The 71,526-nt window shown below is 40.5% G+C and overlaps 5 protein-coding genes across 5 annotated transcripts; 2 read left to right on the plus strand and 3 right to left on the minus strand.

Moving 5' to 3' along the window:
• The first annotated feature begins 11,644 nt into the window (after window positions 1-11,644).
• marcksl1b (MARCKS-like 1b) lies at window positions 11,645-14,322 on the plus strand. Its single transcript, XM_038725498.1, has 2 exons — window positions 11,645-11,940; window positions 12,924-14,322. Exons 1-2 carry the CDS (start codon window positions 11,854-11,856, stop codon window positions 13,464-13,466), a joined length of 630 nt encoding a protein of 209 aa, XP_038581426.1. The 5' UTR covers window positions 11,645-11,853; the 3' UTR covers window positions 13,467-14,322.
• Window positions 14,323-17,163: 2,841 nt separating this feature from the next.
• Window positions 17,164-24,068, plus strand: LOC119907183 (probable histone deacetylase 1-B). The gene is made up of 12 exons (XM_038724849.1): window positions 17,164-17,300; window positions 18,310-18,422; window positions 19,061-19,178; window positions 19,273-19,347; window positions 19,734-19,872; window positions 21,247-21,388; window positions 21,476-21,568; window positions 21,658-21,766; window positions 21,849-22,229; window positions 22,384-22,539; window positions 22,630-22,675; window positions 23,133-24,068. The coding sequence occupies exons 1-12, from the start codon at window positions 17,252-17,254 to the stop codon at window positions 23,158-23,160; spliced, it is 1,449 nt and encodes a 482-aa protein (XP_038580777.1). The 5' UTR covers window positions 17,164-17,251; the 3' UTR covers window positions 23,161-24,068.
• A 303-nt stretch (window positions 24,069-24,371) lies between these two features.
• eif3i (eukaryotic translation initiation factor 3, subunit I) lies at window positions 24,372-29,724 on the minus strand. The gene is made up of 11 exons (XM_038724850.1): window positions 29,578-29,724; window positions 29,031-29,123; window positions 28,826-28,913; window positions 28,622-28,687; window positions 28,350-28,499; window positions 27,619-27,746; window positions 27,201-27,311; window positions 26,920-27,009; window positions 26,702-26,775; window positions 25,031-25,123; window positions 24,372-24,916 (listed from the first exon to the last, which is right to left on the minus strand). Exons 1-11 carry the CDS (start codon window positions 29,578-29,580, stop codon window positions 24,835-24,837), a joined length of 978 nt encoding a protein of 325 aa, XP_038580778.1. The 5' UTR covers window positions 29,581-29,724; the 3' UTR covers window positions 24,372-24,834.
• A 1,048-nt stretch (window positions 29,725-30,772) lies between these two features.
• Window positions 30,773-39,666, minus strand: txlna (taxilin alpha). Its single transcript, XM_038724987.1, has 11 exons — window positions 39,552-39,666; window positions 38,819-39,011; window positions 37,403-37,666; window positions 37,033-37,124; window positions 35,169-35,339; window positions 34,600-34,794; window positions 34,381-34,500; window positions 34,205-34,279; window positions 33,986-34,078; window positions 33,791-33,886; window positions 30,773-33,214 (listed from the first exon to the last, which is right to left on the minus strand). Exons 2-11 carry the CDS (start codon window positions 39,000-39,002, stop codon window positions 32,897-32,899), a joined length of 1,608 nt encoding a protein of 535 aa, XP_038580915.1. The 5' UTR covers window positions 39,003-39,011; window positions 39,552-39,666; the 3' UTR covers window positions 30,773-32,896.
• Window positions 39,667-40,503: 837 nt separating this feature from the next.
• On the minus strand, window positions 40,504-59,499 carry kpna6 (karyopherin alpha 6 (importin alpha 7)). The gene is made up of 14 exons (XM_038724683.1): window positions 59,370-59,499; window positions 56,808-56,941; window positions 56,588-56,680; window positions 56,328-56,427; window positions 56,124-56,218; window positions 55,522-55,653; window positions 55,301-55,389; window positions 55,114-55,213; window positions 53,985-54,148; window positions 53,196-53,274; window positions 51,844-51,969; window positions 49,452-49,579; window positions 47,432-47,616; window positions 40,504-45,253 (listed from the first exon to the last, which is right to left on the minus strand). The coding sequence occupies exons 1-14, from the start codon at window positions 59,371-59,373 to the stop codon at window positions 45,066-45,068; spliced, it is 1,617 nt and encodes a 538-aa protein (XP_038580611.1). The 5' UTR covers window positions 59,374-59,499; the 3' UTR covers window positions 40,504-45,065.
• Window positions 59,500-71,526: the final 12,027 nt, after the last annotated feature.

The raw sequence follows: 71,526 nt of genomic DNA on the forward strand, positions 1-71,526 counted from the left end.
ATCCCTGCAACCATTTGGGCTAGATTCCTCAAAAATTCCATCGCAGTCCTAAAAAAAAAAACGCTAAACCCTCAATTTGTTTAACTAAATATATGAATTTTTCTCCAGTTTCTCCTTCTTGCAGCACTGTCTCTCCTCCCCCAACACCCAGATACACACATTCTTAAAACACATGAGGTGAGGTATGGCAAATAAAATATATACCATATCATATTTGAACACATGCAAAAGATAACACGTGTGCACAGCCTAAACACGCACACGCAGACATGCCTGGCTCAACCCCAGTATTAGGCATTACAATATATAGAACAACAATTCTGTCTATCACACAAGCAGCCATTTGCACAGAATTAGGTCAACACTTCTCCACACAACACCCCTCCTTCTCTCTTTCTCTGTCTTTGCTGATTACCCGCTCATTTGCCTCCTCTAGCTTCCTGGTTATCAATTCTCTTTACTATAATTTCTATAATCATTAGCCTGTAGCGCAACACCCCCGCAACCCCCAAAAATACTATACTCAGCACTTATTGTGCAAAAAATAAAGATCAGATTCTAGATGTCTTTTAGGCGCCATTTCAAAGCTGCACAATCTACATTAAGACTTGAAAGCATTTCCAGTAAAAAAATTATCAACCACGACTCATTTTGGGATTTGCCCAATGTGTGATGTGTGTTTCTTTGATACGGAATTTTCTGAAAGCATGGCCTGTGATTGCTGATGTCGAAGCTGCAGATGTTCTGATCTCAGCAGATGAATTATTCCACGTGGTGCGTCTAGTTAAACAGTCTGGCTTGTATACAGTCTTTAATTTAACAGAAGTGCGAGAGGCAGGCTGAGCCGCGCAGTCATCTTGCCATACCCGGATCGCTCTTTTCAGTCTCATCCTTGGACATGCAGTCTCCCTCCCCCAACCTCTCCATGTGCCAGCCTAGAGGGTGTTCTGGGAGGGCAAATTCGATGTGTGTGTGTGTGTGTGTTGATGCCAAAAGCAGCCTTGCTACTGTAGCTTTCCAGGCTGCCAGAATGCGAGTGCCACTGTCCTTTTCTTACAGGTTGATATTTTCCCTCCCATGCTGCCTTCCATCATCACCCATACTTAACCTCATTACCTCACCGTCATGCAGACCACATGCTAAACAAATTCGCCTCATACTGAGAATGATACAGATTCTCCACATTCTTTGGAAACGATGTGACCTGCCAGCGGTCTCTAGAGCCCCGGGTTGGGTTAGACTGGGGATGGTGTGGTTTGATGTCTTGGGTTTACATAGTGGACCTTTATTCCCCAAACCAGCTGACTGCCTTATCTTATGTAAGCAGCCCTGTCGGATGAAGCCCCATATGGCCGGCAGAGAACCTGTCTCACCTTCCCCTTCTGTTTATTCACACCAAATGAGATGATGAAATGTTTTATGGCGCAAACAACTACAAATACAAACAAAGACCCTGCTTTCACTGAGTCCTCAACTAGCTGTCTGGCTTATCATTATGGGTTTATGGGTTATCATTATTTTTTTTTCAGAAAGAGATGGCATCCCACTGGGGTGTGTTTTCATTGTGGAAGGTCTCTAATGGTGATATTAAAGGGGCAGTGTCAAGCCACCCTGAAAGAGCGCACATACAGCCAGCCTTCTCGCACCGATCTGTCAGTAGCTCTCAGTCACATCACATCCTAATACTGCACGCTGTGTGGGTGTGTGTGTGTGCGTGTGTGCGTGCGTGCGTGTGTGTGTGTGTGTGATTCCTCTCCCTGGGGATATGTGTCATCATGTTTTTTTGGTATGGGTTTGTGCATTTAAGAGATGCATGCATCACTTGCAGCACTGATGTCCTTGGAAGGTGTTGAGCTTTTAATTAGATCTGTATCTCCTTAACATATATTCTGTCAGATTGACTTAATTAGTTAACTACTGTATACAGAGCCTTGCTTAAGAGTAAGGACAATCCCACTGGTGTAAGTGATGGGTTGTTTGGTTCTTTTATTGTAAGTTTAACAGTAAATGCAGATATTATAGAGATGGGAATAAAATATTATTGGTATTGACATTAAAAGCATGTACAGATAAATGTTTTTATTTGCTTTCTTTTACAAGAAGAGCAGTGGTCAGGGTATTATGCAAATGTATGACATCCACAATAGTTAGATTCTATGGGAGATTATATAATTTTTCCTCCTTATCCTTTTTTATATTGCGAGACAAACTGTACAACATGGACAGGACGATACAAAGGGAACAAGACATGAGTGAGTACATGACAATAACAGAATCAACAAAATGACTTAATCTTGTGTGTGTGTGTGTGTGTGTGTGTGTGTGTGTGTGTGTGTGTGTGTGTGTGTGTGTGTGTGTACATGCTTATGTCCCATATTGTCAGGGAGTGGGATGGCTATTGGATGGATGATAGAGAGAGGCAAAGAGGCTGGTGGGGGAAAACTAAAAGGAAAATAACAATAGCAAAAACAATATAAAATAAGTTATTCATAAGAATACTAATAAAAAGTAAAAATAGAATTGGAATACTGCTGTCACCACCACCCCCACCACTGCAAGTGACAGTGTAAGGAGTATATGAGCAAGCAGCATCCTGGCCCCAGGCCCCGACAGTGAAGCAAAGTCGAGGTGCTGCCTGGGACGCCGGAGCAGGACAGCAAGGGTTGGGCACACCGGTTCAACAGACATTTATGTTTAGAAAGTTTTCATTTTTTACTCTATTTATCTTTTAAAGGTCTGTTTATTTGTTTGTTTTATTTTATCTCATGTTGGTCCCATTTTAGGTTGCCCCCAGACCCTTTAGGAGGGGGCCAGCCCAAAGTGGCCATGTACACTTTCTAAACTGCTCCCAGACCGTGAGGATGGGCCCTGTTTATTAAAGACTGGCAGTGAGGTGCAATTATACATTTATTTGATATGGAGAATAAAGAATTTAGGGACCCAGCTAAAACAGAAATGTGGCATAAGTGAATAACTAAGTCGGTGAAAACAATATTAACAATAATAATAATATAATATATATATTTAAAAAAAAAAAACAGTAATGACTATGGCTATATCTATATACACTCATACATATGAGATTATATCCTTTCTTAAAATAATGAACTTTACTGTCAACTTTAATTTCAAGTATAGCTTCCACATTTTCTTCTGCAGTAGGCTACGACAAAATAGAGATATTTTTACCGTACATAGAGATAGCTTTATTTTTAATTTAATGAAAATACTACTAGCTCATTCCAATAAAACTTTATGCTTTCTAAACTTTAGCTCCAGGTCCGGTCTATGCTACATGTCATATTTTGGCTCAGGGAGCTATAAAAGGTTTCCTTTCAAATGACTTGAAAACATCACATGATGATCATCCTCTGATGACCTGACGAGTTTTAAAATTCTCGCTCTCACCCGTGGTTTCAAGAGAAAAAAAGGCCATACTCTGAAACTCATTAGGCATTCTAACCCAAAAATACATCTGACAGATTTAGAAACACAGTGGGGGCAAAGATGTGAAACCTGATGTATGTTTCCTGTGCGAGCACTCCGCTGCTTCCTCCGTTCCATGACCTTTAATAGACAGTCAGACAAATTAGCAGAAGTGTGCCAGTGTGCTGCCAGTTCCTGTGCTTAACTCAGCAGCACATATCTGACATGGTGCAGAAGTAACCCTGGCTTCAAATCTTTGTCCAAACAAGGCCCTTGGTGAGAAAGCGCTTATTAATTTGCACACATACTCACTATGTATGAGTATGTGTGTTTCACCAGGCCAGGCAGAGCCACTGGCAATACAACTGCAACATTAGTGGGTCAGTGTGCCATCAACCCATTCATCAGCACTTCTCCCTCTCTTCTCTCTGCCTCCATCTCCCCTCTGACTCACCACCCGTCCGTCCATCCCCCGCTAACTACCTCTCTCTCCCTCTATGTTTGAGTTCTGGATGAATTCCTTCTGATTGACGATGCCAAAGGCGGTGTGTAAATGAACTCAGCTAACAAGGTGCATGCATGCATTTAATTTCAGATGTTTGAGCCTCAGCTTGGAGGACTTTTTATTTTCCCTATAGTGTAATATCATGATATATAGGGAATGATGCAAGTAGCAGCTCAAGAAGACAATGGACTTCATTTCAACCTTCATTTTGATATATATCTACTCTGTTTCCTCATGCAGCACTCAACCATTTCCAATATTTGCAGGGATCTGAAATGATTCTGGCTGAACTCAGCATGATCAATTGTTCAGAGTGGGTGAACATGCATGAACAGAAAACCTGTTATGTAATTCAACCAAATAAAGTGAAAGTAGGTAGTAGAGAAATTTTGTTATGGTGTTGGCAACCATGTGTGGAATAAAAAATACAATATCTCTAGTTGTGCTGCATCAATGTTGATATTATATGTTAGATATCATCAGTGTATTGGTGCAAAACGACAAACAAACAAAGTCAAATACACATTGTTTCAGTCTAGTGTGTGTGTGTGTGTGTGTGTGTGTGTGTGTGTGTGTGTGTGTGTGTGTGAAAGATGTGTCTTGTTAAAGGGGTACTCCAGCAAATGAGTATTTTTAACTTTTATAAAGTTAGGGGTCTCACAATAGGCAGACTAAAACAATAAGCAAAGCAGCAGACACCACTATAACCTCAGTTTTAGTCTTCTGTATGAGTCAAGCACCAAAATCACAAGAAACTACATTTCCCAAGATGATGATCACAGGGTTATTTGTCAAAATTTGGAAAGCTTCATCAAGGACCACAAAAGACAAACTGTTTTAGCTGACTGAGTAGTACTCTTTGTGAGGCAAACTGAACTTAATGAGTAAAATGCATGGAGTGCCCCTTTAATATAAAATTAATTAAGCTGAGCTCCCATGTTGAATACTCAGCTCATCCTACAGTAAAAACATGCACTGTCTCCATTTTGTTCTCTCTTTCCTAGAAGCTGCCTGCCCTCCACGCATTCATGAGATAAACACAAAAAGACAAACCTAAGACTCTCATATTTCTGGTCAAAATAGCATGCAAAACCCTGATTTTCTCTCTTTCCGTGTCTTCCCATTCCCCTACTTTCTTCTGACATTCTCTCTCTGGATGGATGGAGGAAAGCAATGGAGAGAGGATGGAGGCAGAAGAGGAAAAAGGAGGGGGTGGATGTGTTGTTCAGTTCTGCTGAATGCGCTCACATGTATGAAAGAAGTAGCATTTATTTTAGGACTCTTGCGTGGGTGTACACAGATTTGAAACACACACACAACACACACAAACACACACACACACACACACACACACACACACACACACACACACACACACACACACACCACACACACACAGACTGGGGAAGTGAGAGCTCACAAGCCCAGAGATAGGCCTGACCTACCTTTATATCAATCTTGTTTTGAAAGCTGCTGGAAGACTGCTTTCCTCTCTGGCTCAAAGACTTTTCCGTATACCTGAATTCTCCAAATGCATTAAACATTACCCAACACACACACACACACACACACACACACGGGAAAATGGGACAAATAAAGAATAAAGACATAAACCACAAGAGGCAAGGGGAAAAAGGAAAAAAGAAAAGGTAAATAAAAAGTGAGGGGTTGCACCTCTCTGCAACACATCGCACAATAAGTGTCCGCGTTGTTGTGTCATATTGTGTCAGCATTGCCACAATGTTATTATCCTGTAGAAACTGTTGTCATGGTAATAAGGTCACTGGCATGCTCATATGTCAAAAGGGATTTATACTGGGCTGACACCATTTCCAGTGCTGTATATGCCAGGCTTGTGTGTGTGTTCGTGTGTGTGTGTGTGTGTGTGTGTGTGTGTGTGTGTACAGTATGTTAGACAAAGATTGACTGGGAAGCTGAGACTGGTAATTTCTTCGTTGGTGAGTAACAGCAAAGCTGAAATTTCACATTTAGGACAAACTGTGCTTTATTTCCTGGAAATGTAGGCCTATTCAACATCATCCATAAAAATGCTGAAAATGTTCTCGTTGCTTAGAAAATACCTCTCACAGCCTTAAAAAAAAGCCAGCAGATCTTCTCTCAATTGCAGTATTTACACTGTGATACATACACATAAGCACTTTCCCAAGGGAAATCCCCACAGGGATTCCCCCTCTCTGACCATAAATCAATGAGAGGTGGAGAAAAAAGAAGTGGACAGAAAGTGAAAGTAAAATGTCATGAGTGTGACTGGGGTGTTGGTCTAAATGGGCCAGCAGTAGTATTTGGGTTGTAAACGGAAAGTCCCAACCAGTTCTCTGAAACTGCTTATTGGCTTGTTACAATTTCTCTTTCAATACCAAAATGAGGAAATGCGGAAGGAAAAAATATGGAAAATAAGGTCTTACTGTGAAGTCAAACTTCTTCTTTGTCACTCCCGGCAACATGTTATTGTGACCTATTTAGCTGGTATTTAACAGGACTGGTCTACTACAACACTCCACCTTCGCATTTCCTCAAACCATTGTTGTTTGCCCCCCAACTCTGACCCCCATGACCCCAGGCCACTCCGGCAGCTCAAAGCAAAAGTCATGATTTTTTTTTTTCTGCTCTCTATTTGTCCAGCTTGGACAGCTGTCAGCTCAAACGCTACGCCATATGCTATCTATTGTCCCTCCAAGAGGTCTGGGAATCAGTGCTTATATGACTGAGCGAGCATTTAAGAGATACTGAATGCGGCTTTAATTAAAATGGCTGATTATAATCCCAGGCAGGGACTGTTTGCTCTTCCAAAAAATTGACTCAATCTAAACATCAGATTGCTTGTTTGTTTATGATGGTATCGTCCAGAAATAGTCAAAGGAAGCCATTCATGAACTTTCAGCACACTCTCTTCAGTGACCAGCTCAGTTTCCGCTGATTTAATACGCACGATCCTTTGTCCCCTCAGTCTTGTTCCTTCACTGTCTTTACCCACCAAGTGCTACCTCTTCTCTACCCCTCCAGCCAGACTTACTCACCCTGTGGATGTGGACTTCATGCTCATCCATAGGGTGATGAACCATAGAACAATGGAGCCTTTGGGAGACAGAGCTCACCCACATCCCGACATCCAGGAATACATACACAAAGCTTCATTGACTGCAGCCAGACAAAAAGAGAGTGAGGGGGTGTGATTACATAGCTTTAAAGAAGTGGCTATGTGGTGGGCTGACATGAAAATAAATTACCACTGCCATGGGATAAAACATAGGGCAGGTAACAGTGACCCAGAGACCAAGTATTCCTACACCGTTCAGGACAGAGCTGTAGGATGAGCCTCAGGCGACGACTTCCAGTCATGCGATCAAACGGTGCTTGTAGGGCAAGGGTCAAAGGGCAGGGACAACTTGGAGTATCCCCTGAGGCTGAGCAGTTTAGCGTGATGTGACTAGGTGGCAGCAAGCAATGGAGAAAGTTAAAGGCTATGATTGGCTCAGTTACACTTTCAATGAGTTGCTGACAATTCTTGTTGGTTCAGTGGTCTTTTAAAGTGCTGTCATGAAAACAAAATGATCTGTTTCATGTTGTTTGCCTTTATGAATATGACATCATACTTTCAGTTTCCTCACCTTCGTGTTGATCCATGACACTACTGCCTGATTGGAAAGCACCTGCACACCCTCAATGAAACACGCAGCTACCAGAGAGTTAGGTGACTTCCTTGGAGGAAGGTTAAATATCAGTGATTGTTTACCCACCTTAGCAGCAGGTCACAGAAAACTATGTCGATGATTCATGCATTGGATTCTCAAAAAACAAACAAACACATTCATTGTGTAGTCAATTCAGTTTCATGTAAGTCCTGCTACTGAATTTTAATTACAATCGCATCCTCAGCCGTGACTCTTGCTCTTTTCTCTTCTTCAATTAACCTTATAGAAAGGGACAGAACAATATGTTGACTCGCTGATATTACCACCTTGATTGGTCAATTAGACCATCTAATGCAAATATGTATATAGGATATAGGATAATTTAATTAAATTCAAGTCTTAACTTGCTATGTGCTTAAGTTTTAAGGGTGCAACGCGATATAGTAAATTACTAGTTTGAAACTAGCTAGTTGTTGCTAAGAACTTAGGAAGAAACCCACCGGTTACATCCTTAGAGGTGCAACAATTTGGGCAGAACTTTTGTGTAAAACATTCAAACAAATGTAACAGTAAGAAGAACATAAGAATTAACAGTTCTGGTGTTATGTCAAAGTCATTTATGCATTGTGTTGCAAATAGATAGATAGCACGCTCAGTTAGCCATGCAGCTAACTTGGCAGTTAGCAGCAGTTAGCAGCAGTTATGACCTGATATGTGTTTTTATTGTACCATTTTTTCCTCACTCTTGACCTCCTCCCATTCCCTGAATCCATCCCTCACGGCGATTTGTATATATGGTGGTGGTGGGGTTTTTAATACTTGTTTGAAGACCTTTGATCACATCCCTTGGTCACACCTAATGTTATCACTCACCTATCAGCAAGTCGTTCTGTTACCAGTCACATCCAAATAATGATGTGACTGCCTCTACCTCTGGCTATCTTCTTCTCCCCCACTGTACTTTTCTTTCCATCTAAGGCCTCCGCTCTATCATACAGATCAGAAACCCCCCTCCTCCTCTTTCTCCTCCTCTCTGCATTCCAACCCTTGGCACATCTATATGAACGCTGTCACAGCTGATGCCTCCTTGCTTTTGTGTGTGTGCATAATGTGTGTCTATGTGTGAAGGATTGCTTCTATGTGCCTTTCACCCCCTGACGCTCACTGGTCCCACAATGCTTCCCTTATATGCGCATAACACACAGATGCACATGTGCAAGCACACACGGACACACACTACACAGAGCAAAGTGTCAAGTGCAGTGATGAGTAGATGATGAGCCCACGCCTCGTCACTGCCCTCAACACTGTCGTCATTACCATCACAGGGACTGGATTTTCATGTAAGAAGAAAAGAGCACTTGATGTAGTTCCATGTGTAAAAGTCAACCATGATGGTGGCTCTCTCGCTGCCGACCCCCCCAGGGCTGAGTTACCTCAGGCAGGCTGAAGAAGCCCATTCACAGGAGAAGATGGCTTGAGGAGACGGGAGGGCCTGCGTGCCAGGCATTCCACAGAACACAGTGGACACATTATTGTGACATTTACAAGGCCAGCTAGATAGAGACAGCGTGATACGTGTGTGAGAAAAGGTTGTCCTCTCAGTGTGACTGCTATGAAGGGAGCACAGCGAGGGTAAACCACAGAGTGGAGGAAACTGGAAAAGGCACATACTTGTGGCAATATAATGTATACACATGTCTATACTGGCTGATCGATCAAAAAAGAGAACTCTTTATGTTACAATAAAATATTTACAATTCCCATTAATACAGTCAATATAGTAGCCTATTTACAACTTTACCATTTTAAAAGTAACTTGTTACAAGATTACTGCCCTTAAAATTTACTTGTTACGTTACAGAATTACTTACTGAAAAAAATAATCTGAGTACTTTAATATTACCAAAAATGAAAACCCCTTTGCAGTTCCTTGCACATGTTGGGGATATTGTGTGATTTTTGAACAGGGAAATATGCAAAATGAACACGTTAAAGTTACCCTTTACAACAAAAAAGTTATCTGAGTACTCTAACGTGGTACTTTGTAGCGTGTTAAGCATTGGTCTATACCACATTAATAGAAGGTTTCCATGGATTCTGAAATAAATACACATAACATGTCCTAACTGCATTATGCACGCTTTTCTTTCTAATTATATAATGTGGCTAGCATGCAAGAGGTACTTCTCTTCTGTCGCACTGATACAGATTGTCTTGATTAACTTATATGTGAAGTGGAGAGCTGGTGGATTCAGCATGAAGATGGGCTGCTGACACGCATTCCAATGGTCCCAAGTCTTGCGAAATCAATTAGGCTGTTTGGTCGCAGTAAAGATCATTGGTGAGGTTGAACAGTTAAGTAATTTTCCTCCCAAAACTGATTTTTTTTGCAGCGTTAACAGCTGTTGCGAGGAATGTGTGTTGCAGGAAATGATCAGGTGGAATTGCATGATCATGACATTGGCATATTTTGCTCCTGGTATGTTGTTGACAAGCGGAAGTGAACAACAAATCTAGTCATGAAGCCATGAGGAGACAGCGTGACACACTATTAGTCCCAACGCTGATCCTGTTCTCCAGTCAGATCAACAAAAATTTGTCCCGATGTCCACAACGAGAGCACAACCTTCAATTAAACCCTCATTCACCACTGACTGGCAAAAGTCTGTTTTACTATTCAGTTTCTCCTACTAGTGGGGACAGAGAGGGGAAGAATGTGCCTGGAGAGAAGGGGGAACTAGACACAAAAAACTATGAAGTAACATACATTTTAAAATCCACATATGTCATAACAGGAGCCTGGATCATGGCTACATGGAAATCTGACAAAGCTTCTGGAAACAGCTGTCAGAATACATTTTACTGAAAGTCTGACTAAGTGCTGAATAAGATATAAAGATGTTATTTAAGATGTGCATCTGTGAGCATCTTTAGTGATACTGAAACCTAAATGAGACACGTTCAGAAAGGTCCCTCTTTGCATAAGAAATACTCAAAAGTGAAACTGCTGCAGTGGAGTGCATTACTTCATTCCATGGAATTTAGGGGAAACTAGAACTGAATCCATCTGTTGATTAATCCATTAGTCAATCAAGAGAAAATGTATCTGCAAAGTTTTTCATTTGATTGATTTGATTGATCATTTATGTCATTTTTAAGCCAGGAAAAAAAAAAGAAAAGAAAAGAAAAAAAGCTTGTTGTTTTCTGATTGTCTTAGTCTTTAATAAGAGTAAATTGAATATTTTTGGTTTTGGGACTGTTGGTTGGCCAAAACAAGCCGTCTCAATACATCAACTTGAGCGCTGACAAGTTTTAACAGGCATTTTTCACTGTATTCTGAAAGTTTATGGACAGAATTCATTGATTAATTGAGACAATAATCTACAGATCAGTTGATAATGAAAATAAACATTCTGTGCAGCCCAAGGTATCAGTCAATTTGGATGCTGTGGCAGTAAATTGCTACTGTGAATAGAGTTACCACAGTTAACTATTACAGATTTCTGATGTTTGCTCCAACTTCTATGAGCACTTATCCTCAGACTGCAGCATGGCAACGTAGGTCCCTGTCTAGGCTCTCACACTCTCACTTACATAGTACCCACACATGCTAATGCTGTAATAATTAATTACTGATTAGCCCTCATTAGTCCTTCTTACTAGCAAGATCTCCTAAGTTTGGTAGATACTGCTGATGTTTGACTGAATACTCAACCATCATATGAACAGAAGTAAATGAAATCACACAGTAACAGACACGCTGATACTATGAGAGAAAGATATTTCATGGGGAAAATCTTTATCTTGATGCCTCATCAGTGCTGTTGTTTTTTTACTTACAGTGCCTATAAAACATTAAATTCAGTTGAACTAAATTGATTTCATTGCTGGGGGTCCTCTGAAGGGGCGGGGACAATTAGGGAGTCAGGGGTGATTGGCCAGAGATGGCTAGACTTGCCCTTACACTGTACGGTGATTGGTCAGCGCTTCGCAGGTCCCGCCCACGGGTGGCGCCTTCAACCTGCTGTATGTTGAAGCGTTGCGTTCAACCAGTGTTGAGTTTAGAGGGTCTCTCTCAAGCGGGGTGACAAGTCCGAGTAAAGGAACAACCGAGGAGAAGTGGCTGCCGTTTGACCAAAAACCCACAATTTTCATCGTTTCACCGCTGGATACTAACTCGCCCTGGGGTTGGATTAACTTAAAACCACTCTTTTTTAGTTTTTCTTTTTAATTTGCTTTAGAAAACACAACAACTCACCGAAGACAATGGGATCCCAGGCATCCAAGGGAGATGTGGCCGCGGAGGCAAACGCCGCTGCCGCTGATGCCGCTGCTGTCAAAACCAACGGACAGGTAACACACGCCATTACGGTTTTTTTCTTCAATGAAGGAGATAAGTGGATATTGATAAAAGTACAAATTCTCACACGAAAACATTCGTTAAACAAATTTACTCGACGTTGAATTGTAGACAGCTTACATGTGAAGACATTTTGTAGGCAAGTCAGGTGGGGGTTTTAGCATCCCTGTCTTCTGCCGATTGATCACAGAGCACCACAAAAACTAACAAACAAAAAAAATGTACAAGCGTGTTGTTATTTATCTCGGAGTTGAGTTCAGGTTTTTGGCAAGTATGTGTTTATTTGTGAAGTCTAAACCCAAAATCCGCACAACGTGTTTGACTGTGCCAGGCTCAAAGGGGGGAGGAGGGCAGCTCGGGCGCACGTAGGCAGTCTACTACTCCTCCCTTTTAAAATACAAGTCTGCTTGTCGTCTGGACACCCTATTTCACAAGTTGGGACTTTCCAAAAATGTGATATATAGGCTATGATACGAGTCACAGTGAGTCATAACTTTAATGTCATAGACCATTATTGGATCATTATGCATGTAAATTCATATTAGACATTAATTACACTTATGAAGCGATAAAAAAATACATTTTAGTTTAGTATTAGTTGTATTAATTAAGCAATTAAAGTTATTATAGGTAGTTATTGTGTAAATAATTGGAATTGTTTTCATTCTTCCATCGATAAGCTCCAGTCTTTGTTGAGCCGATGTCTGTCTGATACCTTAGGCGGTCTGTGTGGCGCTACCGCCGCCTATCGCCTGATTTGAGTACTGCAAGGCGTCGCCTCTGAGCTGGGCGACACGGTGGTTAATTAATGAGCACGACGATGCTCTGAAAAGAAAAAAGAAATGTACATCTCAGTGCGGTCCCCTTTGTATTTTATGCACGTGCAGAGAGGTTTCCCAATGGAAACATGGTTTTCTGTGTCAGAAGGTGAGGCTTTAGGAACAAATGACTTATTTTGTGACAACCTTTTTTTCAGGAGAATGGACATGTGAAAACCAATGGTGATGTCTCTACAAAGCCTGATGGGGATGCTGCCGCCACCAATGGCTCAGCTGAAGCCGCCAAGGAGCCTGAAGCCGGCGCAGAAGGCGACGCTATTGAACCAGCGCCTGCTGCAGATGGAGACACAGCCAAACCTGAAGGTGAGGCTGCAGCTAAGGAGACCCCCAAAAAGAAGAAGAAGAAGTTCTCCCTGAAGAAGTCCTTCAACTTCAAACTGAATCTGAAAAAGAGCAAGAAGAGCGAGGCTGTCAAAGAGGAAGCGGCTGCCGCTGCCCCCACCCCCGCTGAGGAGAAGCCCGCCGAGAATGGAGCTGCCGCTCCGGCAGAGGAGAAGAAGGAAGAGGAGGTGAAGGAGGAGGCTGCTGCTGCAACCGAGGCCCCAAAGGCAGAGGAGGGGCCTGCTAAAGAGGAGGCCCCCAAGGAGGAGGCCAAGGAGGCAGCTGCTCCAGCCCCTGAGGCCACAAAACCAACAGAGGAGAGCAGCTCGACCCCCGCTCCCTCTGAAAAGAAAGAGTGATTGTACCTTTAGCTCACAATGAACTGTGTGAACTGTTTTTCAAGAGAGAGAGAGAGAGAGAGAGAGAGAAAATTTAAGAGTATATATATATTTATATATATGTGTATATGTATACATATGTATATGGATATATGTATATGTAAATATATACACATGTATGTGAAAGACTCCTTTGACGTGCCACTTTTCGTCATGATAACAAGACGACAGACTAGATTCACTAGATCACTTCCCTGGTTACTGCTCGACATCTGGACCCGGACTGAGTTTTAGACTGTGGGTTGGTCGCCATGTGGAAAAAGGATTTTAATAGCTAGCGTGAGCTAATGACACCATGAAGTGTAGACGGATGGATGGAGAAGGATGGAGTCAAAGCATCTTGTCCCTAAAAATCTGCATCAAGATGCCTCCTTGCTGAAGGAATGAAGCTAGATAAGATACTAGGACACCACCACCACTTGAAATGACTGAGAAAAAAAATGAAATCAGAAAATTAAAGAGACTCGCCAACTTTTTACATTCCTATATTTTAATCCAAATTTGAAGTATTTTGTGGTGTATTATAGAGAACCATCTTAAAGATTCAGAGAAGCTATTACTTGTTTGTTTAAAGAAAAAAAAATAGACAATTTTGATTTTTACCTTACTATGAAAAAAGAACACTTAAGCTTGCTATGTTCACTGTTGCGGTTTGATATGAAGCAGAGTTGTTTATCTGTCGTGTGTGAGCCTGAATCTGCTTTGTCTCTGTAAATACATTGGATTGATTTCTGTTCTTTATTTTGCTAATGTTGACAGATGTTACTGGTTTTATTGTAAAGTTGATAATGGTAAATAAATGTTGGTTACCTGCCCGTTTAAGTGTCTTTATGGTTATTGACATCATGCATTACATCTGTTACGACAAAGTAGTACACTTTAATGAGAGGATCTGTTTGTCATAACAAGTTTTTATAGCACTGTCTAACACCCATTAGCCGTAGTCTACTAGCAGCAAAGCAGCTTCATTTAAAGGCTAATGTTTCATTTACTCTGACATTTTACATTGTTTCTGTGTTTTATATTCAAATATACAAAAGACCAAAGATCCCTCCTTATATGGCCTCAAAACCTAATTTAAAGTAAGATTATGTACCTTTTAAAATATAAAATAACACATTCTTCCTTTCACAAATTAAAGGTTGGATTCATAAGCAATAAAATACAGCCTTTCTCAGTTCAACACACTCAGGGGTTTTACTGCTACAGTCTGTAGCTTATGGGGTCTAATGTTAGCAAACTTCAGCTAGATTATCTATTTAACTGACGTTACTGAGGTCAGTTTTCTACTTGTGGTACTGTTAAACTGCATTTTACCGTCATCTCTTAATTATCACCTGTGGCTGCGGTGACTGACAGCCCAAGTTACAGCTTAGCTTTAACGCGACCGTCATATTTACAAGGAAAGCTGGTTACAGTACATGGTAAGACACAGGTACATTACCTGTACCTGTAATAAGTAACTTGACACCATAAAGATTTATTCTACTCATTCATTCATGTAATTATTAGCCATTGTTGGATTGGCTCTACGGCCTGCCCAGCTTCACACAAACATAAAAAGGTGATTCACCACTGACTATAAAAGCAGAAGTCCAGTATTTTAATTGACATGAGGTCACACGGGTCATTCTGTATGGAACAAGCAACACCCACATGGTTTTAGCTGATTGGTGTGAGATAATTGAACACACCAACACTACCATGTTCGCTCCAATGACCCCTGGTCCTCTATTAGTCTTATGGCCCTGGGATCAGCACCATTACCTCTGCACTCCTTGTCCCTCCTCCTCCCTCACATCTACAACGTTCCTTCCATTTGAAGGAGGCGAGTGGCTTCCTCAACATGGCTAACTGAACACAGAAGTCCTGCTCTGGGTGAACCTAGTTCACATGGAGTGAAGATGACTTGAGATCTGAGCTACATTTGTACTCAAACAATTGTGAATTATTCAAACAAAGCCGTGGTTCTACATTGATACAGCTCTCTGCCTTTTGAAGCAGATGATTTGTTAACCTGAACCAGTAGATTTATTTTTATATTAAGTGTCTGCAAAAAATCATCAAAGCTCATCTTTAATTGGGTCAATCTTCCACTTGTCTTTACACTGTACACTGGCAGCAAGTTCAGCAAGCTTTAAATGATTAATAAGGGCTGCTGCACAGGGAGTTAGGCTTTCCAGGGTTTTGTTTATTATATATCGTTGTTTTGTTTGCACTGCATACTATACGTGAGATTCTGTGACTGCTCAGCTCAGGGGGCGCAGCATCCATTCAACAACGACGGCATCTGCAGAGAATTGGATGGTACAAACAAACACAAGTGAGCTTACACTGTCACCTGGTGGCCGTTATGTGCAATGCCACAAAGCTGATCACTTCTTGTCAGCTTTACCAATCTGTTCCAGGGCTTTTTAAGAAGCTGGAACGATTGTTGGCTGCATCAATATGCACAATGCATCACATTGTATACTACACTATAAAACAGGACAATGAATGCTTTTGGAAAAATGTACGTTTTACATTTCATGAATTCCTCAAATTATGTTCATAGCTGAGAAGTGTACAGAAACTGGAAAGAACATGCATTTGTATCTTATATTATATCTTCCTGTCTTACATTATTTGCTACATCTGAATGGTCAAACTACATCACCTACATTAGATCATTATATCTGCTTCCAAATGTTTTATTCTATTTTAGGGTGCCTTCTTAACATCTGACCGTAACATATTCATATTTTTTCATCTGTTGAGCAATGAGAATAGTCTCTGTCACAACTACTACTACCACTACTACTACTACTAATAGCTTTATTTGTATAGAACTTTTCAATACAGGTAACAGTACTTTACAATGAATGTGAAACATAAACAAATCAATATGCAAATAAAGCAAAAAATAAAATAGGCATAAAATAGCTTAGTAAAAGTTTTTTTTCTGTAAAAATGTGCTTTAAGAAGTGAGATAAAACTGGGAACAGACTCTGCAAGCCTGATCTCCTCTGGTAGATCCAAAGTATAGGGCCCCTGTCTCCTTTTAGCCTACACCTTGGAATAGTTAGCAGTGCCCTACCAGAGGATGTCAGTCTGCGGCCTGGCTCATAGTGGGATAAAAGCTCAGAGATGTATGTAGTCCCATGCCTAACCTTAAATAATTGAATGAAATAAAATAAACGTAGAAATATGTTGTCAAAAAACATACACAAATTAAATGTGTTTAAGTAGGCCCTAATCACCAAATGAATAAAGTTAAATAGAAAAGTATTACATTGTAAAATAGTAATAAAGTAAACAATGGTGCTGCAATACTGACATGAACTTTGCTTTTAAACCCATCTCCTGACAAATCCCTTGAGGCGATAACCTCAATAGTGGAGGATAGGGATGAAGTGTCCCATTCACACAGGACACTGAACTCTACACAAAGGGCAAGACAAAAGAAGGTGCACTTGTATGTCAACTGATTGTCTGATCATCAATTGCTGGACAATGCAAATTACCTAAATCTATTTCACTCCTCTCTGCATCACTGAATTTCACACAAAACACTTGTGATGTGTGGTCTATACCAGTCTAGACACTGTCTGGTTGTGGCTGCAACATCGGCTTTCCTTGGTTTGTAACGCCGGCGCCTCCCAGTCGGGAGGTCCAGCATCTGTGATTGGTTGACTAGAGCTCAACGCGAGTTCCCCGGTGCAAGACAGGAACCGGTGGGCACGGAACAGTGGGGTAATTGGTGTAAAATGGCGCTATCTCAAGGAACAAAGAAAAAAGTTTGCTATTACTATGATGGTAAATATTCAACGTGTGTACCTTAGTTACTCAGTAATTGAAGTGGCATTGAAGGTGTTTAGGAAATTGTACATGTATTTGTTGCAAGTGTGCCGTAGGACCAGGCTAGCTAGCCGGTGTAGCGTGCTAACGTTAGCTTGCTCGATTGGCTAACTAGCCTGTTTTGGCTACATGCTTAGTTAGCTGTTAGCTTAAAGCTGCATTCATTAAATCACCCGGTGTTCATCTCAGTTTAAAGTTATCAAATAACCAGACAAATTCCCTCAATGTATTAAAACATTTAATTGGATCGAGATTTGTGCTTGGGAGGTAACTTGGTCATTCTGGGAATATAGAGGAGCCGCGAAGCTAACCGGCGCTAGTCACGTCAATGTTTCCCCAATTTAATATCAACTTCCGAGAAGTGGGGACCGATGCGCCGCTTGCCAGTTTGTTGCCAGGTTACTTAACTTAAGTTTCCGTACAAAAAAAGTGCCATTAAGTTATACTGCTTTCCCCTTTTCTGTTATGCAGAGGAACTTTTAAGAAAATGCAAGCTTGCATACCGGTGTGTGGGTGTAGATATTACAAGTTGGATGCCTTTGCTGCCTAAACGCTTGTGTCTTGTGACAATTTGAAACGACTTCTCATTGACCCCAAACTCATTCTGGCAAAATAGGTCGGGCAGCATATGAATAACTGAAGCTGTTTTTATCTCAGATTTTAATATCGGGTCATGTTGGTGTCCACAGTTGTAATGTGCAGCAGAGGATTGTGTGAAAAACAGGCGAATGTGTCAAAACCATAGAGTTCAAAACTTCAACATAAACTGAGGACTGGGTCATCCTTTTTCATGAAATTGTCAGACTTCATTTAGTTTTAAATTATATAACATTGTCAGATAACCAGGGCACATTTTTGAATGGTTGTCTTCACACTGGAGAGCCAAAATACATTGTTGCAGCAGGGTTTTTTTTTTTAAATCAAATGTTATCATGTAAACTTGTCTGGATGATCTTTTCTTTCCAAGGGGATGTGGGGAACTACTACTACGGCCAGGGCCATCCCATGAAACCCCACAGGATCCGCATGACACACAACCTCCTTCTCAACTATGGACTATACAGGAAAATGGAGATCTATGTGAGCAACACAACACTCAAAACAATCAGATCCATATGCATGTGTCGTTATGTTTCATCAAGAGAAAGTTACACCATAATCTTTAACGCAGAGTCTTAAAGCCAGTTCACTGGACCGTGATCAGTGTGCTCAACAGCTTACAAAATAGCCCCCTTACTTGACAAAGGTACAGGGTGGTATGAGGGCACCTAATCAATTGTGATTTAGGGGCTAATGGTACAAATACTCATCTTGACCCATTCACTACAGGCTTTCAACTTCACCTTTTAGTATCAGCTGAGCTAACATTTTAACGTTTTTATCCAAAGTGTATATATGTCAGAGGTTGCACGTCCTCTGGAGCAACTAGGTGTAAAGTGTCTTGCTCAGGGACATGTGGATGTGTCATAGTGGGAATTGAACCCGGGTCTTTCTTTACCATAGCTATCTTGGAACCTCAGCCGGGGTGATACCAAAAAAAAGCCCCAGGTACTTTCCACAACTTTTACCAATGGATAACTTAAAAAGAGATCCATGAGAGGTACCATGCAGTGGAATTGAGGCAAAAGACGAGAGTTACCAATCCAAGACTGTAAGCATGACATGTAAAAAGTGTCAGCTGTAACTTTTTTCCTCGTTTCCTTTCTGCTTGTTTCCAGAGACCACACAAAGCCAGTGGTGAAGAGATGACAAAGTACCACAGTGATGACTACATTAAGTTCCTGAGGTCCATCCGACCAGACAACATGTCGGAGTATAGCAAACAGATGCAGAGATGTGAGTGTCCGCTTTTCTTCCAAAGGACACTGAAGTATTCTTGCAGTTATTCTTAGACGTGTAAAATCTTTTTATCCCGTTCTTTTTCTCACAGTCAACGTCGGAGAGGACTGTCCAGTGTTTGATGGTCTGTTTGAGTTTTGCCAGCTCTCAACTGGCGGATCTGTCGGTATGTTATTCCAACCACACTTCCCATAATCCTTCAGTTGCACGAGCGTCATGCGGGAGGGAAATTTATGTGCACGGCTGGGAACCATGTATAAAACTGTTTAAGTATAGGCCTCAATTTAGTGTAGGTAACCTTTTTAAACACATCTTAAATTTATATCATATACTTTTTGAAACAACAAGTTAAACAAGAACAATTTCAATCACCCGTGGTAGTCCTTACTGGGGAGAATAAGTACGCACAGGACTGTCAAAGAAAAAAGTTACAATCGCAGGCGTGACATAGAAACGGACACACTATCTCTCCTGCACATTAAAAATTAAAAACAAATAACCTGAGTTGGATCAACACACCAAAGTCCATTAAAGTCATTTTGTGCCCTCTAGCTGGGGCATTGAAGCTGAACAAGCAGCAGACAGACATCGCCATCAACTGGGCCGGCGGACTCCACCACGCCAAGAAGTCCGAGGCCTCTGGTTTCTGCTACGTCAACGACATCGTCCTGGCCATCCTCGAGCTGCTCAAGTAAGCTGCATTTAACCATCCTGCCTTGCCACCCATCTGTCAGGTTTGAGTCGTTTTCAGCCCCCAAAGAAATCTGGCATGTGCATTTTAGATACGGATTAGCTGGATTACATCCGCACCTGCCTTGGAGCTTTATGTCTGACGCAATCAAACAATTCGTCTTTCTGTGCCAAACACTAGATTGCTGCCTTTCTTGCAGTGTTTATGCCTTTTGAAAGATGACGATAAGTGCCTTCTTATCACTTGTCACTTTCCGTACCTTTTCAAAACAATTTTAGCAAGTTTCTCCCCGGGCTTTTGGCCTGTTTGATTTGCATGGTCGTTTATTTGGTTTTAGATAGACGCACAGCATTTTCACTTTGCTGTTTAGGTGGCTGAATGCACTTTGGATGAGTGGATATTAACTGCATTTATATACCATAATTAGATTATTTAGACATATTTTTTTTAATGCTTTTTTGGAAAAAGCTGGCCCTGAGATGTTTTCTGAAAGTGCTTACTATGGCAAATTCTTCTTTAAAGTCAGGTTTCTAATCTGATATACACTTACAGGTCATTTTATTAGGTACACCTTGCTTGTTTCGGGGTTGAACCTCCTTTTGCCTTCAGAACTGCCTTAATTCTTTGAGGCAACAAGGTGTTGAAAACATTCCTCAGAGACTTTGGTCCATGTTGACATGATCAGACCAGGTAACATTTTTCCAGTCTGACAGTAGATCAGTTTTGGTGAGCCTGTGTGAATCGTAGCCTCAGTTTCCTGTTCATAGCTGACAGGAGTGTCACCCAGTGTGGTCTTCTGCTGCTGTAGCCCATCTGCTTCAAGGTTTGACATGTTGTGCGTTCAGAGATGGTATTCTGCACACCTTGGTTGTAACGAGTGGATATTTGAGTTAGTGTTGCCTTTCTGTCATCTCAAACCGTCCACCCATTCTCCTCTGACCTCTTAAATCAACAAGGCATTTTCGTCCATACAACTGCCGCTCACTGGATATTTTCTCTTTTTCAGACCATTCTCTGTAAACCCCAGAGATGGTTGTGCGTTAAAATCCCAGTAGATCAGCAGTTTCTGAAATACTCAGACCAGCCAGTCTGGCACCAACAACCATGCCACATTAAACGTCACTTAAATCCCCTTTCTTCCCGACTCTGATGCTCAATTTGAACTTCAGCAAGTTGTTTTGACCACGTCTACGTGCCTAAATGCATTGAGCTGCTGCCATGTGATTGGCTGATTAGCTATTTGTGTTAAGAAGCAATTGAACAGGTGCACCTAATAAATTGGCCCGTGAGTATATATTTTAAGTGTCCATATTGTTTTCACGCAACTCGAATTCCTCTTAAGATGATGTTAACTGAATTCCCTCTCCTCCCTAGGTACCACCAGAGGGTGTTATACATAGACATTGACATCCACCACGGTGATGGAGTGGAGGAGGCCTTCTACACCACAGACAGGGTTATGACTGTCTCTTTCCACAAGTATGGGGAGTACTTCCCTGGGACTGGAGACCTGAGGGTTAGTTTGTTTCTTCTAATTTTCTTTCTAAGATCACTGGCGTACGTTTGTGTGGGCATTAACTCAATGATATCTCCATGTGTGCAGGACATTGGAGCTGGAAAGGGCAAGTACTACGCAGTAAACTACCCGCTTAGAGACGGTATAGATGATGAGTCCTATGAAGCCATCTTCAAACCTGTAAGTCAGCTTGTAAGGTACTCTGTAATGACCACAGTCAGACTCTTCCTCAGAGCTAGGTTGTTGATGTGTGTTTGTGTGTGTGTTAGATCATGGCTAAAGTCATGGAGATGTACCAGCCAAGCGCTGTTGTGCTCCAGTGTGGAGCTGATTCCCTTTCTGGAGACAGACTGGGCTGCTTCAACCTCACCATCAAAGGTATCAACACCATTCACTCTCCCACGACAATACAGTGCTTTTGTTGAATTTGTAGAATTTTAATGTGTGTGCGTTCTTCTAGGCCATGCCAAATGTGTCGAGTACATCAAAAGCTTCAACCTGCCCCTGCTGATGCTGGGCGGTGGAGGCTACACCATTCGCAACGTGGCCCGTTGCTGGACCTACGAAACCGCCGTGGCCTTGGACTGCTCCATCCCCAACGAGCTGCCCTACAACGATTACTTTGAGTACTTCGGGCCCGACTTCAAGCTGCACATCAGCCCATCCAACATGACCAACCAGAACACCAACGAATACCTGGAGAAGATCAAGCAGCGTCTGTTTGAAAACCTCCGTATGCTACCTCACGCCCCTGGTGTCCAGATGCAGGCGATCCCCGAGGACGCTCCCCACCTGGACAGCGGAGACGAGGATGAGGAGGACCCCGACAAACGCGTCTCTAGTAAGAGACTCATACATCACGTACATAGACATAAACGTAATATGTCTGAGTTTGAAGGATGGGAGGATGCACATTAGGGTCGAGTTCTAGTCTGTGTTTGAAAGGCATATTAATGAACTGGGCCTTTGTCGACGGTGTGCGTGCTGTGTTTCAGTCCGGGCCCACGACAAGAGGATAGCCTGTGAGGAGGAGTTTTCTGACTCTGAGGATGAGGCGGAGGGGCAGGGAGGAGGCCGCAGGAACGCAGCCAACCACAAGAAGGTGAAACGAGTGAAGAAGGAGGAAGAGAAGGAAGGAGAGGAGAAGAAAGGTAAGACTTATTCACAAGTCCGGTTGGTATTTGTACATAAAAAAACATTGTAATCACTCTCGGGTTGTTGGGTTTTTTTTTGGCTCGTAGAAGTGAAAGAGGAGGAGAAGGAGGAAGAGAAGATGGACACATCAGGGTAAGAGAATTCTGAGAATTCTAATGAAGTGTTCTTAGAAAATAAAAAAAGCCTATTACGAAGACAACTCTTCGTAATAGGCTACCTGGGCAACTTCCTAAAACATACTGCTGAGGAATAAAGTTAACAGAGCACTCAGACAGGTGTAAGGGTGTGTGTCCATTTGAAATGTGGTACAGTGGAAGAGAATCTTGATTTAAAGATGACCGGATTAAATAAATGTTGTGTATATATAAATGAGGGAATATCTTGTGGAGGAATAGTTTTCATCCCTCCAACAGAGCTGTACAGACTTGGCAAGGAGCTGTTCTGGAGGCCTGTGGTGGCCTGACTCCATACTTTGTAGATCATTGTGGGTCCTGTAAAAACCCCTCATGGTCAAAGAGAAGTGAAGCAGACTGACAGTTTGGTCCCAGGTATGTTGTTGCTTAAACCCCTCAACTGTTGTGTGTTTCAGGCCAAAAGAAGAGGTGAAGACAACTTGAAGTCTGGCACGGGGAGAAATGGATGGTTGTACTGTTGTCCTCAAGTCTCACTGAATCTTACATTCTCCTGCTGCGACGATAGGACCCTTTTTTGTATTCCTGTTTTATTATGTGTTCTTCTGGGCAACCCCGGTCCACACTGTATTCTTTGCATTTGTTTCAAAGCTCAGTGAAGCACCAGTCGAGTGGGCACCGCACAGCCACAGCTGCCTATCTTGATCATCAATTTAGCATGAATTTCCCCCTGTATTGTGGAAACCCCACCCGACTGGAGCTCCATGTAGTATAAAACCGCTCTAATCGTTCTCAGCTGTTCAGAGAACCAGGTCAACTTTAATGTGAAGAAAACCACCCGAGTTATTACTGTTCCTGTCATGGCATTCCAGATTTGAACAAGTTTGTGGGGCTCATGCTGAAATCCCTGCAGGCATAGATAAGTGTAGCACTCACATGCAAAAAGCCTTTTGTTAGTTTTTTTTAACATCTATTTATGATACTGTTGGAATAACCAGCATTTTGGCAAACTGATGTTTGGCTTGCTGTGTTAATTTATCAGTGAATGCATGTTTAGAATGATCTCGCCTTAAGCATGCACATGTTACTCTCACGGGCCATTAAGTTATTTTAAATCATGAATGCAGTCAGTCCCTTCAGCCCATCTTCCTATCAATATCTTGTCAGTGTTTCTTCCCTTATTGTTCGGATGTGTAAGTATGAATCTGTGTGAACCTCTGGAGAGGCAGATGTTGAGAAGTGAGTGACTTGTTTTAGATATTTTGTACCATTATACATGAAGGTGGAGTGAGCTGGTAAAATGGTCCTCCACATGTGGTTGTTTGGAGTTCTATCCTTGTGAAATGTGCATTATCATAACTTTGTCATAGAAAAATAAAGAAAATTGATCCACATCTTTCCTCCCAAGTTCATTTAAAACCCCAAACAGAAGAACTATTTAAATCCTATGTGAAACTATTCCTCTGTTCCTATTTTCAACAGGTGTTTAGGGATTTCTGGTATACTGGTTTTCGAATAATTTGTCCCCTCGGGCCCCTAAACTGAATATAAAACAACTTGCAATACACCACAACTTAACACTCATACATAAGTTTGCAAGGCTTTTGTTTTACATTGCATAGCATTTTTTTTAAATTTTGAATTTGGTCACAGAACTATCAATTTTAAAATGAGTATATAGATCAAACAGACACGACTTCAGTAAGTAGTTTTATGGTGACTTGTACTGGAATGGCTTACAACAGAAAGTATATCAATACCTCATTTTACTCATTTGTAGAATTAGATTAAATAGACTCAGGGAGTGTGGGTCTTAAAAGTCCAGTCACGATATCTTTGCAGTTCCAGGGTATAAAAATGACTTCTGATCCCACCAACAGTTTCCAAGTGATGTTAGAAAAATGACTAAAAAGACACCATCCTCGTCACTGAGATGCAGTCACCACTTCTGACCTCTTTTCCTTTATTTGTAGTAATTTATACGGGCCAAAAATAATCACTGACAACTCTGACCTGTACCTTCGACTTCAGATCAGTTCAGATAAAGGGAAGGAGGCGAGGTGGTCAAAACTGTAAATGCACTTTAGTCCATTGTTGCTTCTTCCTAACTTGACTGAGTGTGATGTTAGTTGAAGCTGTGGGGTTGAAGAACCTGACTGTTTATGCCTCCAGTTCAAAGTCAAAGTACTGTGGGTCAAAGTAATGAATCCTTACGTATCCATCTTCTCCTCCACTGCTGTAACTGTAGACGGTAACAACAGTACAAGAAAACATGTCAACAACGACACACAAAAGGTTTTGACCACACTACTTAACATTTTAGGGCAGTGTATGTGCAAACAAGGTCATCTCTTACCTCTTGCCATCAGGGTGGAATGCCACACAGTTAATGGGGCCGAAATGACCCTTGACCCTGCCGAACTCCTCTTCATAGGCAGCATGGAAGAACCTGAGGACAGAATAAAGGCAGATTATGACATGAACACTTAAAAAAATCTTGATGTTGACATGTGAGATAACAGTGATGTCAGTGTTTCCCACAGGATTTTAAGAGAATATGGTGGGTGGGCCTTGAACCCTCTCACCGGGGGGTCCGGGAGCATGCCGCCCATGAGAAAGTTTTGTTAAATTAAATGTGTTAATTTGGTGCAAACTTAAGAGGCTATCTATGAAGAACTTGGTACGCTTGTAAACAATGTTGTGCTCTAATAAACTATTTGATCATAAACCTGTTGTATCAGCAACAAAAGTCAACATATTTATTTAATGTTTTCCCCAAAACCCTGAATCAAAGAGTAGAAGATAGAATAAGTAATTTCTCTAACATTTTATGGTGTTTTTTTTTTTTTTTTTACTTTTATTGGATACATGTAATATATCTTTTATACTTTCTAAGATTTTAATCCAATAAATCTTATTTCCATGCTGTATAGACACCTTATTTTGAAAACCGGGCGTTGTGTGTATCCTCATGCTAAATTCATTAAGTCCAAACAGAGTCCGAACTTGATAAATAATGTTGTATGTGGTTCTCGTATCGCGTAACATGAAGACTTCACAGCCTCTCTTCGGGTAGGACTCTCATACTGCAACACTTGTCTTTGTAAAGAGAGAAACTGGCAGGAGTCGCTAACCTGCCTGTCTGTCATCTCGCACTGGGCTGTTGAGTTGATTCATCATGAAGGCTTTAATACGTGTGCACTCCAAATGTAGGCGCGGCTAGCTTAATCGCCTTCTCACAAACGAGTGACAGAAACAGTCTGTTAACGTTACCGTAGTTACCTCAAAAGAAAAGTAGTTGTCTGGAGTCGGAGGCCAAAGTGTCTGAGCGTACAAGCTTACAGCAGCGCCCACAAAACACAACGTTAGAGGTCCGTAATATATTATGAGATGTAAAAAATCTTTCGGGTACATTTTGAAACTATGGGGGAGCAGACCATGAGCCAGCCGCCATGGTAATAATAATAAATGGGAAACACTGGATGTTATCTCACGTCTAGGGCTGTTTGATATGGCCAAAAATGTTCACGATAAAAACATTTCATATCATTCATTCAATATCGATAATTATCGAGATATGTCAAATCATTTATTCTTTCAAGTGAGTGAAAACTGAAGAAACCAGATGGTTAATTAACTTTTCTTTATAGTCAGAATGTGACAAACACTTGATGCCAAAAGTGGACCACTTAACAAATCTGAGGTAGAACATTCAAAACTATCTTTTTCAACAAATATGACTAATAAATCTTTTTTCAGCCCCTTTTCCTCAACAAAATAAATATTTTAATAAAAAAAGTGCTAAATTGTCTGTGATTCAAATGAATTACAACTAATATTTATTGAGCATATTTTGAACATTTATTATTGAGGAAAATTATATTGCGAGAATTATCATTATTGTTTTATGTTCCAGCTCTACTCATGTCATTTGGTATAAAAGAAGTGAACACATAATTTGGTTTTGTTTTAACTTAATGTTATCTTTCTTGACTTCTAATCAACCGCAGCCATTTTTTCCCCTCACCTGGCCTCAAACTTGCCGATCCTGGTGGAGGTAGTGGTGACCTCCATGGCCTCCTGACCGCCTCCCATCACCACCTGAGTTACACAAACCATGCACAAGTGTCAAAGGCCAGTGATATGATACAGTTTGCACTTGAGAAAGCACTACGTGGCAAACAAATGTGTACATGGTCGCCATCGCTCATTTTTACAGACGTAACAGTGAGAGTCTTCACTTACATGATCCATAATGGGGGAGATGGCGGCGGAGTTGACCGGTCGCTCTGTCTTGAAAGTCTTGATGTGATCCAGAGTAGCGCAGTCAAACAGCTGAGAGGAAACACAATAGACACCCAAACATTCAGTAACAATGTATGATACCAAAGTCATGATTAAAATCACATTACCCATCCATGGATTATTATTATTAATACGACAAAAGTAGCAATTTGGTGACCCAAATATTTACAAATTGTCAGGTTATGGCAGTGACAAAGGGCCAGGAGAGTAGACAGTCTTACCTTGGCAGAGTTGTCCTTGGAGGCACTGATGAACATGGTGAGATCCACTGATGTCTGGATGTCATTGATCTGCTTGGTGTGCTCCTTGGCCGCCTTCAGGATATCTCCAGACTGTCCGTAAATAAACACAGTGGCAGCATTCAACTTTAATGATTCTGAATTTAAAACTTACTATGAAGCTACGCACCTGGATATTATTGTCTGAAATCTCACATTTAAATGCTTTATATTCTTTATCACAGCAATATATTTATCTGTAATTGCTGGAAAACTGAGAAAAGGTTATTGTTTGGGCTTCCTAACCAATATCAGCTTTGTTTCCTAATATTAGGCCCTGCAGCCAGTGCCACATAAACACTGTTAATCACATTCCCATATGTTCCCAGACAGACAGTGTGTGTGTGTGTGTGTGTCCAACCTTGGCGCTGAACTGGTTCAACTCTCCGTTTTCATGGCCGGCAATGACAAACTCTCCCAGAGGTCCCCACACAGCACTGGTAATCTTGTGGTCGCTGCAAGGTATCGACAGGTAGGGCTGGTTGTCCTCTGCAGATACAGAGCAAGAGAGACTCACTATACCACTGAGAAGAGCCATATTGCTGCTGATCATTATCGCCGACAGTGTAATGGGGAAAAGGTAAATACATTTCAGCTCAGCTGTGTGAAAGCCAACAGAATGTCATCAGACGGCTCGGGAAATGTTAGTTAAATATGAAGTCCTAATTGTAAATGACTATTCAGTTAATTAATAAGTGATTAATAAGAGACCTTATTGCTTTATTTACTACAGAGGGACATTACAGTTTTTACTTTGTCATTTCAATAAAGATACAACCAACATTTGCAAACGTAAATTTACATCAGTACAGATCTAACCATCTCCTAATGTTCTAAAACAGAGCCCCATATGACTTGCTACTTACTAACAAGGAGGGGAACGTGGGCAATCACAGATTTATGGTATGGAATTTGACAAGTTTAACAAAGATGATACAAAATACATCTAACGCATATTTAACAATCTAATTAAAGCCAAACAATCACTGGTAAAAGCTGGATGTGGCGGCCATTTTTCTTTAGTCAACAACTTCCTAATAAACGAATCAAAGTGGCAGCTAAATAAAAGTCTGAGCATTGTGCAGTATGTACCAATCTGCTGTGGATCCCTCAGGTCAAAGAAGTTCAGGAAACACTGGTAACCCATCTGCTTGTCTGTGGAGAACATGATGATGTTGCCGCTGAAGTCGAAGCCGCACGTTCTGACAGCAGAGTTGGTGTTGAGCAGGGCCAGCTGTTTACCTGTGCAGCACAGGGGGACAATGGCGCAGGGGTTAGTAGACGTAGGATTGCCAATCACAAACTACTGCTTCAAATGGACAATTGACACTTTCTGACACTGAAATCAATGCATTTGTACCTACCGGTCTCACAGTCCCACAGTCGGCAGCTGTTGTCTGCTGATCCCGTCAATACATTTTTAGTGTCCCCTGAGAGAGAACGTGTTAAAGGGCACAACATGTATGACAGCAGCTAGCACAGCAACAGACACTGTATCGCACATTACATCAAACATTATATTTGTCTGAGACAAAACAACATGAAGTGTATTTCTTGAAAAAGGATACAGTCGCAGTCGACACACCACACAGCTCCTGTGTGTCCATTGTAGGTGCCAAGCCTCTCGCCGTTGACAGAGTACCACACGTTGGCTACCTACAGTGGGAAACGTAACAACAGATTTACCAAATAAGTTAACACCAAACAAACGTACATGTGGAATAATAGGATAGCATCAAGAGTCAGAGCATCTCTCAGTTACTATCAACTCACCGTGTCTTTAGCTACAGAGAACAGCAGGTCTCCTTCTCTATTGTACTTTATTTGAGTGATGGACCTCTCATGGCCCTGGAGCAGGATGGGTTTCTGTGGAGAGGAGTGTAGATCAGTATCTGGGCAATCTTACCGATTTAGAAAACAGCTTCAGCTGTCCACTAGAGGTAACGTTAACAATAGAAAGTTTTGTCTTGACTAGTAGGACACTCAATGAAGTGATTACGGGGTTTTTTTGCTCCAAAAGGACACATATGGGGGCTGTGGTCTGTGACGACAAACCATCTATCCACGTCAGGTTTACTTGTTTATATTTACATGAGGTACAGTTCTATCAGCTGTCCGGGGCCGTTGAATCATCTTGCGTCATTCGTATCATGCAGCTAATATAGCTAACATCTGTGTTACGCTGGCTAATTTGAAAGCTAAGCTAACGTTAGCCAGGATATATATGCTAGCTAGCTGGAGCTAACTGTCAACAATACAATTACCATTGTTCGGGGCAACATATAACTCGTAGCAGACGGTCACTAAGACACATACTAACCATTTTTCTCAGCTTACTAGGTCCAATATATTCACTGTGGCTCCCGTAAAAACAGAAAAGGTGAACACTCGTGTTTCAGGCGCCGGGGCTGCGACGGAAAAGGAATGTGACGTACTTCCTGTCTCAGACGGCACGATGGCGACAGTGCGCCCTCTAACGGTAGCACTGTAGTACTAAGCCAATTCCATTTTACCACCTTAAAGTACCATACATTTCCCAATTAATAATGCTGTAATTAAAGTGTTTTAATCGATTTTGAAGAGGTTAGTAGATGATTAATTAATGCTGTATTATGTTAGTGTATTTTAATGGATTTTCTACATGGCTTTTAAGGGGTAGCCTAAATAAAACCTTGAACTTGACCAATAATGCAATAATGTGGCATCTACCGTAACACATCTCAGGCCAAATAGCAGGTAGTATCAAAGCCACTCTTTCATTACAACATATAGCTAGGCTTATAGAACAAAGTCTGAACATAAGGCGTTTTCCGCATTCCAGCATGTTGGTCCATAAATATTAGGGACACCGTTTGTGCGGCTTTAGTTGACATATATACAATTTGACAAAAATTTAAAATTGTAATTTCCATATATATACACAACTTGCATACACCTCCATGAATGCACTCACGTAGGTTGCAGGACAGGACGTAAATAACAGAATATGGCAGCAAAGGCTTCAAAGTGACAACAATGAAAGCACATTTTATTTTACCAGAACATACTGAAGTTATATTTCATCATTACGCGCGGGCAGGATATTCAGTTTAGAAAATCATAAATTCAACTAATAGGACGATTTTGTCACTAACACAGACAACATATTTGGGCTGATCTATATGAATTACTTTAGTTTTTGTTGTGTTATGTGGGACTTACTGCTTCATGTAGGTGAACTCCCCTCCCCAAATACATCGCTGCCTTTCTCGTCCTCTGCTGTTTAAATGGTTCACCCAAATCACTAATAAAATAAATTTGCCCACTATTTTTGAAGGAACTTCATATATTTAAAATAAATAATGCCGACATATTTTATGTAAAATGTATAACTTTTCACGTTAGTCTACTGGCACATTTTTGAAAAAAGATTGGAAACTTTTTAACCTCAAAGACACAAGGCAGTTAATTGAAGGAGCATAATTAAAAGCACTGGAAAAGAGCATGAACAGAGAAGTGACACCTGCACACTAACATGAATACACTGTTACATCTTTTATTTAACAAGAAACAAAATATACAGGGTCAGATAAAAGTACTGCAAAAGACAAAAAAGGAAACATCTTTGGTTCCTTCTCATGGTCAATGAACCCCCACATCCGCCACAGGGCCAGAGGTACACAGAATCTGTCCTGTGAGACAATGGAAGAAATTAGGTTTGCCATTTGTATTGAAGTAGAAAATGGCTGATTCTGTAAGTTGACACCTTGTTACCAATGCTACATAATAAGTAGTACATGGGAATGTCTGAAGAGAAATGGACATGTTTGGAAGTGACACTACAATTCAAAAGTCCAATAACATTTTCGTTCCTTTTTCCCTCCGCATCAGGGTGATGCACAATATTGCGTTCAAAGTCAAACAGTTGAGAGACAATTAACAGGGTTCAAACTTGAGCAAAAATAGAGTTCTGCTGTGAGATATGTTGTCTGTTAATATAGTACATCCATGCAGGACAGTAGATATAGTGAATATACATTCTCAGCTAAGTGCTTGTGAGTTCAGACTGCCACAGAATAAAACCAAGAGGCAAGCGTTGCATAGAGGTCCTTGAACATTCTCTAGTTAAAAACCTGATTACAAGCTACTGCAATAACCAGGGCTGGGAGGAGACAATCATCACGTACGCCACACACCCCATACATCCCAACGCACAAAGACGGCGCAATACAGGGGATATGTTTCAAGTGGCCGTCATTACAAGTTTATAAGCAGACTGGAAAACATGGAAAACAAATGTATTAACGGAACTCAAAAAGGTTAGGAATTAAAAGTTGGTCATAAAAGTAACGCCTTAATTCATTTTCTAAATTATCAAAAAAATAAACAGATTTATTTTTATGGTGGTGCTCTGAAAGACACACACATTTCAATATCAGAGATTATGCTTCAACAATAAATACACACCACAAAACCAAACCCTGCACAAACTAAACAGTGTGATTCAAACAAAAAACAAAGAAACATTTCCCTTAAAATGAAGAACTGAAGACTCTGGTGAAACAAATATTGTAAAGTGTTCTTAACATCTGAGCTATGTAAAGAAAAAGAAAAGAAATCTTAATGAAAAACATCCTTCAATTGTTATTTTTATGTTAAGAATTGGATTAGCTGAATACATCATTTGTTTAACATCTCTGTTAAGACTTCACCTGAAAGAAACATTACGTTACTATAGGTGGCCTTTAGGATACTGCAAGCCAACAGACACTCAAGATGAAAATGAGACAGTGTCTCCCCACACACACACACACACACCCCATTTAACCTCTGATGACTCCCCTTTCCATTTACCGGTTTGTCTTGTGTCATTCCAAGCAGCATTGTTATTTATCTTGCCAAACTGTTCTGTGTTTGATGCAAGTCAAAAAGGCCATGTGTAGTAAAACAGCACAACACAGAGGCATCCTGTGCATTCACATGCACACTCATACTGAGGTTATTGCAGATTGCAGCGTCCATAATGTGAACAGGGTTGTCTTAGTCGAGTTAAGTCGGAGCTGGATAACTTGTCCCTTTAATTACTGTGATATTCATAAACCTGAAGTCTGATTTGGTTCAGCGCAGACGCCAGAAAAGCAGTGGACTGAAAGCCATGTTGCTACACAAACAGTGGCATGTGGAGCACGTTTTTGGTCACCAAGAATGTGGCAATTTTACAACTAATACATGAAATGATCAATTTGAAAAACACCAAAAAGACTCCTCCAACTTTCCCCCTCTACTGTGTGATGCTTATAAGGTGTTTCCTGTAGGCTTCCTGTGGAAATTAACCAGACTAATAAATGAACCATGTAAATCTGAATATTGGGGAAATAAGATTATGAACCATGTAAATGCTTTAATCAAATTATTACCTGAATCAGGTTAGTCACAGTCATTGAGTTATGGTGTGCATGTAAATGTACTGACGGACGAGGCACACACTCATCAACTTTATAAAGCCTGCAGAGCATGCTGGGAGAACACAAAGTAACCTTGCTATCTGATCTGCTTCTGGACCAGTGTTTAACATCCGCTTCATCCAGCAGAGGAGTAGCGGCTTGCAGGTTGGTGGCTTGATGCTGGAGGGGAAAGAGGGGACTGTGAGCAGCATTGCTTCATTCCTGTGCAGCGATGGCCTGAGCCCCTTCAAGTAGGGTGTCTGTGTCCAGTTCTGGGTCACAGTGGCAGGACTGGGAGCAGGGAGCGGTGTCAGGGAGGCTGCTAGGCTCCTGCAAAGAGTCTGTAGGCGGCGGAGAGGGGGAGTCAGTCCCTGGGTCAGAGGTGGGGGCTCCTGTGGTGCCACTGTGCGGATCGCTGAGGTTCTGAACCTTCTTGTTGAGCTCGTTGCGTTCCACTTTGAGAGCTCGCCGCAGCTTCTCGAGCCGCTGGACTTTACCCTGAAGTGCCTCAAACTCACGGTCCTGCACAGATTTCTGTAGACAAACACACACACACGTCACTCTTTATGCTTTTGTGTTATAGTTATCTGCGCTGACACAATTTGACTATACGCTCTTTTCTTCCAATCACATTTCTATCCTTTTAATTAGACCAACTTTACATCTTTAAACATGCACAAACATCCTAAGAGGATGAACTCATAGTATTTCCTGGTGCAGCAGGGCCTTCTCCTTCTTATGGCTGCAGCCAAAATTAGGCCACAGGAGTCTTTTGCTAAACTTCACAACACTTTCTGCTGCTACAAGACAAACAGATATAAGTACTACACATCAGACCATAAACCTTTCTTAGTAAGATAAATGGCTTCAATTGAATTATCTAAATAAAAAGAAAACATATCCTGCATTCGAGCCTTCTAAAGCTGGTTTGAATTGGGTTTTTGCATTGGTTGTCTTCAATCATTAGAGACCATGTGATGTTAGTTAGGACAGTGAGATCCCTGACGCTGGTAGAACACAATCAAAGTGCTGTATAATATACTAAAGTTTTACTCAGGGTGAAGCACTTTCGGTCAGAGCATGACAATAAGCAACAAAAGGCTGCTTTACCTCCTCTGACATCTCCACGAGAGCCTTGTTGCTGCTCTCCCACCTGGACCGATACATGGCCGTCTCCTTCTCCAGCTTTTTGATCTTTTTAGTCATCTGTAACAAAAAGGAAACATGATGTCACATCCAATAAAGGGTCAATAGAACTCCTCCTCCTCTCTTTCTTACACCCTCACAGCAGCGCAGACACCTCACCTTCTCCATCTCCTGTTTGAATGTGGTGAAGACCTCATTGCTCTTGCACAAAGTGGTCTGGAACTCTTCAAACTTCTCTGTGTACAGCGACAGCTGGAAAACAACACAACGCGGGTTTTCAGCATATGAAGATGCTTGTCGCAAACAAAACAACCATCGTCACGGTAAAGTCAATCACAGTCGAGCTGTAAAGGTGAAGAGTAAAGACTGATGGGAAACCTGCTGTTTGAGGTGAACTTCCTGCTGCTTCATCAGCTCGCACATCCTTTGAGACTCCACCGCTTCTTTCAGCAGCTGAGGAGACGAAGGGAAAAGACTAATAATTGAAACATTTATATATAACAACAAAAACCAAAGGCCGTGGAAATGTATGAAGGTCTGGTAAGGATAATTACAAATTCTTTCTCTCTGTCGTGGCGCTCCTCCGACTCCTTCAGCAGCTCCTGAGCCTGGTGCAGCTTGGCGTCCACCAGCTGTTGCTGCAGGTCTTTGTGCTTTACCACTTTGTCTATGTGCTGGTTTCAGGGAAATAAAAATTGCAAGTTATAAGACATTACACACGCAGTTTGAAATGAAAGAAAACTCACATACTGCACTTAAAACGGGCAGCGCACCTCTTCCCGTAGTTTGTACTGTTCATAGAGCTTCTTCAGTTTCTCAGCCAGCTCTGTGTTCTCTTGTCGAAGACTGGCGTTCCTCTCGTTGTGCTGCTCCATCTGAGCCTGGATGTCGTTCAGTGTCACCTGGAAATGGGAGGTCACTTCCTTCCTTTTCTCTTCCTCCAGACGCGTTCTTTGCACCCCTTCCTCCTGCAGAGGGAACGGAGTGGAACATATAACACAATATAACGTGTGCGAAAGGAATGTTTGTGTTGTGTTGCCTGCCTCCATCTTAAAGAGGTCAATTCTGGCCAGCAATCGACAGCAAGACATTTCACTCCTCTTGTAATGAACAATCAATTTATTTTAAAAATGCTTCAACATATACTGTGTTATGTCTAAAATCACTGTATTCTCCACAGAACAGATGAAGGCAGCTAATCTGAGGAGAGACCACGTTTTAATAAACCCATAAATATACAAAAGCTGGACCTTAGAGAAGCGATGGTTGCAGGAAGTCATTTTTTAAAAATCACTGCAGCAGTTTGGAGTCTATATTCATGATACTGGTGCCTGGTTTGTACCTTGAGTGTGCGGTTGTGTCTCTGCAGCTCCCTGCAGAGACTCTCCAGCTTGCTGCGAGCCAGGATGGCCTTGCTGTGTTCGTTCCTCAGGTTGTCTTTCTCCTGGACCAGCTGGTTCTGCTTCTTCTGCAGCACTCGCATTTGCTTCTGGGTGTTACGGTGTTCTTCCAGCTGTCACAAACACACAAACGCGTTTTGAGGTGTTCCACGGTCAAACTAAGATTACACTCCTATTGGCCGCTGATTTTATGATGCCTGCCAAACCTAGTCTCTACCATTGATAAGATGCCGTTCGATGTTAAGGTCAATGCAGGCTAATTTTTTATACTAAAACAATACTAATATTATATGTATTAAACTGCTTTATTTTCTAATAAGCAGTCCATGTTGCTGTAATGTATTGTGACCTATGACTATGCCTTACACTGCATCCTTTGCAACGCGACTATAACATGCATACATGAAGGTGAAACATAACATTCGGTTGACGTGCCTTCTACCTTCAGCCAGTAACATCACTGCAGACCAATCTTAATCTATCAGCTCTGACACACTGCCAGATCACACACATCAGCTTCCTCTAGCTCATACACATCCAAACAAATAGTCTGTCTTACAAACGTCCACGCACAAACACACACACAGTCGCCATACAAACCTCCTACAGCATAAGCAGCCCCAGTAGATAATTAGAGGTCATCATTAGTGCTGCAAAATGCTACACGCCGCCCTGGCATGTACTGAGGTCATAGGACAGAGCTCTGCATTGCACCACTCTGTGTCTGTTTGACAAAGATCGCTGCATCACCTTGAGGTGTACCCACACTCCTTGTTTGCAAAGAAGTCCCACTGACCTACTCTGTAGGAAAGCATCTCTTTTATTAACGAGAATTTCCTATTTTTAAGTCAGTTGCCGCACTGGACACATTCATCCAATGACCCGAGTGTTTTTAGGTCACCCACTTTAGAATAAAAAAAATGTACATTTTAGAAACAAAAACTGTATCTACTCATATTCGCTATTGAACCAGACAGTCATTATGTATGTGATGATGTATGTATTGTATGTAAATATTTGCCAGCATAAATGCCCGTTCCCTATGCTGTTTCTATTTCACTCCATATTCTCCCTTTGCAGAAAGCACCAGGGGCCTGACTTTGCACCAGACAGACCAGAAAACTGTTCATTTCACTTACAGTCTGGGATCCAACTTTGGAAATTACTGACAAAAACATATTTATATTTAATTAGGAAAAAAAAAAAAAAAACAGTACACTGCTGTATTTATAGAGGTTATTTCTTATTTTACCAATTTAATTCTACACCTTATTTTTGTGTTTACTCATAAACTACTTTAATCTGCTCACTTTGCTCTTCCAATCAGTTGTCTTATTCTTTTCTCCACACACACACACACACACACACACTTCTTTCCGTTTCTCTCCCTGTGTATGTGTCTGCTCTGTTGACATTCTTCGTCAGCAGTATTTTTTATAAAGTCACGCAAAAAAAAATAAAATAAACCCCACAACTCACAATTCCACTTTGTGTGTAGGAGGCTTGTTATTAATGACGCAGTATGTCGAATCGTCAAATGACATTGGCACCAACCGGGTGTGTTCATTCCTGGTTCATTGCTTCTACCATGTATTCACATACACCTGGCCTAGTGATGGACTGATATGGGGTTTTCAATCCCCGATGTCGAAATTTAGAGTACAGTAATGAATTAAATAAAAAAATACATTGGGTTATGCTGTAGATTTCAGAACGTGACTGGTGTTTAAGAAAAATAAAATAAAATCTATATGAAGAGTAGTTCCACAGGCTAGACTTCAGATTAAAAAAGCGGGAAACACTCACCAGTTCAGCATACTTCTTACAGAGGCCTCCAAGCTTTTCCTCTGGGGTGCTCAAAGTGTTTAGAGTCTGCATGAGAAGAGTGATCTCTTTGCCTGCATAAACAAGGAAAACAGAGATGGGACGGAGAGCCTGTTAGAAAACTGAGTAGAATTAATGATTGGTTTCTTTAGCAAACTGGCCTCTAAACAGTTTAAAAGCTGGCATCTGGCAATGTTTTTGTTTACACTTTTCCATCGGTATAAAGCAACCTATAGAACTAAACCATCAGCAATCCATAAAAATATACGCAGTGTCTCATGGACGTCTTGTCAGCAAAATGCACTCATAGTCTCCATGGAGATTCTTGTGAAAAGAGTAGGGTACTCCTTACCCAGACCCTTCACTTTCTTCTTCTCCTGAGTCTTCTTCTGCTCCTTCTCCACCCCGTTGTTTGCTCCATTGACTTTGCTTTTCTCTGGCTTGCCGTCCTGCCTCTCACTGGCCAGGCCATTGAGCTCTGGGCTGTGTGACTGGCCATTGGGCAGGGTACTCGCGTCGTCTGAAATGCTTTCCCGACAGTAGGTGCTGAGGATGTCCTCCAGCTGCCGGCTCAGCTCCTCAGCCATGTCACACTGAGACAGTGATGCCTCTGCAACTAGGCACAGTAGAGGGAAAAAACATGGTTAAAGAAGGCAATTATTTGTGACTTCTGGGACTCTAGGGAAAGATGGGAACTTCTAAAATACACCCTACAAACAAAACTTGGACTACTTCTGGCAATACTCCCGGCATTTCTGGCTCCTGGTTATAATATGATGGTTTCTCCAAACAAAACATGGCAATGGCCAGTCAAAAAGTTGAGGCACTTGCAGCACAAGTACAAAGACATTTAGTTAGTTAGTGTTTAGCACAGCAGCTTTCACCTCTTAAAAACACCCACAATTGACAATATGCATTCTTGTGACTTAAGAAATCACATGTTGGACTGTACATAGTGAACAATATATGCAGGCTTTACTGTTAAACTTTTTAAGGTTTGTTTAAAGATCTTCAGTGGTCTTCTACACTACAGATGTCAAGACAACCGTACCAAAATAAAATATGTCAGTACTCATTTTTCTAGGTACCAAAAGTAAAATGTAAACAGGGATCCAACACGCGGATTATGGTGACAAGCACAGCGGCAGCTCAATTAGTCGAAAAGAAAAAAAGAAAAACAGTAAGAGTCGCGTATAGAAGTACTTTCCGTTACCATTATCTTTGTTTGAGACTATGTAGTGACTAACTGACAACTAAAGTACTAAAGGCTACCGTGTTAAGGCTAATGTTACCATTCAGTCTGTGTCATCTGTTGTAATGTTGTTAGCGTTTTAAATAAATATTTAAGTAATGGTCTGTCACCACGTCAGTAAATTTAAACTACTGCTATCACTGAGGTGTGTGTGTAGCCTGTAGTACAGTTACTGAGCTATACTTGATAACTCATTAAGAGTATATATTAAAGTACATGGGATTTATCATTTTGTTTTTGTTTTTTTATGTGGTATCGAATATCGTGGAATTTCTCTGGTATTCATTATCGATTACTAAATTTCTGGTATTGTGACATCCCTACTCTACAAAAGGTAAATATGGTTTATAAGCAGCCCACATTAAAGTGGCAGGTTTCCAAGTGGGATTTGGTGTACAGTTCTCAAAAAAATACACTGATACGAGTTGTCGCCTGCTCCCTACTGCCCATATTTTAAATGGCTCTGGTGAGACACAGACATACTATTTACCTTGTAAATAATTATTAAAACGTTACCTTCACCTCCTGCCTCGTCGCCTTGTGGCGGCGTGTCTGTCTGTGGCGTCTGTGGTTCAGACTCTTTGGGGCTGTTGCTGTCCAAGCTGTCTTTTGCAGCTGCAGGTGCCTCCACCTCTCCTGCTGCAGGTGGAGCAGCCTCACTGCCCTGGGTGGCAGACTCTTCCGTGTCTTGTTTTTTCATCTCTTGTATCTGTTAAAAGTAGAAAAACCCGTGGCACACTGCCTGAAATGTTATAGCTAAAAATGCCGCTGCTTTCTAAGTTTTGGGAAAGCTGGACAGAATCTTTATTCTAGTAATAAAGTAGTAACGTTATGTGTACTTGACAATTTGGATCAAGCTTTTAACCCGCCGTGTCTGTAGCTGACTTATAAGTTACAGACTTCTGTAAGGTTAACACATTTCTTTAACTTAGCACAATGTATACATACGTTAATAACAATATGCTTAACTTGGCATGGGGACTTCATCAAAATCTCATAGCAAAATGTGGCTACATCTCCCACCAAGTGTGCCCTGTCCTCACAAGCTTTCGCTTTACCACTTGCTATGCTTAGCACATGCTAACGCTCGCTAGCCGCCAGATGCAGCTAAATTAGCTCGCACGACTAACCAGTTAGTCAGTGTTAGCTCATGTACACAGGACACAAACATCTAAAAACATAGGCAGACTACACATGCACTCGTTCATCAATGACATCCCGCTTTCTCATATATTAGGGAATTGTTTACCTTCAGACTCAAGGAGGAAATAGCTAATGTATCCGTGAACTGCAGGTTTCCTCAACAGCGTGAGCCAGAAAAAGATAACTTCCGGTCAAAACTTGGATCCTTCTTCTTCCTTTTAGTTTTTAACGGCGGTTTACATCCAGCCTTGATGCTCTGCCGCCACATAGAGGACTAATAAATTACTGTTTTTCAGAGAAACTGAAAATCCAAAGATGAGCCACTGGCTTAGATTTGTTTGTTTTTTAAACATAAATTAAATTAAACAAAATGAACATACATTTAATGTTTTTATTAAAAACAAATCCTGAGCAACTTACAATTGCTTTGCACGTCAGAGGTTAAGTGTCTTGCTCAGGGACACGTTAATGGATGTGTCGCGGGAGGAATCGAACCCAAGTCTCTCACACCAAACGTGTCTTTTCACCACCTCTGCAAGCAATTTAATAAATAGATAGTTTTGGAGTCGTCGTGTATTTCACAGCAATAAGCAAACATTTCAGTGGTTTATTCTGACTGACTTGAAACCAGGATCCGGATGGGTTTAGTACAAAATGTCCCACTTACAGCTCTTTCTACCTCATGAAGATCCATTTTAACCACTTCCTACTGAAATGGGTTAAATGAGGTTGAAATTAAATGAGAACAAATGCAACATTTGGAAAATGCCCTTTGTTGTGTAGCATTTCTAATCTCATTATTTGGAACTTTTCTCCCATGAAATTAGAGAAATTTAATAAAATACTTGTAGCTATTTAAGCTTTAAACTAGAGCATGCATCCCTTAAAACGTAACATATATATATTGGTTAAATCATTTCACATTAGGTCTGACATTTTAAACAATGGATATAGAAGTGGGGAGAAATCACTTTCAAGTCACTGACTTGCTAGTCAGTTCAGTACCGTATATATTGTAGTACAGTAACATTCCAGTGATGAAAGAAGAAACATTTTCATTAAAGGGTTGTAACATAACTTTATTTGTTTTCTACAGTATTTCCACTGAACAATTTTAAATTCAATACATTTTCTTTACATTTTTAATATTGTTGCTGTTTCCTGTATGCATTTTTTCCCCATGTTCATGTTTGTGTGTCATGTTCAGTTGAAGTGTATTTCTCGTCACTCATTCATACCGTCGGTAAAGTCAAGTCAAGTCACAGTTTCAGATGGGTAATTTTGAGCAAATGAAAAATCATGAACAAGAATAGAGAAAATAAATACATGTAAAAGAAATGAGAGGACCAGAGCAGAAAATACATCAGGACTGGTCAGTGATGGCATATGAAAAGTATTTTACAAACATGTAGCATTGTAAACATTTGTAGCGTAGACAACATTACTTGACCAAGCCAAGCATGGCTTTAGATTTTGATAGACATGAACGGCTTCTAGGACGGAAGACAAGTCAGATTTGAGATATTTAGTGATGTCTGTTCATTCCCCCATAGATTACAAGGTTCCTGATCATGCAGCCAGACTAGGACAAACTTTTACTCTAAACACAATTATCCAAAAATATAGCCCAGAATATCCTGATCAGGAAAAAGATCAAGAAAAGCAGAAAAGGCTTGTATCCTCACCTCCTATTTTATTGTCTATTTTTTTCCTGTGACATGTTCTAATGAGGCTTTTTTCTCCACTTCTCAGAAGTGATTACAATTGCATCTGAATCCCTGTCAATGTATCAGAAAATACATATAGTTTAACTTGTAATACTTTTTAATGTAAATCACCGCACAATTTCTGAATCCCAGATTTTATCTTAGAAAAAGGTAAAGTAGTTGCCCGCCGTTAGATCCACCTCGTGGGAGGGGTGTCACCTGTGAGAGCAGTGTGTAGGTGGATATTTGCCTCTGGGGTGCCTGATTTTGGACAATAGTTATTGCAGTCTTCTGGATTAGTTTGCAGATTTTCTAACTCTCTAAACAGTACTAACAGAAAAAATACAACTGAGAAGAGAGGGACTGGGCTATTGCAGCCTCTAATGAAAAGAAGCACATTTGAAATGGCCTGAAACACTCTCGTAGTCATAGTGACTGGGTCAACACAAGCCAATTACATGAACTATTGAAAACAAAAGAGAAAATAATTTCAACCAGCCTTTAGATAAAACTTTGGTAAACTAAGACAATAAGGTTAGTACCTGCAATTGTCTGCTATGATAGTCGCTTAAGTTTCCTCAATTTGCATCATGTGCCACATTTAAGTACCACAATATTTGTATTAGCGCAAAGTCTCTTTTTGCACAATGAGGGACTTGCTAATGCCATGACATCAAGAAAATGCTCAATATTATGCTCCACTGTGCAACATGAAATCAATTCTTTAATTCCAAAAATATCTGCAGCTTAGCTCTGCACAGTGAAAACCATTTGAAGACTGTAATAGCGGGGACCATCACAGCAAGTAGCTGGAAAGACCAGTTTTATGCAATAAATCAAGTAACCCCCCCTCAGACAATTACGCTACCTTAATTGAATTCGTTTTTTTTTTGTTTTAAGTTGCCCACAGTAAAGAACGCCACTTTTCCAAAGAAACAATGGCAAATAATGTAACTTTAAAGATAAGGAAAATAGAGCAGCAATGTTTTGCACAAAATGTGTGCACATTCAAGTAAATAAAAGATAAAGAAAATAATCTATAAGTCAAAGACAGATACATAAGAACCTCCAGTCTTTGTTGGTCGGATTGGCACTTTTGTGAATAGGAGTGCATTTTCAATTTTCAGAAATATAAATATTTTTTTTCCTGGTTGATGTACTGATCATTTTTTTCCCCTCTCCTTTCCTTTTAAACATTGCAATTCTGGCATTATTTGTAGGCCAAGCACAGAATTGGCCATGATATCGTTCCGTTATAAATGCTGCTCTACACATCGGTCATGTAGAGGTCAGTTCTTGATGCTCAATTATTCATGATTTAAACTCTCGTGTCATCTAGGAGCACACGTGTTCTGTGGATAACATCTCAAAAACTCATGAAGCAACAACAGAGAGCCTCACCAACACCCGTTACTCATTCAGTCAATTAATGCTCAAAATATTTGTGTTGCATGTAGTAACAGCCGCTTATACTATGACTATACTGCACAGACTAAAGTCCTGTGAAAAAAAACAACAACTTAAAACCGAAACTAACCAATTGGAAAAATAGGGCTGGCTCAGTAATCCACAGAACAGGGGCTCCCAGATTCTGATGGGGACATAGTCACAGAGTCAATGAACCTTTTCCTCACACAGTGCCCGTCAGTCAAACATCACACGACCACAGTTCTGCTTCATCCACAAAGCCTAAACCCTGATCCAAGATCAGCTTCTGTCACACACATAGCTGATCTGAGATCAGGGTTTACAGGGCTAATTTAAAACCAACATAAGTCATGTGGCTAGAAACAAACAAAAAGTTTCCATAAGACCCACGTGTGTTCCGAATAACTTCTGAATTCAAGAAACATCACTTTTCATTGTCTCAATTAAGCCAGAAAATCATCTTAAATAAAACTGAACCAAGGGCAACATTTTTATAAATAAAGAAAAATACTAAGTGCTCTGAAACAAAAAAAAAAAAACAAAAAAAAACCCCAGCCAAAATGTTCATTTTCACACTTGGAGAAAAGCAAAACTTTAAACTGAAAAACAGAAAGAACTACTTTCTTTTAATCCAAAGACTATGGAAACTATTTTACTTGCTACTAGCCACTCATCTATGTGAGGTGTGTGTACAGTGTCTGCTGGTGTTGTATGCAAGTGTGCATGAAGTGTGCGCAAATATATATGTAGATATATATATATATATATATATAATGCAAATACATCAAAATTCAAATATATATTTATACTTGAATTTTTTGTTGCAGTTAGGCTCGTCACTTGTCAGAGATATATCCCTAGCCAAACTCTGGTTGTTTTTTTTAGACCCACATGGGGACAAAGAAGCGGCGTAGACTCTCCTAGCCAGGCAGAGGATAGGCTATTTACACCAATACCTACTTATGACAACGGACCCATGCAAAATCATTAACAGTTGTCATTCCAATTCCTCAAAAATATAGTGAAATAGAATGGCATAGGTTATATATTAATTCTACCACTATACAAAACACTATCACCGTTAACGTCACCAAACCCACTTCCTGCTTTTTAACTCCAGGACAACAAGGAACGCTGAGCAGTGTACTGCAACGTCTCACAGTATTTCTTCACACTATTCTCCGTCTCTCTGTGCCAACTGTCTACGTTTGGCCAGGGATACTCAGTGACTGCAGGCAGGGTAAGAACACCATGCAAAAACCCTACCACATAAATCTGGGGGGTGGGGAGGGGAGGCACAGGGCCTAGCTAACCAGCAGCAACCTGTTTACACTGAGCTCAGAAAATCAAAACTATAATTGTTTTGTCTGATGAAATTCCCATGATATCTCTGTACCTCACGTGGTATTTCACCCTACTTTAGACATCTGCAATCCCTTGAATTCATTCATAAATATAAAAATAAGTTTGGTTTGCTGCTGCTGCCGACGTTTCCCCCCTAAATCCCCAGCTATGCCTTGTTTAATGGTTAGATCACTTCATTATTCAAATGTATTGTTATTAATAACACAGCACACGACAAACATCGGATCTCTAGCTATACCACCCTCTTTTTCCTTCTAGATCTCTTCAAGATATCTCAAAACCCAATCCCTTTTCCAATATTCCATCCCAAAGCCCTTCCTTAGTTCAGACAGTTATCTAAATGTTTATACTTCTTCCCACCTCAACACCCCCACCGAAATTTGTCCCACTTAGAAAAATGTTAATAGATGAAAAAACACTTCTTATTCTTAGCTTGGGCATCAGGACAGTAGAAGCCCTGGACTTTGGGTGGAAATGTGTGCCTCTGAACACACATACAGATAAGATCCCCCCCCACACCCACCCAATCAGCAGATATGCAGAGACCAGCCCTAAGCCAATAAAGAAAAAAGACAAAAATCACAAACACAAAAAAAAAAGAGAAGATAAATAAGGGTTGGGGGGAAAATAACTAAAAGGAACCTTGTTACGTGTTTTTTTCTTTGATTTGCATTAAGTCAAACATATGACATCAAGATCTGGGCATATTTCACCTCATGCACCCCTGTTGGTGGACTTTGCATGGGGATGCATGAGTAATCCTGAATATAGGAATGTCCCATTAGAAAAGCAATTAAAGTATATATAAAGATATTGACCAACCGTTGTTACTGCCAATGAGGCTAAGAGCTATCAAATGGCAGATGGAAGATGTCTGTGTGTGCGTTTTAAGCCAGGGCAGACTCACACTTTGGGCTATGACGTGATCACGTCCTCTTCTAAATGTAATGGAGTTTGTGTGGAGCTCTCCCCTTGGCCATGTAACACATCAGTCTGCTTGGGGAGGATTTGGGGGGGGGGGAATCATACAAAGGTATGACTCAGGTAACTAGGGACCCTCCATGAGGTGGGGAGGTATGGAGTGGGTTAATTGGGGTATTTTAGAGGAGGAAGGTGCTGACTTATAACTGGAAGCCCTCCATGGGGGCCTCCTGCTGGGGGAAAAGGAACTGCTGGTTGGCCTGGTCCACCTGAGGGGCTAGACTGTTGTCCTCGTCCTCCACCCCGAAGTAGTGCTCAATCAGGTCAAAGGCCTTCTGGTAGATCTCCTGGTTGTCGTGGCTCTGGAGGAACTCTATCTTGTCAAGACCTGGAAAAAAAGTCATGTTAGATGAATGTACATTGGCAAAATAATAAGCTTTTCTTTTCGAAAAAGGAAAATCAGATCGAGCCAGTCACTGCTGAGTAGGACTAATGCTTAGGAACACTTTATGAGTACGGACCAGAATTTGTCTGTAGCATAAAGTATGTAAAACTGTCATATATCTAAAGTTGGCTCAGTGTGCCTGATTTATACTTCTGCGCAGAGTGAAAAGCGTAGTCTATGGTGTAAGCTACGCATGTAGTCATGCATTTATACTTGGTATATACTTGCCATAGTTAGCAGTAGCGATATAGCACCTGCAGTGTTGACTTTTGCTGGTCAAGCTGGCTAACTTCCGTCTAGCCCTACACTAACTTGAATGGGGCTAAAACGATAATTGTGCAGCTCTTCTAGACTTTTCAAATGTTATCGACCGAATGGATCACATTTTGGGGGAAGAGCGTGTCGGGCTACGGCTACGGCGTACGTGGCTACGCGTAGGCTTATCGTTTCATCTAAATCAGGAAACCTTTAACTTTAGACTATATTTTGTTAAGGCAAAATTCTTTAATTAACACTGATGCACTGATCAGTTCTGCATATTGTGTTCAATACCAAAAGGAATGAAACATGTTTTGGTGACGTTTTATCCTTGACAAGATGTTTTCACTATTCTGGGTTTCAATACACGGCGCTCTTAGTGTGCTTTGAAAAGAAAGATTTGCAGCATGTCTGCTCTTACCAGCTTCTTATATGATGATATACAGTAAATCAAACCCTTATCATATGGGTTTTCAGTATGCATGTGTTTTAGGGATGAAACGGTATGAATTTTTCATATCACGATTATAGTGACCAAAATTATCACGGTTATCAGTAGTATCATGGTATTGTAAGAATGTGCCAAAAAAACATTAAAATGTACTGGTACACACACTGAAACCATCTCAACAAATTTGATATTGAAAACTATAAATACAATTGCCATTTTGTTTGCATAAAAAATAAAACAACAGCAAATACCTTTTGTAAACATATGAAAATCATCTAAGTGATCAAGATTTTATATTACATAGGTAATACAATGATCCCGTGGACAATTACATGAAAACAGTCTATAGAAGACAGTGATAGTAACTGTAATGAGCCCAAAAACTGACTAGTCGAAGATTTGATGCTTCGATGGGCGGAGTCAATCTCACAGTCGAAGGATCGCAGCGGAAACAAGGATCATGCCATTTTGGCTATGTGGGGGTGCTCAACGTGTGATTTTACATAGAACTACCAGTTTTCTCCCAATAAGTTAATATACAGGCTATTACAGTATACATTTCAATATTTAATGCTGTAAATAAACATGTAAAAAGAATAAAACTTTCAATAAATGTTTTTAAAAGAGTGTGAATAAATCCAAAATTGTAACCCTAACCCTGGGTTGTCAGTGCGCATGTGTAAGCGTAGCGTGTGTGTGTGCAGTGGCAGTGGAGGAACATTTGCAGAGACAGTTTGAAGAGACCGATCCTCAGCTTCACGGTGTTGTGCCGAGTTGTTCGCACCTCGCAGGACCTTCGGATAATTCATCACCACATAAAGATTATCGTTTTTAAATAGCCGGCTACTTGAAATAGACCTGCGAGGAACCGTGACATGCATGCAGTTGACGGCAGAAGAGTCTGTAGCGTTTCTAAATATGCTGGTTGGTTGACTAAACAGCGTAACGTGTTATCGTGTGCAGTGGCCAAATAGACTCTGCCGACACACGACGCACACAGCAACAGAACGTGTAGCGTTTTTACAAGAGCAGCAACACAGAGCTTCAGTTTACACGCTGTTAGCAGGTCAGAGAGACAAACCAAAGCTACAAGTTAACTCACCCTGCGTTCACTATAAGGTCATTTTCTTCAATCAAGTTTCCTTTAGCGCTGTCATAAAAACTAAAATACCACCGGATTTCACAGTGTTGTCTATGACCCAAACAAACCCACGTTGCATTCTGCGCATGCGCGCCTGCTTCTGGGAGACGCTGGACAGTGTTTGCTGTGAGATTATAACAGCGCGGTTAACCGTACCTGGTTATCATGGTAATTAAAATGTGTACGTTAATAATAACTGTCGGGAATTTTACCACAGTTTACCGTTAATCGTTTCATCCCAATGTGTTTGTATGGACATTGTGTACAGTACCATAGGCTTCTTCAATGAGGCTGCAGTAAGGATTCACTCCAGTGCCGTTGTTCTCCTGCTTGGCCTCCTGCTCGCCCAGCCTCAGGATGTTCTCCAGCCCATTGAGCGCTACTTGAACGATCTTAGAGTCCATGACGGTCAGCAGATCACATAGGGGCTTAATGCAGCCCAGGTTCACCAGATATCTACACACACACACACACACACACACACACACACACACGTCAGATTGATTCTTAAATGTTTAATTTCAAGGTAGGGCTGTAACTAATGATTATTTCAGAATCAGTTTTATTGCCAGGTATGTGTACACATACGAGGAATTTGACTCAGGATTGTACATTGCTCATGATTATCGACTAATCTGTAGACTATTTTCACGATTAATCGACTAATCGTTGTCAATGTCAAGAAATTGTGATAAATGCTCATTACAATTCAGCAGAGCCCAAAGTGACCAAAGTTTGTCCAACTAACAGTCTACAACCCAAAGACTCTTCATTTACTATCATAAATGACAAAGAATAGCAGCAATTCCTTACATTTAAGAAGATTAAACAAGCAATTTTCCACATTTTTGCTTTAAAAAAAATGTCTGAACCGATTAATCGAAATAGTTTAGTAATAGTTCGATTAATTTTCTTGCGATCGACTAATCATTGCAGCTCTATTTCAAGGTCACTTTTTCCATTTACAACGCAGTGTTCTTTATCCAGATTAGAGGGTTTCAAACTGTGAGGTGTGCCTCCCCAGGCTCAGCAAAGATACTGTTTAAGGTGAAAGGGACAAGTGCATCCCACTGTGTTGTCAAACACAACTGGAAGTTAGTTATTGCAGTTTGGCCAGCGTATCAACATGGTCAACAGTTGGAGCAACAACTGACTACTAGAATTAGTGTCAAAGATTGTACTCCTTGTTCTCGCAATCATACCTCTGCGAAATCTGACCGCATACACACACGCACACTTTTAGATTCAGTGTGACATTTCCAAGCACACCACTAGCACAGTTCATTATCTCCGATGTCCATCACAAACAAACGCCCATTCATTCATTATGAAGTCACAGAAAGAAAGACGCTCTTTCTATAGAAGTTGGCTGAGAATCATGTTTTCCAGCTTTCTTCAATATATTTGGCATATTTTTAAATGGTGACCATTTTCCAAAATTTACACATATATCAGTTGAAGTTGTAGCCAACAGCTAAGTAACTGCTTCCTTGGCAACATTACTGTACACTTCCTGTTTACATCCCCAAAGCCCTCAAATTACGGGAACTGTAGTTACAAAACTCACAGCACGAGTATCCTGCAAATCAAATTAGGACAATGAATAATAACTGGAGGGACAAATTATTAGTATTGCACTTATTATAGGAACCTTATATTTTTGTCAGGACTACGGCTCAGAAAGTCCCATCAACATAAAAGATTGTAGGATGAACATTAGATTTTAATACATTTCAGTTTTTATTTAAGTCCCAATTTGCTTCATTGTAATTAAGCTAATAATTCTCGATGATTCCTATCAACGCCTGAATATTCAGAACCATGGCACTGCCTTGTGCATAGTATTCCCTTTTTTTTGTTTTTTTTTTAATTTTATTTTTAAAACCACCTAATTTCTCCATGGGAATCTTCATTTCCAGTATGTCACTTCATATTTTTACTTCTGAAATATTTTCAGTCACTAGCTGTCAGGAAAAGATTTGTGTTAATTTATGGACAGATACATATTAAACACCTAAACATGTTGAATATCTGTCACTCTAAGTGTTTTTTAAAAATTCTTCCAACTACTAGACAATGTGCTAATCATGCGTCCACACTCCACAGCCATCACTTGATCAACAAACACTTTCAACTGACCACTCTATTTAGTAGACCCAACTGATCTGGTACTGATATGATTAACTTATTGAAATTAAGAGATGATAAATCACGAGCACTCTCATTCAAATCATTCTTGGTATTAGCTGAGGGGGATTTGTAGCATACTGTTTATTTACTGCAAGTCTGACCTGATCTGTTCAGGTGTTCCTCCAGAGGTGGCGTTGGTGATGGCCCAGGCCGCCTCTTTCCTGGTCCTAAACTCCGCTTTCTGTAAGATGTCGATCAGCACTGGGAAGATGTTTGCATCAATCACCGTCTGCGGAGCAGGATGATATGAAATCAGGGGTGTCTCAAGCAGCTTCAACACAGTTATGCCATACTTACCGACCTAACCCTGGTGAACAGAGACAACAAAAGCAATGTGTGCAGCCCATTTTGTCTTAGTTACTGGTAGGACTGCACAATTAATCTAATCGCAATCACAATGTCATCATAAAGGTGTGCGATTTAATAAAACAGTAAAAGTGTGAGACACTCTTCTGTGTATGCGCTGCAGTCTGCTCATTATCTCCGCCCACACCGGGCTCCCGCATGTGCCTCTAAAAACAGATAAGCCTACGTGCAATCAGAAAAATGATTTATGAGCGAGTAACTTTTAAGACAACAGCCTACAGTAACCCCCCTCCCCACCCCGCCGTTATTCGTTCAAAACATATTCGGACGAGTCACCAGAGCACAGAGAGAAACGCTCTGTGACAGAGACAGAGAGACGTCGGCAGCAGCTGAAGAGGTAAGAGAGAAGAAAATTGGGAGACGATAAGAAGGTTTGAGTTTGACTCTCTGGCCATCATTGTTATACATGTTCAACTTTTCACAGAGGCGACGTGCTTGTCAATCACTTTTTGTCAAACGACCAATCACAGCCAGGATGGGATGTGTCATTAAAAAACGTTTGACGTGCTACAGCAAATCAATAAATGTTGAACAATGATTACTGTCAAGTTAGTACTAATTAGAGATCTATGTAGAGTTTTTTGATCAAATAAAAAAAATAAAATACCCACAGAAATGAAATGGCTGTAACTGGATTTAATATTCAACTAGTGGTAAAAAACTATACTATTATATGAAATTCTAACGAATGTAGTATTTAATGCATTATTGTTATACTATCAGTAAACTATTAACTAAACATTATACTATTTATTTAATACACTTATGTACAGTTCCTCCTCCAGGTTGTGGATAGAGACTCTGCATTAGACAGATGTACATTGAGTCGCTTCTAGCCGCCTCCTCTATAGAGCAACATGCTCCCTTGTTCTGTTTTACATCCATTTTACTTGTTATTGTTATTAATATTGTTGATTGTTTAACTTTGTTCATGTTGAGAAAGACACTTCAAAATGTCAGTATTTTTCGCAGTCCTTGATAATTAAGCAAGTAGACTCATAGTACCATTTGCTCCATTAAAATCGAATTGCAATTGCAATATGACCTTTTCTCCAAATCATGCAGCCCTAGTTACTGGGTCGTGGGCCTGAAAGGACTGTAATGAATTGACAGGTGGACCTATCAGCCTCTACGTCTATTTCAGAAACCAATCTCAAGCCAAACACTATGTGGTCTTTATTATAGATAAATGTTTGGAATATAACAAAGTAATAAAACTGACCAATGTGGAATTACATTCACAGAATCAAATTTTCCATTTGATAGCTCTTAGTCTTGCTCTCATAGGCTATTGCAGATTTTCCCTCAATATTCCATCGTTGTTCCTTTCACACTATAGGAAATAATCGATTTGAAATCGGGGAGGCTTCAGTCAGTAACATTAACATTATGTCTGTAAACCCCTCACACTACAGGATCGTTTGGCCAGATAATCTGTTCAGACCAAACTCGGATCAGGAGCGCCCCTGTGATTGTCGGGAGGGGTGAATCAGACCCAAAATTGCCCCAGTTATCCACTAGTGTGGGGCCAGCATATGTAACACTCCAGTGATTACATAAGGTCAAAATACTCTATAGTTCTGACATTTCAACACATTCGGTTCAATCTGCAGTAAAGTGGGTTTCCTAATATTTCTGTTCTTCTCAAAGAAAATTATTACAGTGTCATTCATTTTGACATTTATGTCATCGCAAAACAACATAGCACCTAAGTAAACATTTCTGCTACCATGGGTGGGGAGGATTACCTGAGGAAAATGTCAGCTAGCGGGTTACCATGAATAATTGCAAAGTGACTATTCACTGTGACCTTTTACCGTTAATTTACTGGTTTCAAGAAAGGGTAGAGCCTGTAAGAATTCCTCATCATGCAGGAAAACAATGTCACAAAGCTACAGTAACTGTATTAGGGCAATGTTTAACCAGAAAGAAGCAGTTGTTTCATGTCCAACAGACTAAAGAAAAATACAGGGTGTTTTAAATATCAGAATGGAATATCAGGGGCAAAGTGATCAAAGTCATCCCCCACGAACCCAACGTATTCACTTTTCATGGGTAAACTGAAAATTCTGCAGGTTTGTCCCCCATTTTAGTTAAATGCTTTTTGTGTGTGTGTGTGTGTGTCACCTGTATTTGTGCTCGGTTTCCTGCTGTGATGTTTGAGATGGTCCAGCATGCCTCTTTACGAATGGACTCTTTAGCACTGCTGAGAAGGTGCAGCAGACAGGGCAGGGCTGAGCAGTTCAACACCACCTACACACAGCAGCAGAGTGGGTACATAACATAAAAAAACAAACAAATTAAAGACAGGTTCACGAGTAAGGTGTGTGTGTGTGTGTGTGTGTGTGTGTGTGTGTGTGTGTGTGTGTGTGTGTGTGTGTGTGTGTATATATATATATATATATATATATATTGAATGAATTTATCCTACTAACTCAGAGTTGGAATAATTTATCCTACTAACAAATACAGCTTATGTATCTGCACTCTACTACTTCATTGTCCTCCTGCTAACTATTAGACAAAGCCCTGTAATAAACCCTACCTCCATTCCAAATTCCATCTTTTCCCTGTAAATTTTTTTGAATTCTGTGTTTTACAATTCAAGCACATTTTGTCATCAGAAAGAGTGTGTAATCATGTGGTGGTTGCATACAATTTCAACAATAAGAAAATATTACAAATTTAATCCATATCATTGAATATGATGTATCATGCAAATACATATAAAGAAATATTCAAATGTATAATTATTTATGGAGACAGTTAAAAATAAATGTGCTGCAGCAGTAGGGTATTAAAAAACTATTTAATAGAGGACACTTCACAATGAATGCATTGATGCAATAATTGTAGGCCCATTGTAAATTGTCCACTAATAAATAAGTTATTACTTGACAGCCTCCATATGCTGCTGAACACACGGTAGGAGTTGATCTGGCAGAGGCTACTCTCACGAGGACAACTCTCCTACTTGTTTACAAAGCTTGACTGGACCATAGGACCAGACGTAGCTTTTTTTACTTTTCCTAACAGAATATCTGACTCCGCCCATACAGCCAGTCTTCAACGAGCTCGTGTTTTTCCATCTGCCGATGTGGCTGCACTTTCGAGAGTTTGTTGAAGTGATGAGCTCTTGCTAGCACTCCAACTCTTCGATATGACAGTATGTGTGTGTGAAGTGGAGGAGTCACTGAGCCCATCACTTAAATACAGACACTGAGAGCAGAGGAGAGAAGCAGCACCCTTAAATGACACCAAAACACAGCTGCATAGTTTTTCTGTTTGTTTAGCTTAAGTGCTATGAGAAGAAACACTTGTAATATTAAGGAAAATCCTGATTTTTATAAGTTGCATCTGCATTTTGGCAGATTCCAGAATATTCCGCATTTTACAGTTGATTCTATTTTCTTATCAATATTTTCCACATCACGGACAGACAAAGGTAGGACAATAAAACAAACATAATATACTCTCACCTGTGTCTGGATGTCATCTCCAGTTACAATGTTTCCTACAGCTCTCAAGGCAGGGGAGGCCACCTTATAGTCAGTGTGCCTGCAGAACGGGAGGTTTAACAGAGAGAGAGAATTTTAAGTATTTACAGGGCCCCATTTCAGAAAGTGGGATTAGTGAAAATTCTGAGTATGTTAAGCCTGAAATAAGGGAAACTCTGGGTTTTCCGTTTCAGAGAGCGAGATCAGATAATCCCTAGATCAGTAACTCTGGCAACTGATGCTGTGAACCTAACCTCCTCCTGAGGAGGTTAGGTTCACAGGATAAGTTGGAAAACCGTCAGTTTTTCCTTTAACTCCTCCCCTCCTGCGAAGCCTGAGGCGGCTGTCTGACATACCGTTTCATTTCCTCATTCATTCTGTCGATATCAAAGCACATATCTGAACGCATTTACATCTTTAAAAACTTTAAAATTCCGGTTAGATCGGCTATTTGTTTTTTACCCAAACATGATCTTGAACATGACCGCTTTTATGATCAATCTGTCATCGATGTATGCACAGATCTTCGCACATGATGATGCCATTTTTTCCATCCCGACGCACGCGCTTCAATCAGGCTCAACATACTCAGAGTTGATTGAACTTATTCTGATCAGCTGTTCTGGAACCGAAAATTCAGAGTTTCCCACCTCAGGCTCAATCAACCCAGCGCTTAGGGATAAGCTCAGAGTTTGTTAAGCCTGCTTTCTGAAACAGGGCTCAGGTCACATATACTGTGACAAAGACAATAGTGAGTGTAGCTGAACTTACATGAGTAACTCTACAAGGCGCCTGCAGACGCCTGAGTCGATGACAGCCTGAATCTTGTCATTGGGGCCGTCCGAGAGGTAGGACAGGGCCCAGCAGGCGTCTGCCAGCAAGTCTGGGTCACTGCTAAATAAAAGCCTGGAGAGTACTGGCAGACAGGGTGACACCTAGACAGCACACAAAACATATTTCTGATGAGAAACAACATGAATCCAACAACTCCAAAAGAGCCACACATCAAGAGAAACTTTTCAGCAGATAAGCAGTTGGGGGGGGTAAAAGTAGCCTGGCCAAAGTTCTGTTCAATGAAAATTGTCATTCAGAAGAAAAAACTAGCAAACTGTGCATGTACATACTTTTCATGGAGACTGGGACATTTATAGTTAGTTAAATGGATAAATATAGGTAACCCAACTGTACTGTGTGACCTTGCACCTGACCATGATTTTTCTCACACTGAATGGCTTTCCAAGGTTTCCCCACACATAGACTTTACTTGGCCCAGGTATATTAACGGCCACCCAAGTATATTTGGTGACCCATTTTAGCATTTTACAGAGAAACACAGAGACAGTTTTTATTGTTGCTGAATATTTTACAAGCACGGACCAGGTCAGATGCAATTTGTTAGCTAACACACTGGTTTCATTTTTCATAGGCTATGTCGTTAACAAGCCTCCTCCACATGTGGGACACCTGGTGCTGTAAACGGAATAGCGGGTGGAAAAATCTAGAAGATGACTTCTGTGTCTTTTCTGCGACTTTATAAAACGTAGTCCTGATGGAGAAAGTCAGAGCCAACACATTCATGGAGAAAGAGACAGAAAGAAGCGGGGCACGCCACTGTGTCTGCAGCAGAGGTGTGCGCGTCTATTAGTGTGGGGAGAAGAGAACTTAAGGGAAAGCCAATTAAATTATTGAGTAAACACTAAAGTATGGTGGAGAATGAAGTACACTGCAGAGTTTTCCCCTGACAAATACAGGCTTTTTCCTACACATGATTGTGTATCCAAGCAGTGTTAACCATTATGTATGCTTTGTCCATAGCAAAATGTTGAAAATTAAAAAGTAGCAGGCCTGATCTGAAATTATCAGTTATTTTTGGTTTAGTCTTCATGAGGCGAAGTGATACCTTTTCAAAAGCAGGTGGAGGGTTTTTTCCTCTACAGAGATTAGACAGAGCCCACACTGCATTCCTAGTCATGGTCAATCTAGTGGATTTGGTCAGAAGCCTGAAATGACAAATGAGATAGTATCAGAAACACATTATTATTACTGGTAGGAAAGCTAAAGGACTGAATACAAGAACATGAGCTTACATTAATAGTGGTGGAAGGATGTTGCAGTTCAGCACATAATCCCTGCAGACTGCACTATCCCCTGCAATATTCCCCAAGGCCCACACAGCCTGCAGGGGGAAAAAAACCACACACCAAACCTTTTTTACTTATGGGCATAAGTGTGAAACAAAGCAAAACAAACAGACACAACAATGGGCAAAATGGACTCAATCTATTCTCCCTATCACACCATGTGTTACCTGTTCTTGCACATCCTCAAATTCTGAGTTAAGTAGTTCTATGAAGATCGGTACTGCTCCAGCCTCAATCACCGTCTTTGTCTGCATTGATGTACCTGATGCTATGTTGGTCAGTGCCCAAGCTGCTTCAAACTGCGGGAGCACAAAATGTCATAGGAAAAAAAAAGCACAATTTTAAACAGTTTTACAACAGAGCCTTAACATTAAGTGAGAGGAATCTTTAGGCTCTTTATGTGAACATTGGATCACCTCAACAAATGACCATTTCCATTAATTTCACATCAGAGAGCCATTCAGGTTTTGGAGATAACAGTTTACGCCTCACTGATTTGTGCAGAACAGAAAAAATGATGGCCAATCAGAGCCATTATCTTTCTTTGACTTATCACTATAAATTGATAACAGTTTATAGTGCCTTGCAGCAACAAAATCTAACACAGCTTGTGTATTTACCTCAATGGGATGCATACATTATTGTTTAAATAAAGTTTACCAGCAAGCATGGCAGGGGACACTTTACCAACATTTATCACTTGACAGATATTAAATGTACACTATTTGGGCATGGAACATGTACTGTGCATGCGTTTTTACAAACTGACCTGTAGTGTGCAGTTGACGCTTTTCTTCAAGAACTCCACAAACCTCTCCACTACTCCGGGTGTGTTTATAACTTCATCAATTGGTGGGTTGGGCTCTGAAATTAACACAGGTAAAACTGGATGTAAGTATTTTTGTTTTGTCAGTGGTGACCTCATGACTGGTACCACAGTTATGTAGAGTCACTGTAAGTAAACAATAGGTACCTTTGGAAAGTAGTTTTCTGAACTTTTGTGTTGTGGCGAGCTGAAGCTCTGGGTCCTCTGAGAAAAGCATCTCAACCATGTCCCTGGTAATGACTCCTTCCTGCAACAATACATGCACAAGCAGTCTAAACACTTGATCCACTCAGCACAAACTCTGGAAAACAGGCTAGACAACAATAACTACCAAATCAGAAATGTATTGGGGAAATAAACCTGTATTTGTTTGTTGTGCAAGTGGTATTAGAAAAATAGACACTCACTGTTACTGGAGAGCTGAGGTAGGAGTCCACCAAAGGGCTCTCGAACATGGTTTCCTCTTCATTGAGAATGTCCACGTTCCTCCTCTTGAAAAGCTGTGAATACAAAAATTGTGTCCACAGAGACAGTTAAGCCGGACTATTTTCAGTATACTACATACTGATATAATGTCAAAGAAGAAGATAAAGGAATAGAGTGGCACGGACAGGTTTTGTGTAATACCTGTTGCTCTCGTTTCTGTTTCCTGAGTTGGATACCCTCTTCCTCTCTCCTGCGCCTCATCTCCTCTGGGTTCAGTGCTTTGTTCTTGTAGCGGTTCATCCTGTAGTTATCTTTGGCCGGACTGGCTGACGGCTCTGATGGGCCACAGACACAGTCAGGTAAACATCACGATTAAGACAGCAGGAAAAGTTGTGTACCACTTGCTTCATCTAAGTTGAACTTCATGAGTACACCATGTGTTGGAAACAGTAGGTGAACATGTGACAGAAAAAGTTTGCTTTTGTTTCCCCTTAACATCTCTAATAATAGATCATGATGATGAAACAGTGTGTACATATGTCTATATATATAAAAAGGCCTTGTATAAACAAGCTCATAGGGGCATGGAAAACACAGCCTAAAAATACACACACACACACACACACACACACACACACACACACACACAGTTAAGCTCTTCATCTACCCTTTCAGCTGGCAGGCAGAACAAATGTATTTATTCAGTAGAGTTAAATCGCAGAATCAGCATAAACTGGTGCCCACACAGGACAAACTGCCCGTTCTCAGCATTTGTGCAGTCATGCCACCAGAAAAGGGCATTGAGCAGAACCCTGAGTCACCCAGGGCAACAGGGGAGAGAAAGAGAGGTGGGGACAACATTGCAACCTGCCACCAAAACAGGATGGTGCCAACCTTCTGTGCCAAAAGCCCCCCCGATCGTAACAGCGGGGGTTTCCGAGGTTAAATATCGGAACAAGTGGTGCACATTGAGGTCATGTTATGGTTTCAGGGCATTAGCACAATCAGCCTCCTAAAAAGGCTTATGCATGTGTGTAATGTGTGCAGATGGTAAAGCCACGGGCATGGATGGCACATAAGCACAGGTTGCGGCTGGATGCTCTCATTTCTGTACTGTGTTAGTTAGATTAGCTGCTGGATGTGAACTGCACTGACTGTTCACTGTTTGGGCAGGATGGCACAGAAATAGCCCTGCTGAGAACACGTGTCGACATTGGCATTTCAGAGGAGACCCTACCTACAGCAGGGAGAAAGCAGATTGGTGGGTTGTGTTTAAGTGTATCTGGACTCAAATCAGGAAAAAGTCATGTTCCTACTGAAACCTATTTGTATTCAGATACGCTGATAGATTCTGTTTTATTTGTTGAGGTTCTGGATTAGCCTCTGCTGAGATTTCTGTCACTATCTAAAACCAATGGGTGTGGATTGGAAACCCTCTGTTGCAGAGTGGTGGCAGAAATATCAACGGCAGACATATCACAACCTCTGTAAATAAATCTGAAACAGTATGCATCGCTATATAGTATGACTTCTGCAATGTAAGATTTTGGGAAACCAACCTGACCCCCTAATTTAGTGTGACTAAGTGGAGCACAGCCTGTTTTGGTGACAAATCAACGAATGGAGCATGAGGAAGGGAAGAACAGGACTCCTGTTACAACTGTTCTGCCCCTCTTTCATTCGTCTATTTAAATAATGTTACTGTACATCACAAATGAAAAATACTTAACAAAACAAACGAAAACAAAAACATGCACAAACCCTTGCCGGAATAGTCTGGAAAACATGGGGACCCCTGAGGTCACGTGTACACGCTGGTTTCGGTGTGTCCTGTCAGATATCTCATTACTATTCATCACTGATGTTAGCAAGCTTTCAAAAAATGTCCCGTGTTTTTCTTTAGTATGGAATTTAATAGCTTGTATACACTTTATCTTCAAAAGAATAACAAGCAACTCCACATAATCACACTACTGTGTAATTCTATGGGTTTGAAGAGCAAGTCTGTATGACAGAGCTAACTTAGCTAAGCTAACGTTACCAACACACAAATATGTGCCTAATAACTATGACTATTAAATTGTGTCGTCTTATAGGTGGTGACTTATACGCTTTTCAATGTTGTTAAAAGTATCTTTCCAAGTACACAGCCATTAAACAGCAGAGAACAAAATGCATCTGCACCTCAACAGCTAGCTAATGTTACCGCTATCCACACCTGTGTTGTAGAGAAACACCAGAACCGTAGACACAGGCACATTATAACGTTACTTTGCAATTGCTGATAAGCACGCCAATGTATTGACTTAACTGACAAATAACTTAAGAGCTAAGATAAACGTGTGTAAGTTATTCCCACGTGAGAAAAGACGGTGACTTACAAAGCTTCACATTTAAGTTAGCCATTAGCCAAGTTTCCTTAAGTTAGCTAACAAATGGCATTTGTTGTTTTCTCGGGTTGGAATTGTGTTAGTAACAGTTAAACTTTGTATGTCATTTGATAATATAAACACTGTCCTAAGACTAGACAGTTTGGTGACAGTTAAAAATAACCTCAGTAACAGCAAGTGAACTAATATTAGCGTAAAATAGCAACTCATCTTTCGCTACTACGTAGCATCGTTATTCAGCTACCTAGCTAATGAGTTAGCTAACTAGCTGAACGACAGGATGAAGATTTCACAATCATTACCCCCGATGACACAGCCAAATCTTTTACCACCTGAACGCATATCTGTACTCTCGATTTGCCGAGAAGCTTACCCATCGTGTCCTATGTGGTTTGAGTGATCAAGTCGTGAAGATATAAATCAATTTTAAATCCGTTCTCTCTTCTAGCTTTCCAGAATTTGCTCCTGTAAGCAATATGTCTGCCGGAGACGGAAACGTCAACATATAACGCCGACATCCTGCCACCAGAGGGCACACGAGCCCCACAAAACACGCTCCTCAAATTGAGCAGTATGGGATCAATGGGATACAACAAATCCACCGTACAACACGAATCATGAACATTCATGAAAAATCAATTTAGGACTGGGTTTATTTAATTCTGACACGGATCCATTGGTCAAAATTGATAAGCTGAAAAATTTAGTCATTCATAACCAAAGTACCATGTCAGTTATCAGGGGAGGGCAAGGGGACACATGATTTAAGGTTAGTCTACTTCCAATGTCAGTTCCTCCCTCCTCTCCATTGTGCATACCCTCTAGCATGGTTTAGAAACCTCTCAGTCTTGGATCTGCATATCTCCCTACGGTTTTAAAATGTTGTGTGTGTGGAAACAGCCAGGTGCCCCAGTGTTTTTCTCAAACTGAATGTGACAGGGTAATACAGGTGAGGTGCATCTGTGGTCAATTTGCTGGGAGCAGGTAGTGGTAAATTACTGCACTATATTGCAACGCAGCATCATCCTCTGACAAGGGCCCCAGAGGGGGCCTGCGGAGATGCACCAGAAAAAAACTTTAGGGGGCAATGTTGTACAAATAAAATGGAAGTAATAGGACATTCACTACTGTCAGGGTGGCTTTTTCCCCCTATTGGAAAAGGTGTGGGAGGTCAAGCCAGCTGTGGCACAACTGAAATACTTTCCCATGATTACAATTTCTTAGCAGACTAGAACAAATATTGTTCATAGATCCATGCTCTCCCAGCATAGCCTTGGGCTCTGGACTGAACTTCACTCAGCTGAGCCATGAGGGCTGAGAACTCACAGCCTTCAGCAGGTGTGCTGGTGCAGAGATGAATCAAAAGAAACTGCTTGTTGGATAGCAGCACTCCGCTAGTATCAAATAACACACAGGACCAATTTGTGCCACTGAGGCGCAGCATTCAAATGCTCTCAGATCCAGTCCGCAGGGCTGTAGCTGGGGCTCATCAAGTCTGATTTCACAGGGCCTCTTTTGTAAGTTATTTATCTTTCTTATTTCTAGGCCTGCTGAAGCCCATCATACAGCAGCCTACACTCTGCAGAGAAGCAAAGGCTATCCATTAGTCAACGCCACAGAGTAAAGACTGCCTCTGTAATGGAATCATAAGAGCTGAGCTTGGCGTATAACCAAGGGCTTTTAAAAAGTAGACACGGTCACTACTGCTGTAGTCTCCCACTCACCACCACCTCCTAATGTAGATATAATAAACACAACAATCAAGACGATCTTTTTTCATCTAAACTGCTCTAAATTAAAAAGAAAAAAGGAAGACCTCTTGTACCTCATTGGTGGCCATTGCCAGTCCAGGCTGAGTCAGCAATATTGAAAAAACGCGCTGCATTTTCAACAAGCAAATTCACAATGCTGCTACAGCACGACAAGAGAAACAGCAAGATGTTGATTAAGTGCTATTTAATCAAAATGAGTTTTTAGTTGTTTCTGAAAAGATGATATAGCATTTGTTAATTATATTTCTTTGGCAGGATCTTTTTCTGGCCACATTTTGTCCTCATTTTACGGCACTTAAAAGCTTTTTCCACAGATCTACAAGTATCTGTATGCTGAATGCTTTTTTTGGCTGTTGACATAAATCCTTTCCATTTGTAGGGAGTCTGCTACTTTATCCAACGGAGAGGTTTCATAGGCAAATGTCTTGCATCATGCTCCTGGCAGTTTATCCACGATAAAACATCAAGCAGGACTCTGATCTCTGCAGGTGGCTGCTGCAACAAGAAAAACAAAAACTGCTTTGCACATTTAGTCTTGCCAAACAAAAATAATATGAACCCCATAAAGAGGCTAACAACATCAAGGAGCATGTTTGCAGAGTAAAAACTCAATTACAAGCGTCAAAAGCAGTTCAGTTTTAATTGTGCTTATTTGATTGTGCAAATATACCCACTTTAAACATGCTCCTTAATTCAATTACACCCAGTATGATAATAAGGCTAGTTTGCTGAAACGTGAGAATGTGGTTGGGCCGCCTGTGGGAGAGAGAACATCTGCAAGGCTCTGTGCTGAATACTTTGTGTGAGAGTAATAAAGGGTGAGAGAGATAACGCCATGGGGAGGATAGTGTGTGGAGAGAGCAGTGTGTCAGTGCATGTGGGCTGTGAATGGAAAAGAAGAGATATGTCTTCATAATATAGTGTTGGAAATCCATTCTGTGCTGTCCATTCCTTACTTTTTTATCAGACCCTCTCTCTCTCAGTCTCTCTGTCTCTCTATGGCTTTCTGACATCAAGCAGGTGGCGGGGGGCCGATAAGTAAGATGCTGAGTAGGTGATTTTAGAATATTCTTGGCGATCAGTCGATCATTCCTTGCGTGTGAGAGGGAGATTTGTGGGAACCAATTGAATACTAATGTATAACTTTCACCTCGCAGGATAAAAAGACTGAAAGAAGGGATTAAAAATGTCTGATGTCATTGAGCAAATATGGTAGAGTAGAGCTGTGTGGGATCTCACTTTACATCTTACTCTTTAACTGGGGTGTCCTGGTGTGACAGTGTTTCTTAAACTACAATCCAATCAGGCCTGTCAAGATATGATATGCTGGTTTTCTAAAGGGCTGTGCATGCCTCAGCCAATGTGCTAGATCGTCTAAGAGACCCTTTTGAAGTCGTAATCTGAAAGGACGGCTGCATCCAAAATTCAACGAGTAAGGCCACTTCACGGAGCGACCGGCCAGCAGTGTGGAGCAGACAAAATAGATTTGGTTTGAGGTTTGAACTTCTATCTAAAGATCTATTTTTTCATTCACAACTACTTCATCACTTTTTAGTGCTGAGTGCAACACCACAAAGATCTTTCAGGAGAGACTCTCCAAAAGAGTGTGCATATAGCCCCATTTTTAAGATTCCTGTCTTAACAGTGGACTTATTTGCCCTACCTTTGAGTGGGGTAATTTGGGAAAGCTATAAACATGTTTGGCTTGTTCCTTTGATTACACTTGGTACAAACTAGTTCTTTTTAAGCATCCCAAGCCCTTAACTAGCATCGTAACTAGGGTAAATGTATTATGGGTTGAAATGAGACAAAGACCTAGGGAAGATTCTTTTACTTATTTTGTCAGGCTTATGATTAGTTACTGTGTGTGCCTGTGTATGTCTGTGTCTTTGGGTTGGAGGTTTTTTCTTGCCTTTTTTATTTTATATAACACATTTCAATGTAAAGCAATCAGAGTTAGCTTGTAATAAAATCTATCCATCCATCATCTATACCTGCTTATCAGTGCAGTGTTGCAGGGGGCTGGAGGGTACATCTCACAGGACACTTAGAAACAAACAACCACTCACATTCACCTTTTAACCTATATGTCTTTGGACAGTGGAAGAAAGCCGGAGCACCCGTAGAGAACCCACGTACACATGGGGAGAACATGCGAACTCCGCATAGAAAGGCCAAGGAAGACCAAGGTTCAAACCATATGTATAACATTGCTTTGTCTTACTGCAGAGGTTAAATGTATATGAGTTCATTTACTGAAGTGCTGCTTATGTCAGGGTTGTCGTGTGTGAAGGTAGGAACAGGTTTTAGGACCCAAACGAAGGACACAGAGGCAGAACAGGTACAGTTTCCAAACATTTATTTAAGCCCACAGAACTAACGACAGAATCCAGAATTCAACAAAAGGATTATCCAAAAATGAGGCAGCAGAAACAGGCAGGAAAGTGAGACACACAGCAGTGGATGAACATACCTACATACAACAAACCAGCAAAAGTTAAACAGAAGCAACAAACATTTAAGTACTGGCTAACAAGGAGGGCGGGAGCACAAACAGGTGATACCAGTAATGACAGCAGACAGGCGCAGACAGGCAGGGTGATGAACTGTCAGAAACAGACAGATACTAACAGATGCAAAATGCAAGACCACAGACCATATAACAGATACCTAACTGATAAATGAATAAACTCAGAGAACGAAATGGAACAGATGACAGGACAAACATGCAGATACAAAACCAAACCCTCAGAATCAAAACCTAAAAACACAGCTCTCAGGACAGGATCGAGACAGCTTACTTGAGTATTCCCATTTTATGCTTTACTTTTTTGCTCCACTGTAATCCAGAGAAAAATGTTGTACTTTTCACACCACAATATTTATTTGATAGATTTAGTTACTAGTTAATTTCAGATCTGGAATTCACATATAAAACATTATCTTCTAAATTATTTGTTGACATGAATTAGAATTAATACCAACTACAACTACTTATAGCCTACATAGAAACATCAGTAATAATAATACAATAATGTAATGTATAATAACATATCACTCACAGGGTATATATGATAACTATTATTATATATTATTCATAATACATATTAAAGTTTATGTACATTTTTCTGAAAATACTTGTGTACTTTTACTTAAGTCAAATTAGGAATGCAGCGCTTTTACTTGTAATTCAGAATTTTACGGTGTTTTATTGCTACTTTTTACTTAAGTAAAGAATCTGACCCACTGCAGTGGGGGAAGAAGTATTCAGATTTACATAAAGACATGTCTTTATGTAAACGTCTCCTGTGTAGCACCGTCCAGGTGAAAATTAGTGATGACTCTCAGTACCCAAAGCACACACTCTAGAAATATACTGGATCAACTTTTACTCTTCCAATACCTCAGCTCGAGGGAATCTGCGTGTAAGTACTGATCCAGTACCAATGCTCTCTTTTTCCTAAATTTAAATCCGTAGACATTGTTGCGTAGAACTCACTGAAATCATTCTTAATACAGACCCCAAGTAATATAATATTTCTACCTTCACCCAAACTCCTGTGCACCCCAGGCTTTGTGCAGCGCTTGGTAACTGAATAGCTCATCAGTCGAGACAAATTATTCCGTGAAATGGAACAGCAATGTCACAGCGTGGGCTGAGGTGGCAGCAGTAATGCACCAGTCCGATGCCAGAAAGTGAGACACAGAGAGAGGGGAGGTGCAGTCTTGCATCAGAAAACACTTAGGGACACCAGCAGATTCGATGAAGCAAAGAGATCAATATGGCACAATTATTGTACACACACTTTAATTGATGAACACATGGCTTGGGAGGACTTCCTTGATCCTGACTGCCTAACCCTTACAAGCCAATTTCAGCCCAATCGAACTGGCTCAATAAGGCCTATTAACTCAAAGTGCTTTTATTTACCTGCGATCCGCCTCATCATTGGTATTGGAGGACATTTGTACCTTATTTTTAGACTCTCTCGATGTAACACACGGCAGCAAAGTGCTCTAAAGTCCTTGACTATCGAGGGAGATTCCACCGTGTCTACTCCTTTTCTATTTACAATAAAGCAGGTTGAGCTCTGCTGCTGTGTATAATCCATGAAATACCAGCTTTCTCAACTCAACTTCTTGTCATGCTTCCTGTACATAAAATGTAACACAGAAATAAAAATAGTCCTCAGATTATTCAGCTTTGACTCTGGCTGGGATACTTTAATTAAAGCTGTTTGATGTTTTGCTGTTGAGCATTTTGAGTCCTGCTATGGCTCACTCTGATGTAAGAATAGGACAGCAGTGACCATAAGGGTGATATGTATGGCTGTGAATTGCCAGAGCACCTAACTACCTCTCAACAGGGCTTTCACAGCCTCCCTGCGGCGGCCATAAATCCACCCTGTGATTGGAGAGAGGAGGTAATGAGGGGCCTGGTGCACTATGCAGCCACACACACACACACACACTTGCAGACATTCGAATGCGCACACATTTCTCCGTAAATAACACCACCACTGACCCAGACAGCGGTCTGATCTTCTTGGTCTGCCACAATCACCTTCCTCCAGTAAATCTATCTAATTAACTCCGCAGCTGAAACCGAAGAGTCTCTCCTCCAGTCAATCAGAGGTCTCTGCCGCGTAATGCTTTCTGACAGGACACAAAATTAACTGAATAAAATAAAAAAAAGTCTTTTTCACGTGGTGTTCTTGCTCTTCTCTGCTGTGTTAATTGTTGTTTTCAAAAGTGTTGGACTTGTAGAATTGATGGCCACCGAATGCAATTTAGTTCAAGGCGGACAAATGACTTTTAAGTTAACTTAACATTGTGTCACTTAACTGGATGTAGGCTATTCCTGTGCTCTGCATAACGCCGCGCTGCCTTTGCTTGTTTTTCAAGCGCTCCATTATTGATGTAACATGCAGATTGAGTGAAAATTGGGGGAAAACAGCATGGCGTGATGATAAGTGGATTACCAAATTGCCTCGTGCCCTTTCACAGACCTGAAAAGTCCCTTTCTTGTTCTTTCCTTTTGACTCGTACCAAACCGAGCCCAACCTCTACTGACCTTTTTCCTGTAGCATTTGAGTAAATGAATGAGAACCTGGATTAAGTTAATTGGCTGCTTCCATATACTCTGAAAGCTGCTGATAATTCATCAGAGAGAACAAAAGCCACTACATCACCACCTAATTATGGGTGAGCACTTGGCAGGCTCGACACACAGGATCCTCATCGGTGTTTTTTCTTTTATCCGCAGCATGTTTGTGTGTGCCTCTGTTTGTGTGTATCGTGTGAGTGTTTGTTACCTACAGCCTCGCCTCATTACATTCTCAACAATAGCTTTTTGATTACAGCAAGCAAATAATTCTTGTAACATATGTCAGATAGGCCTATTTGGAATCATTTCACAAAATCTAATTAGCTAATAATTATGGAGTGTCAGCAAAAAGTGCAAGTTTTTTTTTTTTCACAGATTAAAAACTCAAGCGCTGTCTTTTGTATATCATTTATTGCTGAAGTGCAAGATTTATTGCTTCACACATGCAGGTCTTTTTAAATACTGCAAATGTATATCTATTTGATGGTTATGAAAACTTGTGTGTGGCTGTTATAAGGTTAAAGAATGTATCCCAAGATCAGCCTTTCATTTTGAGAGTGAACAGACAAAACAACACATGGAGTTTTACAGAAATGCAAGCAGCGCTGTAAGGCTGTAAGCTGTAGGCTACTTGGGCACAGCAGCGCTTTAAGCTAAATGTTAATGCCTCACAATGACAATGCTAACCTCCTGATATTTAACAGATATGTTCACCATACACTTCGACCTGGCGAGGGTGTGCCCCACCTCTCTCCCAGTGCCAGCCAGGATTGGCTCCAGCCCCTGTACCAATAGTTGCAATACAGTAGTTGTCCAGACACAGAGGTAGCAAACCGATAGATAGATGTTTTTATGGTGTTTGTACTCCTTGCAAAGACAATTACAACCACACATGCCGATGTAAGATGATCAAACAATGCACTGATCATTTCCCTCTGTTTGGGGAAATAACAACCTCCCTAAGGTTTATGCCAAAAATATAAATTCCTTTCATAGTTCCTGAAATTTTCCAGCTTCACTGGCTCTTTGCAAAAAGACCTGCAATGCCTTTTTTGTTAAAAGAGAAACACAGATGCAAACCATCTGAAAAACAGATCAAACTCCTTTAACACCAGATATCTGTACACTGAAGTGGTTTTGTGTTCCTCTAGAATCAAATGAGTTATCCCCAGATGAAATCACTTTGCCCCATATGTTCCTGTGCCCTGGTTTGGAATAATGGTTGTGTCAATGCACAAACCCCTCCACTTGATCCAAAGTTTGCAATAGGGCCAGCACTATTTCATTTGCAAGATTATTGAATTTATTATCTCAACTTGTCGGTCCCTGTTATGATTCTGAAGATGAAAATCTTTTAGATGTCCCTTGGTGGGATAAATAACAGCATTCCTTTTTATTAGAAACTCTCTTATCTATGAACCAGTTTGTTCCATAATCAATTAATTAATCATTTTAACATCAGAGACCTGAGTTCGATGTCTGATGTTGTCATCAGTTTTCATATAACTCTTTTATTAGACAGGTCTTTTCTATCTTCCAGATGATTGCAGACAAAGTCATCTTAAAAGTGAAAAATATTTTTCAGTCTCCTTGTCTGCGTTTCCTTCTATGCCTTTCGCATCAGCCTTTTATAAGGGATGTAATATCCACCATACCATTGGGCAAATACTCCCCCCTCCGATTCCCTTTTTTGTACCCACACACACACACACACACACACATACACACACACGCGCACAGCATGGCAGGAGTTCCATCTTAAAGAAATGAGGGGAGCTGGGGAGCAATTAGATTCAGCCGGAGACTTTTTAATGTGAATCCTCTCCGATGCAGCGCTACTTTCCTCTGGAGAAATCTCAAAGTCAAATATAGGATCTTTGATCATTTACAGCCATATGGCACGGCGAGCCATGGACCAACATGGTGTGTGCATAAGCGTGTGCTCCGATGATGTCTGCAAGGTCAAACAATGCAAAAGTATAGAAAATGGAATACTTTCCTAGGTAGAGATTCAACCAAAAAAAGTCAGCAATGAGGTGTTACTCCAAGGTTGTTTCCTAAACTATTATTTTGCAAAATGAGAAAGAAAAAGTCAGTGAGTACTAAAATTGATCTGGAACACAGAGATTCCAACTTTCTGTTAAGGATAGGGTTTGTAATTAAGGCCTGAAGAAGTTAGGTCGACATACTTACTAAATGAATCTGTCGATGATAGGCAGCTGAAGGAAAGAGGTCATTTTTGTGTCTGAGCATTTGATTTATTGATTACTGTTGGGATGTAAAGATAATTTCATCAAATACAACAAAAAGTGCTTCTGTTTGTATGTAAGCATGGCTTTTTTCAGACTTTTGTGAAAAGCAACATATTGTTTATTCAGATGATTCAGTGATCTAGCTTTTCTTTCTGTTTTGGAGAATTAATCCAAAATGTACCCAGAATTCAGAACGGAATTGATTTAAGATTATTTGTTAGTAATCATTAGCTTTCTCCCGCCTTGAGGAGAATGTAGCAGATTATTAAGCTCAGTGATTGGATGTTTCTTGCTGAAATGATCCATGGGAGTCATAATTAACGTCTACCTCTTTTTTGTAAGCAGCTCTGCTTTCAACCTTGAACTGTAAATCCAGAACAGCTTGTGTCTATGCAGAGATAGGTTTATAACCGTACATTATTGTAGTCTGAGCTTCAGTGTTGTGTTTTTTGCTTTGCTGTGGGAAATAACGGACTGCTTGCATCCTGTGTAATGCGGTACGCTTTCATGCTTAGCACGTTTATATTGTTTGTATCAGTAACACGCCACGAGGCCTTTACTTGTGGAGCCAATAACTGCTCTTTATACAAAAGTCCTGTAACATGGCTGCCAAATGGAAGTTTGCTGCCAGGTTCCTGTATCATAAAGGGAGAATTATTGTATGTAGCCACGGCAACCAGGACCTCATGCTCTTTGCTCTGTGTGCCTTTTTTCTCTCTTTCTTCCTTTACTAACCTACAGGCCTATACGTCTTACGCACATCCACACACATATACATCTTGAACCCACAGATAGCATGGTAGCTCAACTCAGTTGCACTACAAGCCATCTTGGTGAGGACAGGTAGAGTGCGTCCTTCATTCTGGTTTGCAGTCCTGTTTATAAATATTTAAGTGATAGTAATGATTTTATTATTATTAATAAATATAATTTATAGTAACCAAGCCTGCCCTACCAGATTTCCAACAAACCTATCAACGTTTTATATAACAACCAGATATTTTCCAGAGCAGTTGTTCATCTTTTGTACTGATGATGTAACAACGAGAGTTTCATGTCCATCCAAGCTGTAGAAGTGCTCCAACTGTGAGTCATGTAACATTGTCTGGGTCTGAGAAAAATGAATGAGTGCCTGAAATATCTTCTCGCACTTGTGGAAGCCATTGCTGTAGGTGTGCGGTCATGCCAGAGGTGTGATGTTCTCTCCTTAGTCTGCAGATTATACGGAAATCACGCTCTCCTTGCCCCCTCCCCCCAAACCCTCCAAGCAAAAATGTAGACAAACTAGAGAATTGTCACTGAAAAACACATCAGAATGCAAAATACATCAAAATAAAATAAGATAATAAGATTCTAAATGCAAATGCACAAGTGTATTATATTCACAGTGTGATAGATAGCCCACTGTCTAACACCATGTACCACTGCAGCAGCATGTTCTCAGGACCCTCAGCCAGATCAATTGCCCTCTTCCTCCTGAGGCTGATTGTAGAAAAAGCGTTGTATCTTTCTATGAAAAAAGCAAATCTGCTGTTTGCATTACTTACTACTACTAGTGTTAAGCACTTTAAAAAATGTGAAAAAAAAGAAATATGAGAGATTATTTCACAAAAACATGCATTGGAAAAAAGTCAAATTATTTTTGTCTCACATGCCATTTTCATCCCAGGGTTCAAAGACTCAATAGAAAAAGAAATCACTTGTCAAGATACAATTGCAGCGAAAATAACAGAAATATGAAAGTAGTTTTTGACAGTCAAAATGAAGACACTAAAACACAAGAGCAGCTTGAAAATAATGATATATTTAGATATATTTAAAATATGCATCCATTAGAAATCACCTTCAAACATTTCTTTGAAGAGGACTCCCCTGACTTTACACGTCACTGTCAAACAACTCTCTCAACAGATGTTGACTTAATATTGTATATTTTTTAAGTAGTGTTAGTGAGAGGAGACTAAAATAAAGGTATATTTCTTTTCATCTTTTCTGGGAAAACCACAAGACATATTTACATGTTTCACTGTCAGCATGAAAGTAACAAATAGCTATTATTATTTTCAAACCATTTTACTTTTACTTAAAGTGGATAATTTAGTATTGCACTTACAGAAGGTTCAGGAACTCACATTAGACAGTTTATTAAAAGAATGGACAAAATTGGAGCATCACAGAGATCATAGATATCCTGACTTTTGGTCCCTAGTATTGGCCAAGCTCCACAATTACTACATCCTAAATTTCCCAAAATGCAACAATAGCATCTTCTCATTAGACCCTTTGATATCAGCAAATCCATGCTCTAAGTTTCTGTTATAAATTTTTAACCATTTTCTGCCTCCAGCTTCATATTTAATAAAATAGATACGAGAGTTGTCAACCAACATTTGGCAAGAAAGCAAACAAGTGAGTTTCCAAAAATTCTGAATCATTCCATTAAGGGAACTTGATGTGGAACTTTAGTACTCACTTTTAACTCAAGTACTTTCCTACATTTTGAAAAGCAGCCATCCCAGCCTAAAATTAACTCCAAGAGATAATAGACAAGGGAAAATTACATGGATCAAACCTAAAATCACCTAACTTTAACATTATTAAGATTACATTATTAGTAAGAATACTGTCCATATTTAGAAATGTATCCATTCATCATATTGTAGTTGCTTATATGGTTTGTTAAATCCTCTCTTGTCAATCAAGATATACAGTAGCTTTGATGTATGAAGTAGAATAAGATTAATGTGAGTTAAAGATAAAAATGACAAAAAGTGACAAACCTTCCCAGTCAGTTTAAATTTCATTGGACAGATCGTCCGGTCCAATGCGTTCTCTTTAAACCAACTAAACTCAAATGTTCTCAGTGTTTCCCGTCAATTTTATTTCCATCAGTAGTTTCAAAGCTAGATAAAACTTGTTTACAACTTCCTACCGTGTGTTTTCTGCTTGCTTGTTCCTGCACTCCACTGAAGTCATGTATGCTTTAAAACAGCTATGGCTTTGGATTTGCAGCCCCATTAAATTCAAATAGGACATTTCTCTCGTCTTGTGCTCCATTTTACAGCCAGTTTCACTCAATTAGGCCACTACATTTCTGAATATGATTATAATTGAAAACACATTTCTATGGGTTTGATCACAGCTTGGCCGTGTAATATGCATGTGTAATGAAGTGCTGACAAAAGGTTCTCTGGGACTCAGAGGTTAGGAACTTTGTATCTGTTGCTTAAAGCAGATTTTAAATCAAATATGTATGTAATAAATTATAATGACGTTGAAGCAATACCTGCCTGTGTTTTTCCCTCAACACAGAAATGTTCTCATTCCAGGAAAGGCCTGCCCTTGTGCATTTAGGAAATTGCTGACTTGGTATGTTTTTGAGCACAGAGAGAAGCAGTA

Source organism: Micropterus salmoides, unplaced genomic scaffold (genome assembly GCF_014851395.1).
Source record: "Micropterus salmoides isolate LMB-PRFRI ecotype aquatic unplaced genomic scaffold, ASM1485139v1 Ms_hic_scaffold_17, whole genome shotgun sequence".
Lineage (NCBI taxonomy): Eukaryota > Metazoa > Chordata > Actinopteri > Centrarchiformes > Centrarchidae > Micropterus > Micropterus salmoides.

Bases quoted from the DNA above. Each gene is read 5' to 3' on its own strand.
- marcksl1b (XM_038725498.1), top strand. From the start codon at position 11,854: ATGGGATCCCAGGCATCCAAGGGAGATGTGGCCGCGGAGGCAAACGCC. The intron at 11,941-12,923 runs GTAACACACGCC...CCTTTTTTTCAG, and splicing joins CTGTCAAAACCAACGGACAG to GAGAATGGACATGTGAAAAC.
- LOC119907183 (XM_038724849.1), top strand. From the start codon at position 17,252: ATGGCGCTATCTCAAGGAACAAAGAAAAAAGTTTGCTATTACTATGAT. The intron at 19,179-19,272 runs GTGAGTGTCCGC...TTTTTCTCACAG, and splicing joins TAGCAAACAGATGCAGAGAT to TCAACGTCGGAGAGGACTGT. The intron at 21,767-21,848 runs GTATCAACACCA...GCGTTCTTCTAG, and splicing joins CTTCAACCTCACCATCAAAG to GCCATGCCAAATGTGTCGAG.
- eif3i (XM_038724850.1), bottom strand. The intron at 27,312-27,618 runs GTTGGACACACA...ATTTACGGACAG, and splicing joins TGAACCAGTTCAGCGCCAAG to TCTGGAGATATCCTGAAGGC. The intron at 26,776-26,919 runs GTAAGTGAAGAC...TGTGTAACTCAG, and splicing joins TCTCCCCCATTATGGATCAT to GTGGTGATGGGAGGCGGTCA.
- txlna (XM_038724987.1), bottom strand. From the start codon at position 39,002: ATGAAAAAACAAGACACGGAAGAGTCTGCCACCCAGGGCAGTGAGGCT. The intron at 35,340-37,032 runs GTGAGTGTTTCC...TGTTTGTGACAG, and splicing joins GTAAGAAGTATGCTGAACTG to CTGGAAGAACACCGTAACAC. The intron at 34,795-35,168 runs GTACAAACCAGG...TTCCCTCTGCAG, and splicing joins GACACAACCGCACACTCAAG to GAGGAAGGGGTGCAAAGAAC.
- kpna6 (XM_038724683.1), bottom strand. The intron at 56,428-56,587 runs GTGAGTGTCTAT...GTATTGTTGCAG, and splicing joins ACCTCAGCTCTCCAGTAACA to GAAGGAGTCATTACCAGGGA. The intron at 53,275-53,984 runs GTAAGTTCAGCT...CCCGTTCTGCAG, and splicing joins CGCCTTGTAGAGTTACTCAT to GCACACTGACTATAAGGTGG.